This window comes from Bombina bombina, chromosome 11 (assembly GCF_027579735.1).
Source record: "Bombina bombina isolate aBomBom1 chromosome 11, aBomBom1.pri, whole genome shotgun sequence".
Classification (NCBI taxonomy): Eukaryota; Metazoa; Chordata; class Amphibia; order Anura; family Bombinatoridae; genus Bombina; species Bombina bombina.
This window is the reverse complement of record NC_069509.1, coordinates 77,492,997-77,549,887: the sequence shown is the minus strand read 5'-3', so window position 1 is coordinate 77,549,887 and position 56,891 is coordinate 77,492,997. Positions and strand designations below refer to the sequence as shown.

The following is a 56,891-nucleotide window of genomic DNA, read 5'->3' as shown; positions in this document are numbered from 1 at the left end:
TTTCTCATCATTTTTCTTGGCATTCTTTTAGAATACCGAGAATTTTACAGTTTCTTCAGGATGGTTTAGATAAGGGTTTGTCCGCAAGTTCCTTGAAAGGTCAAATCTCTGCTCTTTCTGTTCTTTTTCACAGAAAGATTGCTATTCTTCCTGATATTCATTGTTTTGTACAAGCTTTGGTTCGTATAAAACCTGTCATTAAGTCAATTTCTCCTCCTTGGAGTTTGAATTTGGTTCTGGGGGCTCTTCAAGCTCCTCCGTTTGAACCTATGCATTCATTGGACATTAAATTACTTTCTTGGAAAGTTTTGTTCCTTTTGGCAATCTCTTCTGCCAGAAGAGTTTCTGAATTATCTGCTCTTTCTTGTGAGTCTCCTTTTCTGATTTTTCATCAGGATAAGGCGGTGTTGCAAACTTCTTTTGATTTTTTACCTAAAGTTGTGAATTCCAACAACATTAGTAGAGAAATTGTGGTTCCTTCATTATGTCCTAATCCTAAGAATTCTAAGGAGAAATCGTTGCATTCTTTGGATGTTGTTAGAGCTTTGAAATATTATGTTGAAGCTACTAAGTCTTTCCGTAAGACTTCTAGTCTATTTGTTATCTTTTCCGGTTCTAGAAAAGGCCAGAAAGCTTCTGCCATTTCTTTGGCATCTTGGTTGAAATCTTTAATTCATCTTGCCTATGTTGAGTCGGGTAAAACTCCGCCTCAGAGGATTACAGCTCATTCTACTAGGTCAGTTTCTACTTCCTGGGCGTTTAGGAATGAAGCTTCGATTGATCAGATTTGCAAAGCAGCAACTTGGTCCTCTTTGCATACTTTTACTAAATTCTACCATTTTGATGTATTTTCTTCTTCTGAAGCAGTTTTTGGTAGAAAAGTACTTCAGGCAGCGGTTTCAGTTTGAATCTTCTGCTTATGTTTTTCATTAAACTTTATTTTGGGTGTGGATTATTTTCAGCAGGAATTGGCTGTCTTTATTTTATCCCTCCCTCTCTAGTGACTCTTGTGTGGAAAGATCCACATCTTGGGTAATCATTATCCCATACGTCACTAGCTCATGGACTCTTGCTAATTACATGAAAGAAAACATAATTTATGTAAGAACTTACCTGATAAATTCATTTCTTTCATATTAGCAAGAGTCCATGAGGCCCGCCCTTTTTTTGTGGTGGTTATGATTTTTGTATAAAGCACAATTATTCCAATTCCTTATTTTATATGCTTTTGCACTTTTTTATCACCCCACTTCTTGGCTATTCGTTAAACTGAATTGTGGGTGTGGTGAGGGGTGTATTTATAGGCATTTTGAGGTTTGGGAAACTTTGCCCCTCCTGGTAGGAATGTATATCCCATACGTCACTAGCTCATGGACTCTTGCTAATATGAAAGAAATGAATTTATCAGGTAAGTTCTTACATAAATTATGTTTTTTGAACAATAAACATTTTGGTGTAGACCGTCCTTTTAATGTCCCTTTTTTATGGAACAATATAGGTGTCTATACAAAAACAAAATATAGCATAAAAAAAATGTAATTTGGAGTCATTTAGTCATTTCCAACTTACAAAATATTTTCATATAACATTATGTTCCTCAATATAAAGCTATAATAATTTAATATTTTATCTTTTTAGAGATGAGATTAAAGGGACATTAAACACTTTGAGATGGCAATATAAAATTATAAATTGTATGTATAAAAAGATGTCTGCAGTATACTTTCATTATTTATTTTGTCTCTTTTTCCTGTTATTCCATTCTGAAATTGTGAGCTCTTCAGTTCCTGTTAAAAATGGAGGTGCAGAACACTTATATTCCACACAGCTATTGACTGCACACTCTATTTACAACATGGCGGCTCCCATTGTTTTATAGACACTAAAACTTTACACTTATTTTGTCAATAATTAAACCGCTAATGAAACTTTAAAAAATACATCCACATGCTATTTTCTGATAATCTTTTCTTTGAATGCATCAATCTATCTTGCATTTCTTTAGTGTTTAATGTCCATTTAATTACCAATGCCATACCCTGTAAGACGATGGTCGTTAAGCCCTTAAGGATCTGCCGTGATCTTACTAACAGTAGCGAGATTGATGCACTATGTGTCCCTCTCTGCATTGGGTAGCGGTGGTGACGATTGTTGGTGGTGTGGGAGGGTTAGCAGGGAGGCGGCTCATTGTTGGAGGGGGGTGGGACCGCTACACTACAGAAATGAATCAATGCAGGGAGGGAGAGGTGGGTCCTACAGTGGAGGGGGGAATATAGGGTAGGGACAGCTACACTACAGAAAAAAAGTTTGTATTTATTAAATGAAAAGGAATTTTTGGCAGACAGCGGAAATTAGAGGGGCAGGGTTAGAGAGCTTTGTGAGAGGGAGATGGGAAGGTTAAGGGATAATCATACACTGAAGAAAATAATAATTAAAAAAATGTCAAAACTGCATACTGACAGACTGTCTGCCAGTACCTAAGATGGGGTAACCAGTGGGAGGGTGAAGGAAGGAAGAGAGCTGTTTGGGAGGGATCAGGTGGTTGGAAGTGTCAGCTGGGAAGGTAATATCTACACTAAAGCTAAAATTAACCTTACAAGCTACCTGATTAACCCCTTCACGACTGGGAATAATATGTGTGATGTGTAGCTGCTTTTAATTACTAAAAAGCAATGTCTGCTATTTCTGAACAAAGGGGATACCAGAGAAGCTGTTACAACCTTTTGTGCCATGATTCCACAAGTTTGTGAAAAAGTTAACTATTTTTTGTATTTGATCGCATTTGCCGGTGAAATGATGGGATGAAATATACCAAAATGGGCCTAGATCAATTCTTTGGGTTGTCTACTAAAAAAATAATAATATAGTTCTGCTGATAGGTAAATAAAAATAAAAAACAGGGCTCTATTTCTGTTTAAATGGAGTGATGGCAAACATGTTCTGGTCTTTTGGGGAAGTTTTAGTCTGAAATGCCCGGTTTTAAAAAACATAACATTTATTTGGGCTCAAACTTCTCAACCATCCCTGATCTTGTGAGATTGCCATTGGGTGGGAGGTCTGTCTGCTGTCCTTTCCACGCTTTCGGCTTTCCGCTGTCCTTTCCACGCTTCCAGCTGTCCTGGTTTCTATGGAATGCTCCAGCTATGTCCTTAGCATGACCGGACTTTGCCAAACTCAAACCATAACACACCAGCATATTGCAATTTTGGGAGATATGCTCAGATTTATCTTGTTATGCCTATCCTTTTCCTTCTATGCTTTAATCCCTTGTGCCAATCGGATGTAGATCTGCATCATGTAGTACATAGCCCATCGTACCGCATAACATAGATCAACGTCTGAACTTCAGGCAGCCCATGCAGTCTCAGTTGTCAAGTGACAACCGAGACTGGCTATTCCTGGGCTGTAGGCATCTGTCTGCATATGGTAACAGTGATTGGTGCTTCATTACAATATGAAAGCAGATTGCCCGTCGTTACACTGCCTGTAATGACCATACGTTGGTGCCGGTGGAAGGGAAGGCATACTAGCGGCGGAAGAGGAGGAGGGATCCTACACTACAGAAAACATTTTTTGAAGGGATGGGATGTTACACTACAGAAAAGGGGGGAATTAGAATGGAGGCTCTACATATTGATTTTGGGGAGAGGGGAGTACCCTACACTACAGAAAAAACAAAACAAATAAAATAAAACATTAAAATAAAAATGGTTACTGGCAGACAGCTGCCAGTTCCTAAGATGGCCACTAGTAGGAGGGTAAGAGAGCTGTTTGGGAGGGATCAAGGGGCTGGGAGGGCTGAGGAGGGATCTCTACACGTCTGAAAAAATTAAATAATAATAAAAAAAAAAAAACACAAAAAAAAAACTGTCTGCAAGTAGCTAAGATGGTGGTGAGGAATGTGCGGGCAAGAGAGCTGTTTGAGAGGGAGGCAGGTGGGAGGGTAATCCCAAAGTTACGATACTAGTACCACCTAATTAACCCCTTCACTGATGGGAATTTCATTAATGTGGTGCGCAGTTGCAATTAGCGGCCTTCTAATTACCAAAAAGCAATGGCAAAGCTATTCAGGTCTTCTGCTATTTCTGAACAAAAAGGGGTTCCCAGAGAAGCTTTTACAACCATTTGCATTATGACTGCACACGTGGTATGTCAATAATTTCAGTGAGAAACAGTTTGTGAAAAGGTTAGCGATTTTTTTTCATATGATCACATTTGGCGGTTGAAATAGTGGCATGAAATATATATATATATATATATATATATATATACCAAAATGGGCCTAAATCATTGACTTAGGTTGTCTACTTTAAATAAATATATTGTTTTGATAGGTAAATAAAAAAGGCTCTGTTTAAATTGAGTGATAGCAAAAATGCTAACAATGCTATGGTATTTTGAGCAAGTTTTTCTCTAGAATGAATGGTACTAAAGGGGTTAAAACTGCCAATGGCATGAGGGCATTTCAAATGAATACGGGGAACAAAAAGATGACATGTTGTGAAACTCAGCAACATATTACCTATTTCCCTGTTACTGTGGTAATACTGCTTTCTGATCTATCGGTGTATCACTATATTCACAATAGGAGGTTCCCCCTATTCTTTTTACTCACCATTATTGAAAGTGATTATATATATATGAATGTGATAATGAAACCCAAGATTTTTCTTTCATGATTCAGATTGATCATACAATTTGAAACAACTTTCCAATTTGCTTCCATTATGAAATTTGCTTTGTTCTTTTGTTATCCTTTGTTGAAAAAAAAGGGGTGAAAGCTCAGGCGTGTGCACGTGCCTGCAGCACAATATGACAGTAGTTTTGCAAAAATTTTATAGATTAGGAAGAGCGCTAGATGGAAGCACTATTTCCTGGCAAATAATGTTCCAGACATATGCATGCTACCCATCTAGAGATCTCTTCAACAAAGAATAACATGAGAACAAAGCAAAGTTGATAATAGAAGTAAACTAGAAACTGTTTTAAAATTGTATTCTGTACCTGAATAAAATAAACATTTTGGGTTTCATGTCCCTTTAACCAGCACATGGCCATTTCCAGATGATATCATTGTGTATTATGTTTTCTGCGGTTACTAGTTTGAGGCCATTTGTCTTGCTAAAGATTAGGAGTTTGTAGCTCTGTATAACTTTTCAAATCATCTAATAACCAGACCCATTCGTTTAACAAAATTGCACTTCTGTTCTTTTCAAATGAGGGATATCATCATTATACATTCGATTAACCCTGGCAACTTCCTTTTTAACCCTTTAGCTGCTTAGAGAGTGCTGGCAGTCATTACTCAGCAAACCCATTTACTCACATAATGTAGCTAAAAGGTTAAACCATTATGAAAATAAAGCAAAAGGAGACCTTGGACTAACATTCCAGGACTGACACATTGCATGATGCATGTCTGTGAGTAATCACGTGCTCTCTGCTGACCTCATTCTCTCGGTCTTAGGCTTTGGGGATCAAACCATCCCGCTCTATTTAGGGGTATGATATGTGACAGCCTTTTTCTATCACGTTGACTCAATACACCGAGTTTAAAGTGCTGTACCCCAAATATCTATATCTCTAAATTATAAAAAATAATATGCGCTGAGCTTAATGTACATAATCGTCTGCCCCCCCCAAGCTGTTACGGTTAGATGGTATCGCCCTGTGAGCACGAAGCTTGTGATTGTCATGTGATGTAAACATGGCGACTTGTCAGGTGGGTTGTGTTGTGAGTTTGTTTAGTAGCGAATTAATACAGCAAATTAATATCTTTTTAGATCTATTGATCATAAGCAAAGTGACAGCGAAGTTAAACTAATTTGTTCCGTACTTTTATTTTTAACAGTGTGATCTGGTTCAGCGTTAGACAGATATATTCTGCTAGAATATTATATGATGCACTAATATCCCAGTAATTAGACCTAAATCATCTGGATTTATGTTTGTTACATTTTTATTTGTGCTATAATACAATAGATTTTGACTATTAAGATTATTTAAAGGGATACTAACCCCTTATTTTTTCTTTCATGATTCAGATAGAGCATGCAATTTTAAGCAACTTTCTAATTTAATCCTATTATCAATTTTTCTTTGTTCTCATGTTATCTTGATTTGAAAAAGCAGTAATAAAAGGTTAGGAGCGTCCCATTTTTAGTTCAGCACCTTGGTAGAGCTTGCTGATTGGTTTGCTACATTTATCCACAAATCAGCAAGTGCTACCCATGTGCTGAACAAAAAATGGTCTGTCTCTAAAGCTTACAGTACTGCTTTTTCAAATCAAGATAGCATGAGAACAAAGAAAAAATGATAATAGGAGTAAATTAGAAAGGTGCTTAAAATCTCATGCTCTATCTGAATCATGAAATAAAAAATTTGGGTTTAGTATCCCTTTAAAGCACAGTGACTATATAGTTGTTCTATTTTAGAGTTTGTTACAGGAGCCACAGAACACTGTTGGTAATACTGGTGCTACTATGCAACTTACATTGTTGTTTATAATAATAATAATAATTAATAATAACAACATTATTATTAAGAATAAATGTTATTATTTACATTATTATGTTTGTTTTTTAAGCTCTGCTGTATTCTAATGAATGATACAATATATTGCAGTTGGACAATGTTAGGCATTGCAAGTTAATGCAGAAACAAGAGCTCCTGTTTAGTAATAGATTATATCAGTGATAGTAACATGTTTGTGGAATATGTCAGCAGGAGTATTGCAAAATAGGAGGTTTCAACCCCCAAATCTTGCTCTCCTATTGTTCATTGAGAAAAATATAATCACTGAGATATTCTGATTATTGAGTTCACTCTTTAGTCCTATTCTCGGTAAAGGTGTAGTTTAGCGTCCCAAATTGGAAAGGTACCACATCCCACCGTGGGGGGGGGGGGGGAACCATGGATAGGTTCCCAGTGGTGGTTGGGGCGCACGGGAACGATATTGGAAAAGAGTGATCTATTCCATGGTTCCACTTTCTGAAGTAATTCCCACAGGAAAGTGAACGTTTCTGAAATTCCCACAGTAAAAATATAATATTTTTAGGTAAATGTGGAGTTGATTGCTCTTTTCCAATATTGTTCCCTGGCACCGCAACTGCCGCTGGAAACCTATCCATGCCCCCCCAATGGTGGGATGCAGTACCTTCCGAATTTGGGACGCTAAACTACACCTTTACCAATTTTCCTTAGAAAGTGCAGGATGGAGTAATAGTCTAGAACTCTAACATAAGGTTCTACCTGAAATATAAATAATTTGCAGATATCCATTTCTATTTAAAACTACCCAACATTTACAAGATCTGGTATTCTTTGTTGAAGAGCAGCGTTCTCCCCAGGACCTTTGTAATGTGTGCCCCACCCAGCTAAAATTAAGCCATTTATGTTAAATTATGCAATTCATTTGTGCTTTGGATAGCAGAAAATGTTATAATATTAGAAAGTATTACCCTGCACCCACATGGCTACTTTATAATGCCACCCGGCTGACATTTTCTGTGAACAATGAATATATTTTGTCTGATCAATTTTGTAATTATTTACAATAAAAAAATGACCATGATTTTTCTGTAGCCTGTATTGAGTAACATTTAAAGCGACATTAAACACCTCAAGATATTAATACTTTAATTATTTATTTTGTTCTCTTTTCTGTAATTTAATTCTGAATATTGTGGGCTTTCTAATTCATGTTAAACATGGAAGTGCAGACACAGCTATATTCTACACAGTCATTGGTTGCACACTCTAGTAAGCCATTTATAACCATTCCTAATTGGACTCAGCAGAAAAGGTAACCTAAATTATAATATAGCAGCGCAAACTGCTTTATGGACATTAAAAGGACAGTAAAGTCAGAATTAAACATTCATGATTTAGATAGAGCATTCCATTTTAAAGGGACAGTATAGTTGAACATAAACTTTCATGATTCAGATAGGACATGTAATTTTAAACACCTTTCCAATTTACTTTTATCATCAATTTTGCTTTGTTCTCTTGGTATTCTTAGTTGAAAGCTAAACCTAGGTAGGCTCATATGCTAATGTCTTAGCCCTTGAAGGCCGCCTCTTATCTAAATGCATTTTGACAGTTTTTCACAACTAGAGGGCGTTAGTTTATGTGCGCCATATAGATAACATTGTGCTCACGCACGTGGAGTTCCTATGAGCCAGCACTGATTGGCTAAAATGCAAGTCTGCCAAAAGAACATAAATAAGGGGGCAGTCTGCAGAGGATTAGATACAAGATAATCACAGAGGTAAAAAGTGTATAAATATAACTGTTTTGGTTATGCAAAACTGGGGAATGGGTAATAAAGGGATTATCTATCTTTTTAAACAATAAAAATTCTGGTGTAGACCGTTTCTTTAAACAACCTTCCAATTTACTTCTGTTATCAAATTTGCTTTGTTCTTTTGGTATCTTTTATTGAAGAGTAAAACTAGGCAGGATCCTAAGAGCTCAGGAGTGTGCACGTGTCTTTAGTTCTCTATGGCTGTTTTGCAACTCTGTATAACAAAGCTACAAACAATGTTGCAAGACACTGCTGCCATAGAGTACTAAAGACGTGCACACTCCTGAGCTCTTATGATCCTACCTAGTTTTACTCTTCAATAAAAGATACCAAGAGAACAAAGCACATTTGATAACATAAGTAAATGTGAAGGTTGTTTAAAATCGCATGCTCTATCTGAATCATGAGTTTAATTTTGACTTTACCGTCCCTTTAATTATAATTTGAGCTGTAAACATTGAAACATTTTAATATTAGCTGATTTTTCTTTCATGATTCAGATAGAGCATGCAATTTTAAGCAACTTTCTAATTTACTCCTATTATCAATTTTTCTTTGTTTTCTTGTTATCTTTATTTGAAAAAGCAGGAACATAAAGCTTACAAGCCGGCCCATCTTTGGTTCAGCACTTGGGCAGCGCTTGCTGATTGGTGGCTAAATCTCTGAACGCTATCCAGATGCTGAACCAAAAACGGGCCGGCTCCTAAGCTTACATTCCTGCTTTTTCAAATAAAGATACCAAGAGAACGACGAAAAATTGATAATAGGAGTAAATTGGTTGCTTAAAATTGCTGCTCTATCTGAATCATGAAAGAAAAAAATTGGGTTCAGTGTCCCTATAAAAGCACCTGGGGGGATTTGTTTTAAATCTTTCTGTAAATTTTGCTAAGCTTTAAAGGGACATGGAACCCACATTTTTTCTTTCATGATTTAGGAAGAGAATGCAATTTTAAACATCTTTCTAATTTACTTCTATTATCTAATTTGTTTTATTCTCTTGATATTCTTTGCTGAAAAGCATATCTAGATATACTCAGTAGCTGCTGATTGGTTGCTGCACATAGAAGCCTCGTGTGATTGGCTCTCCCATGTGCATTGCTTTTTCTTCAACTAAGGATATCTAAAAAATGAAGCAAAATAAATAATAGAAGTAAATTGTAATGTTGTTTAAATTTGTATGTTCTATCTTTATCATGAAAGAAAGATTTTGGGTTTAGTGGCCCTTTAAATGGAGATTTCCAGATTAGTGATTTAAAAATTGATTAATAAAAACTTCCAGCACTATGGAATTTACAAATGAACAATAATAATAATAATGATCATATTATAAAATGGTCAGACTTTCATAGATTTTCTTTTTTAGCATTTCTATAAACATTTCTAAGAGAATTTGTCATCAATCTACAGCTTTGTTGAAACCTAATTCTGTTTGTTTTTGTTTTGTTACAGGAGTTGGTCGTACGTCACTTTTAACAGCATTGTATAAAGTTAGTGTTTTTTCTTCTTCTGAGTGATCTGAATATATGCATTCAAATTCAATAGAATGGTTTGTATAATTAGAATGTACATTTTATTTAAAGTGATAGTAAATCCTAGTGTTTGTGAAACGCTAGGATTTACCAGTGGAACAAATAAAGGGGACTTTCAGTCATGAAGTATAAACATTCTTCATTCTGAAAGTTCCTTTATTTGTCTGTAGCATTCCCGGGCTGAGCTCCTCAGGCAGCCCACAGCAGAACGCTATTTTTCAGTGAGGTGAGGTTTCCACCTCATAGCCAATAGCAGTGCGGGCCAGCTGGCATTATGCCGGATAGCTTGCACGCTATTGGCTAAAATCACCTCAGTGATAAAAAAGCGTTCTGCTGTGGGCGTCCTGAAGCGCCCAGCACAGTGAACTCTGCAGACAAATAAAGGAAATTTCAGCATTAAGTATTTTATACTTAATGACTGAAAGTCCCCTTTGTTTGCTGCACTGGTAACGTTTCACAAACGCTAGGATTAGCTATCACTTTAGGAATGTAAATAAATTCTGTCTTTTGTGTAGAAAATATAAAGCGTTTATCCCTCTCTCCCTGGAGACGCCAATAAGTAATATCTGTATCTTAGGTTCTATCTTAGGTTGTCAAGTGCATTGTTCCCTTTAAAGTTCATTAGAGAATGGATTTAGGAACCAGTCCCCAGTTTGTAATATAACATTTCTAAGGCCTTTATAGTGATAACATTACATGCTCTAATTTCTTAAAGTATGTATTTTTATCACTAGCGATGCTGCAGAGCATTGCTGGTCCAAAGTAGAAACTGACAGTGATCCAATCAGCAGCACTAGTTGCACAGCTGGGTCATGTGACTTGCGCTGCCATTGGCAGTTTCTGCTCAGGACCAGCAGTACCCTGCAGGCTCCCAGTGTCGCTATTGATAAAATGACATACTCATTAGAGAATGTCATTTTACCTCTATAATGGCCCTTTAATATACAATTCTAAGCAAGCATTTTTTAACTAGTGTGTTACAATATGGGGAAAATGCACATTTAGGTGATCTCCCACAAACAGGCGTGTGTGTGGGAATATAGCATTAATTAATGTCTATGTTTTTTTAATATTAATATATAAAATGTTAGGAACCATAATTAAGATTCTAACAGCCAATCAGGAACATGTATTCCACCAGTGTTTTGAAGGATGTATTCCTATACTCCTACTAAAACCTTTTAATTTGCGCTAACTTAGTTTAAAGGGATATTACGCAGTATTAAATTGTAATATAAAATGTTTAATGATATGTTATTAAAAAAAAAAAAACTTTCATTATTTATTTTGTTCCCCTTTCCTGTAATTAAACTCTGAAAATTGTTTAATATCCCTTTAAAACATTTATTTTGCTTACATTTTCTTAGTCTTGATTGAGCATGCTTCAGTTATCTAATGTGCTTTGTTTTCTTTGTATCCTTTGTTGGAGAGGAAACCTGGGTGGGCTTATAGGACCTCAGGAGCGTGCACGTATCTTTAGCACTCTATCACAGCAGTGTTTGTAGCAGCATTATATTTAATTTTGACTTTATTTTTTTCCTTTAAAGGGAAATACAAGTGGAAAAAGAAAATGTTCTGTTATATAATGTTATTGCATTAATACATAGTTAAACTTAGCTTCAGAGCAATAATGCACTACTGGGAGCTAGCTGAACACATTTGGTGAATCAATATCGAGAGGCATATTGTTTGAAGCCTCCAATCACCAGTTAGCTCTTAATAGTACATTACTACTCCTGAGCTTACCTAGGTGTGTGTTTTCAACAAAGGAAACCAGAGAAGATTGTCAGTGGGAGTTATTTCTAGGATGTCTGTGCGTATATGTGGAAGTGATGTTATTAACTACTTACATTTCTTCTTGCAGTGCTGATAAGGGGATGAAGTTGCTTGTGCACATTCATTGGCATTAAGCTCTGCCCTTCAGCTCTCATTATGAATGCCATAGTGGCCCTCTGCCACTTCTGTGAACTGCATGGGCCCCGCACCCTGTTCTGTACAGAGGCTTTGCACTCTCCACTCCCCCAAGGAGCAAGCAGTGGGGACAGCATGGGACAGGGAGACCCTGAGGAAGAAGAGGAGATGGGGATACAAATGAGCAGCAGGATCAGGTCACATAGCCCTGCAGAAGGAGCCAGTTCAGACTCCAACAGCCCCAGGCCCAAGAAGTCTGATATGTGTGAGGCAAGTAGAATCTATCTATCTATCTATCTATCTATCTATATATATCTTAAATGGCTTTTCAAGGGATATGTCCCTGGACTGTTAAACAATGCAAATATTGTTAACAAAATGATAGATTAAATGCTTTTAAAATATTTATTTTGTAAGCAAATCATTTGCAGTGCAGTGATCTAACAAACCATTGGGGAAAATGACAGTACAGTGTCCCTTTTAAATAGGACATTTTAGTCTTATTTTCTTTTGATGGCTACACAGCCCCACTATAATGTATACACTAAATTCACCTTATGTGTAACCGAACCCTTTCTTGACTGTACTTATTTGTCTACAAACAAGTAAAAATGTAAATCACACGATCGTTCATGCGATCTTGTGATTTCAATGATGGGATTGTGTCAGGGGTGTGTGGCTATGACGCTAGGCACGCCCTCCAGCCCGCGATCCCAGTTAGGAAGCCGTTATGGCTTCAATACAGCCAAACGGCTGGGATGTTCCATGCCGTCCTAATGGTGCTAAAGCCCAGCACAGTTAGGACGGCATGAAACAGGAAGAAGTTAAAAAGAATCGTGCTGGTAGGGTTGTACATACTGTGCATACGAGGATATCGGCTTCTTGTTCTGCATAGATTGCCACTGGTATTATTCAATCAAACACTGCAATTCTACAAAAGGTACATTTTCAAATGTTTTGGGGGGAGGGGGTTGTTATTGTATTTATTATGCAGGGGGCATATAGTCTCAGAACCAACGGTGCCCCTTTAAGTATTTGATATTTTGTGAAGTGTTCTTTGTTCTATTTGTATCCTTTGTTGAAGGGCATAGCTAGATAGGCTCTTGTATTGAGCGCTATATGGCAGCAGTGATAGGAACAATGTATAAATAAATATGTCTACATATGTATTTATGTGTGTGTATATATATATATATATATATATATATATATATATATATGTCTGAATATACATATATACACATATAGTAGCATAGAAGATAAGGTTGAAAAAAAGACAGAAGTCCATCGAGTTCAACCTATAAAGAAATGTATTAAAATTGTTGCAGACACTGCTGCCATATAGTGATAATGATACATGCACACTCCTGAGTCTTCTTAGATATGCTCTTCAAGGAAGGATAGCAAAAGAACAAATTAAATTTAAGTTACATAAACTAGAAAGTTATATAAAATGGCATGCTCTCTCTGAATGACAGAAGTTTAAAGGCAGTAAATATATAGATATTTTTATATAAAATGTTTCATTATTTATTTTCTCCCTTTTTTTTCTTTTTTTTTCTTTTTTAAACTGACTTTATTGACATAATTTGCATAATACAGTGTGGGAGACGCAGCTCCATCAGAGCACAATAACAACGTCAGTATTGTTTTACTTATTAATATAAGATTAAACGTAAGAAGAACCAAAATGCCTTCCCTTTTTTCATAAATTAAACGTAAGATTTTCTATGCAGGGAGGAAGGAAAAAAGGGGGGAGAAGAAATATTTAAGAGAAAAAAAAGGGGGAGAAAGAAAAGAGAGGGCTGCTCATATGCTCAAGAGTTGACGACCTTCCTTGGTCGTGTTTTATTATCACTAAAATTAGTGAGATTTGTGGCATCTATATGCGTGCTGCTCAGTAATGGTTTTGGTCTATAGGGGTTTACTCATGTTATCTAGGCTATATCTGGTTACATACTAAGTATTTGAGGGCATTAGGATGTTGCGGCTTCCTATCTATGGGTGTTTATATTTGAGGTGATTTTCCCATGTATTTAACATTTCTGCGTACACATCCATCTTGTCATTTTTCATATAATAGTATTCCTCTAGTTCTAATAATTCTGAGACTCTATGAGACCACATTTCTAGAGTTGGGGTGGTTTTGCAGTTCCAGTTCCTGGCTATTAAAACTTTTATGCTATTTGTCATAACACAGAATAGTTTTTTATAGGGTTTGTACTTGATTTTTGGGGGTTTGCATAACAACCAAATCAATGGGTCTAAGGGAAATTGGGTGTCCGAGATTGATTCTATTTCTGTTATAATTAGTCTCCACAAGGTTTGGATTGAGTTGCACCACCACCACATATGAGCCATGTTACTGCCTCTGTGGCCACATCTCCAACACTGGTCTGATCTGTGTCGGAATAAGCGGTGAAGTTTCTTAGGGGTAAGATACCACCGGTGTAAGATTTTTAAATTAATTTCCACCACAGAAAGTGATATTGATGTTTTTGTTATGTTTTGGAATCATTGCGCTCGTTTGAGGTAGGATGATCATTCCCAGGTCATCTTCCAAGTTCTCGAGATATTGTGCTATATAACCAGGTGGGTTTGTGGTTAATAGTTTATATATCAATGAAAGGGTATGAGTGATTGGCGGTGTGCGAATACATAGAGATTCGAAGTAAGAGGCCTGACCATGTTTCTGCTTTGTTCATGTTGCGAGACAAACCGATGCACTCTATAATAATTAAACCAACTGTGGAAATAGGTATAGCCCTTATCCAAAAGGTCTGTCTGAGGGAGGATCCGTTCTTTTGATGTTATCATATGAATACAGAGATCACGTACAGTTGTGTCTGTTGCGCTTATTATGGTGTGGTGTCCTATTGTAAATTGCCCATTTTCGATGAGCGAAGTGAGAGGGGATGGTTTTGATGAGATCATTGTGTTTTTGGACAGGATGTGATCCCAAACAGTGAATGTTTCTATTATAAGTGGGGAACTATTTGCTAACTTATGTTTCAAGTTCTCCATGCTCCAGCACAGTCTTCCCAGGTGTGGAATGTCTGACATTGAGTGTTCTAATTGTACCCATCTTTTATGTTTGTAGTGTATATACCAATCAACTATTCTTTGTAAAAAAATTGCTTGTCTATATAGTGTGATATTAGGGATACCCAACCCTCCCTGAAGTTTGGGCTTTTGCATTATATTAGTATTGATTCTAGGAGGTTTTCTATTCCATACAAAATCGCTGAAGCCTTCTGTATGCTTGAAATGTATTTTGTGGGTAGTGGAATTGGTAATGATTGTAGAATGTATAACAGTATTTGAAATATATTCATTTTGAGAACATTAATTTTACCTGACCATGATATTCTTTTGGACAACCAAGAAGAGAGATCTCGAATAATAGTTTTCTTGATCAATTCGTAATTCTTTTTAAAGGTTTCATCTATTGTTGTAGCTAAATCTATACCTAGGTAATGGAGTGTATGTTTGCACCATGTAAAAGCAGTCATTCTTTTTACTCTAAGGAGGGTGGGTTTGCCTAAGTTAATATTCAGAACTTCGGATTTATCCGAGTTAATCTTAAAGTTAGATAGTGAGTGGAATAAATGGAATTCTTGTGGTAGTGGTAGGATAGAAGATTCTGGGTCGGAAAGTGAGAATAAGATGTCGTCTGCAAACAGAAAGAGGACATACGAATGTGGCTCTGCCTGTAATCCTTTTATGTGAGGGTTCTGCTTTATTCTGGTCGCAGTGGTTTCAATGACGCATGCAAACAACAGAGGGGAAAGAGGGCAACCCTGACGGGTGCCATTGGTTATAGTAAAGGATGTAGACAGAGTTCCATTTATTAATAATTTAGCGTTAAGATGGGAATAAAGAGCAAATATTCTATTTAACATAATAGGGCCAAATCCCATAGACTCCAATGTGGAACGTAAAAACTTCCAGTCAACACGGTCAAATGCCTTCTCTGCTTCAATAGACAGTAAAATACACGGGATTTCTTTGTCTTGTGCCAAATGTATGAGATTTAAGGCCCTGACCGTGTTGTCATTAGCTTCCCTCTTTGGAATGAATCCCACTTGGTCCTGATGGATTATATATGGCAAAGTACAGTTCATACGGTTTGCTAATACTTTTGTGAAAATTTTAATGTCTGAGTTTAGAAGGGAGATTGGTCTATAGTGCGATGGGTGGTCTAAAGGTTTGTTAGGTTTTGGCAGCAAACTGATATGGGCTTCTAGTAAACTGGGGGAGAATGATTTAGATTTATCAATATAGTTAAAAAAGTGTGTAAGTTGGGGTATTAATTCGTCTTGAAATGTTTGTAATATCTGTTACTAAATCCATCAGGACCCGGGGCCTTGCCAGTCGGGATGTCCTTTATGACCAATTTAATTTCTTTTGGTGTTATGGGTTTCTCTAGATACTCTTTTTGGTGCGAGGGAATCTGGAGAAGGTGGGGAGAGGATAGGTATGTGGTTATTGCTGTTGTTTTATTGTCTTGTTCTGAGGGTGTTAAGCTGACTGGGTCATTTTAAGTTATATCATTTTTGATAATAGTCTCTGAAGGTTCTTGCTATGGCTTTTGAAGAGAAATGTTCTTTATTATGGTCATCTTTAATGCGTAAGATATATGATTTGAATGTTTTTTGTTTTAAGTATTGTGCTAGAGATCTGCCTGATTTGTTACGTCCCATAATGTGATTGTTGCAGTCGCAAGGTTTGTCTTTTGTGTTCCTTGTAATAGGATGCTAAGTGTTGTCGCTCTGATTGCAGGATAGCTAGTATTGAGTGGTCAGAGGGAGATTGTTTATGACATTGTTCCAGGGATTCAATATTAGCAAGTAAAGACGCTAAATATGTGCGGGTTTTTTTTTATTATGCCAATTAATTCCCCCCTTATTACGCACTTATGTGCTTCCCATATATTTAATTGGGAAAGGATTTCGAGATTTGATGTGACACAGAGGTGTCTGATAGTAAATGATCATCTAACCGCCATATGAAATCTTGAAGCGGTTTAGTTGGCCAAGTTAATGTACCTAAGACCGAGGCATGGTCAGACCAGGTGAGAGGGGTTATTTGTGCAGAGTGAAATAATGATAGGCCTGTGACGTCAGTAAAAATGTAATCAATTCTGGTATATATTTTATGGGGGTATGAATAGAAGATATAATCTCTTTTCTCTGGATGGAAGACCCTCCAGAGGTCATGGACAACCAGTATGTTAAGGTAAGTATTGATCTAGTTGATATGCGAATTTGGGATTGAGGAGTGCATAGACGAACAGTCTAGGTGAGGGTTTAAGGGTATATTCAGATCTCCACAGAGCACCAGAATACCATTTTGATGTTCTAGAATTAAATTAGTAACAGTTTTAATAAAGTTGGATTGTTTGTAATTTGGAGAGTACATAGAAACTAATGTAACTGGGCGGCCGTAAAGCAGGCCTATTAAAATTATATATCTACCCTCTCTATCCTTAATAGTTTTGAGGGTTGTGAATGGGACGTTTTTTCCGAATCAAGATCCTGACTCCTTGTTTCTTAGATTTGGGATGGGAGGCATAATAGCATGTTCCAAAATTAATAGTAAATGTTAAAGGTTCTCTATGTTTAATAAAATGGGTCTCTTGGACAAATACTATGTCTGTTTTATGTCTAATGAAGTATCTTAAAGCTTGAGATCTTTTAGCTGGGATATTAAGCCCTTTGGTGTTTATTGTCTGAATCCTTATGGAGTCTAGTGGTTTATGTGATTGTTGAGAGTTAGCCATGGGTGGGTAAATAAGTGAATACTATTAACTTTAGCAACTTGTAATTTGCCCTGATTAGATGCGTTGAAGTATATTTTTGTGGTGTAGCGGGAGTGAGCAGGTAGAGCAGCAAGGAGGGGGGGAGGGTAACAAGAGTAAAACATTTAGTAAATAATAAAAACATTAAATTAGTCAAGAGTGACTTTCGTGAGGACACGTTTCTCACTCTATAGTCCATATGATCCATGAAAAGGTTGGGCAAAAGAAGTTTGGGTATTTATGCCCGGCAATACCTGTATAAATTGGTTAAATTCACCAATGATTTATTCTGTTATATAAGTAGAAGTTCAACATTTTTATCTGATTAACTCTCCACTCTCTTGGTTAATGTAAGTGAAATACTCACCAGTGGCCGCAGCTCCCCGCCAGGGGGACCAGGACCCCCCCCATCTAGTATGAGTAACATCATCGCTAAGCATAACCTGTATTAATGAGGATGGACAAATATGGCTTGGCCTGTGTCTTTGAGAGCGATCAAACATGCAATAAACCAGAAACAATTAACAATTAGGGAGAAAGTAAGAAACAAGTAAAAACATACAAAACATGTAAAAAAAAACATATAAAAATGGTAACTTTATGTAACTTCGGTTCCCTGGTGTTACTCAGAGCATATCAGACTTTAAAAATATATTTTATATTTATGCCATATTTGCCACTGTTTACGTAGTGAGCTTAGTCTGGTAGAATTTGTAATATTTAGGCACCAGTGAGTATTTGTTTGATATACTAAACGGTACTTTGGTCCCTTACATTTAAGTAGGTGCTATATATCCTCTGAGAGACGTTGATTCAGTGTAATATTTTAAGCTATCGGTTGACCGACACTGAATGTAACTAGAATATTAGAAGCATGTAGGGCTATGTCTCTCGGACCTTATTGTAAGTTTTTAACTATTCTCAGATCTTGAAAGTGTAGGAATAGTGTCTATCATCATCCTAGAGCCGTATCATACAGTAACATATATAACTTAGTATATAAACAGTGTGTATATGACCTGTTTTCATCTAGGCAACTGCTTTTACAAGCAAACGGGTAACACAAATTAATTTAAGCATCTCTTCATGTTATCTGAGAGTTTTTCGGTCTCCTCCTGGACACAGGAGTCCATTGTGGATCTGGTTGCTTTTGATGAGCCTTGATGATCTGTTGTGGGTGTCTTGTTCCTGTTGTTGAGGGTGCTGAAAGTTCAGACTGAGACCCTTAGATAGGGCCTCAAGATCTTCCGGATTTTTATATATCAAGGTTTTTCCATCTCTGTTGACTAGGAGACTAAACGGAAATCACCATCTGTATCTTATTTTGTTTTCTTGTAGGATAGTGGTTATGAATTTTAGAGAGCGTCTCTTATCAATTGTTGTGGGGCATAAGTCCTGGAAGATTTGGAGGGTATGTTCTTGGAATGTTACAGAACCTTGTGATCTTGCTTGTTTCCAAACAGCTTCCTTGTGTCCCTATGTCCCTATGTCCCGAGATAGGCTTTCTGGTTTAGGTCTTGGGCATAAAGCTCTGTGAGCTCTCTCCAGAGAGGCTTCTGTCAGTTCCAATGAAGGAACTAGTTGTTTCAATAGTTATAGAAGATATGTGGTTATATGCTCATTTAAAATGTCCTTGGGGACTCCCCTTATCCGTAGATTGCTGCGGAGGTTGCGGTTGTCAAGCTCTTTCAGTTGTAAGTCCTGAATCACTGAGTCTTGGCAATTGAGGTGTTGAGTGTTATTGCTGACTATTGATTCCAAGTTTTCTTGTCCTTCTTCCAAACACTCAATCCTAGATCCCAATTCAATGATATCTTTTTTTAGAGGATATTTCCGATTTAATGAAAGATTTAAAATCAGCAATGTCAGATTTTGACGGGAGAGCAGCTATAGTGCTCTGAATTTGTGTCAGTTCCATAGAGGATGAATGTAGTGATGTGGGCACCTGTGTTGCCATGTTGTCAGATTGTATGTCTCCTGTTGGAGCTATGTGGGGAGCTTGGTCTTGTTTAGCAAAACAGGAGCTCACCGACGGTATCTTTGAGGCTGAAGCTTTGTTAGTCTTTCTGGCAGATTTCCTAGCTGCCATAAGCAGAGAAGAGCGTGAAATATTTTATAGGGTATAGGAGCGTGGTGTTTTCATGAGGCAAAAAAAAGTGGTGAAAATAAAGGTATTGAACACCACAAGGAAAGCACTTTATCACGACTTTCATATATAATGTAGGTTATTTATTCTCCGGCATAATGGGCTTATATTTGCATATTGGCATTCCCCTGATCCAAGGATATTTATTTAAAACACATGCGGTTATTGATATGTATATGTACCCTAATAGTAGCCGACGTCTCCTTTATTCATTTTGAATACCATGTTAGGCTAGGGTATGTTGGCAGACGTAGTTGATAAGACTTTGCATGCCTGAGAAACTTTTATATTTAGGTATATAGCGTGGCCATTTTGCATTTTTATTTGAGTATGGTGGAGACGTTTTGTGAGGCCATGTGGGTTGGTGTGCTTATATGGCTCGTGGTGCGGATCTTACCCTGGAGGCTGTTATTCTGATTGTGGCAGCGATAGAAGTGCCTGGGCTGAGTAGATTTCAATTAATCAGCCAGAGAGACCGCTTATGATCCGGTTTGTAGTGTAGGCCGAAATCCAAGATGGCGACCGGACTTTTTATTTACAGCTGTTCCCTCCGTTTTTCAAGTTGTTTGTTCACCTGGCATGTCCGCTGCCTAGTCAGCTTGCTCCCAATGAACCTCCGTTACTCTGTTGGAGATATTTGCCCAAAGTTGGCAGTCTGTGGGCTAATTAAGTGAGAAAGGCTACGGCGCTTCACAGCAGCACAGCCATCTCGCTGCACAGCTACGCCACGCCTCCTATTTTGTCCCCTTTTTATGTAATTTAGCTCTGAAAATTGAGCAATTTCTAATTCTCAGAACTTGAAATGCGCCCTGCTGACTTCTGAAGGCTAACTCGGGTACATATCTGTCTTGAATTGGCTTTATTAGATAACAACGGCAAAACAAAACATTGTATACTAACTTCATGACCATGACTAGCCTTGTTGTCTGCAGACTAAAGCCCAGATTGGCTCTTCCAAATAAGGCAAATGGTGTGTGCAGTTTGGCTATTGAAAAATAATTGCAGTAAAATGGATGTTCATTTGTTTAAAAAAAAAAAAAAAAAAAGAATTGATTATTATTCTAAATCAACACAACAGAAATGTCTTGTAATTACAAGGCGTTAACTGTCTCTTTAAATTTCATTGTATTAATGTTTAATTATTAACATCAACATTTTTTTTGCAGCTGTGGACACTAAAATAATTTTTCAAATGCATAAACATATTGGTCAATAGCATCTATGAAACACATTATGGATACTTTTGCTATATATTCCAATACATATATGTATATATTTTTAGTTTATTAACAGTGCAGATTATTTTAAAATAATGGAAAACAAAACATAAAAAAACTGTCCGCATAGGCTTAGATACAAGGTAATCACAGCGGTAAAAAGTGTATTAACCCTTTCAGTGCTAACAACGGTTCTGAGCCTTCGAAGAATTTCCCACTCAGGTGCTAACGACGGCTCAGAGCCGTAGCTAGCACTCTCCCACCTTGAGGGAGATCTGGGGGCTCCCACCCGCTCCTACCCAGCGATCGGGCCTGTATAGTGACAGGCATCGCCAGGGCTTCACGTTATGCGTGGTGATGTCAGACGCAATGACATGACGACATCACTTGCAATGACGTGATGACATCATCGCGCAACTTTATTTAAAAATAACAATGTTTAGAATAGGAGAAGGGGGCATGCTGCTTAGAAGCCTGTATCTCAGGCATCTAAGCAGCTACAGACCCCCAAGACCCACTGTTGGAAAGGTAATCGCCTATCTAATTTACTCCTATTGTCAATTGTTCTTCGTTCTTTTGGTATCTTTATTTGAAAAGCAGGAATATAAGTTTAGGAACTGCCCATTTTTGGTTCAACATCTGGGTAACGCTTGCTGATTGGTGGCTAAACATAGCTACCAATCAGCAAGCGCTACCCATGGTGCTGAACCAAAAACTGTCCGGCTCCTAAACTTACGTTCCTGCTTTTTCAAATAAAGATACCAAGAGAACGAAGAAAAATTGATAATAGGAGTAAATTAGAAAGTTGCTTAAAATTGCATGCTCTATCTGAATCATGAAAGAAAAAAATAGGTTTAATATCCCTTTAATATAACAGAGTTGGTTATGCATTTTAAACAATACAAATTCTAGAATAGACTGTTCCTTTAAAGCTGTAGTCTATATATGATTTTAAGTAAAACAGTTACTAATGTGGGTATAGCTGGATTTTTTAAATTTAATTTGTGACCTGGTATTGATAATCTTCCTTCTCTCTCCTTGCTCAGGGTTGCCGATCGTTAGCTACAGGGCACCCAGGATACATCAGCCAAGACAAGGAAACGTCTATTAAATACGTCAGCCACCAGCACCCAAACCACCCACAGTTGTTTAGCATTGTGCGTCAAGCCTGTGTGCGCAGTCTGAGCTGCGAGGTAACATCTCCAATTTCCTGCAACAGCATTTAGTGTTTGATTTGCATTGAAGGTGGCCTTGTTTGTGCTTGTGCTTTGTTGCACTAGTTAGATTTTAAGACCATTATTAAAAAGCCACATTTGCAGCCCCTCACTCTTAAAGGGACATTTAACACTTTGAGATGGTAATATAAAATGGTAAACTGTATATATAAAAAAAATCTCTGCAATATACTTTCATTATTTATTTTGTCCACTTTTCCTGTATTTCAATTGTGAAATTGTGAGCTTTTTAGTTCCTGTTAGAAATGGGAGTGCAGTACACTTCTATATTCCACATGGTTATTGGCTGCACAGTCTAGTGACCTATTTATAACTGTCCCTAATTGGCCACAGCAGAGAAGGTAACCTAAGTTACAACATGGCAGCTCCCATTGTTTTATAGACACTAAAACTTTACACTTATTTTGTCAATATTTAAGCAGCTAATTAAACTAAAAAATACATCTACATGTTATTCTCAGATTAATCTTTTTCTTTGAATGCATCATTCTACCTAGCATTTATTTAGTGTTTAATGTCCCTTCAAGTGCAGACTTTTGAATCCTTAGCATGGGAATCCTGTACATTTAACCCTTATACTGGACACAGCAAAAAAAACGTATGTGTGGGTATATATGCACATGTGAGTGTCCATACTTGTGTGGGTATATATGCATGTATCTATATTTGTGTGTTTATATGTGTATATCAATGCAAGTGTATTTGTATGTATTAGTGCGTATGTGCATCAGTGTAAGCGTATTTGTATGTATTAGTGCGCCTGTGCATCAGTTTAAGTGTATTTGTATGTAGTACTGTGCGTGTGCATCAGTGTAAGTGTATTTGTATATATTAGTGTGCATGTGCATCAGTGTAAGTGTATTTGTATATATTAGTGTGTGTGTGCATCAGTGTAAGTGTATTTATATGTATTAGTGCGCGTGTGCATCAGTGTAAGTGTATTTGTATATATTAGTGTGCGTTTGCATCAGTGTAAGTGTATTTGTATATATTAGTGTGTGTGTGCATCAGTGTGCGTGTGCATCAGTGTAAGTGTATTTGTATATATAAGTGTGCGTGTGCATCAGTGTAAGTGTATTTGTAATTATTAGTGTGCGTGTGCATCAGTATAAGTGTTTTTGTATATATTAGTGTGCGTGTGCATCAGTGTAAGTGTATTTGTATGTATTAGTGCGTGTGTGCATCAGTGTAAGTGTATTTGTATATATTAGTGTGCATTTGTGTAAGTGTATTTGTATATATTAGTGTGCGTGTGCATTTGTGTAAGTGTATTTGTATATATAAGTGTGTGTGTGCATCAGTGTAAGTGTATTTGTATATATTAATGTGTGTGTGCATCAGTGTAAGTGTATTTGTATATATTAGTGTGTGTGTGTGTGCGCATCAGTGTAAGTGTATTTGTATATATTAATGTGTGTGCATCAGTGTAAGTGTATTTGTATATATTAGTGTGCATCAGTGTAAGGGTATTTGTATATATTAGTGGGCATCAGTGTAAGTGTATTTGTATATATTAGTGTGCGTGTGCATTTGTGTAAGTGTATTTGTATATATGTGTGTGTGTGCATCAGTGTAAGTGTATTTGTATATATTAATGTGTGTGTGCATCAGTGTAAGTGTATTTGTATATATTAATGTGTGTGTGCATCAGTGTAAGTGTATTTGTATATATTAGTGTGCGTGTGCATTTGTGTAAGTGTATTTGTATATATTAGTGTGTGTGTGTGTGCATCAGTGTAAGTGTATTTGTATATATAAGTCTGTGTGTGCATCAGTGTAAGTGTATTTGTATATTTTAATGAGTGTGTGCATCAGTGTAAGTGTATTTGTATATATTAGTGTGTGTGTGTGCATCAGTGTAAGTGTATTTGTATATATTAGTGTGTGTGTGTGCATCAGTGTAAGTGTATTTGTATATATTAGTGTGTGTGTGTGCATCAGTGTAAGTGTATTTGTATATTTTAATGTGTGTGTGCATCAGTGTAAGTGTATTTGTATATATTAGTGTGTGTGTGTGCATCAGTGTAAGTGTATTTGTATATATTAGTGTGTGTGTGTGCATCAGTGTAAGTGTATTTGTATGTACTCTACCAGATTGCCTAAACCCTCTACATGAGCTGTACAGACCTCCTATGGATCTCACTGATCCTGGTCTTCTCAGTCTCCATACCTGGATAACATAGGCTTTAAATACTTAACCTGGTTCAGTTAACATATTAAAGTACAGAGGGTCTGGGATATATATATATATATATATATATATGTACTGCATTGACAAGACACAACGTGGAATAACAATAGCTTGGATTTGTTTGCTGGACCAGGACACACCCGTTTTAAAGAGTTTTAAATGTTGTTTATCCTACTTTCTTTGCTGTGGTCAGTTAGATAAGTATAAATGAGCTCCTGTACATATCAACCAATCACTGTGCAGCACGTAGGAGGGTCAGTTTTCTGCATTCCACAGAATACACTTCAGCCTCAGGGGGAGTGGAAACACAATTTCTTTTTTATGACACGAGTCCACGGATCATCTTAATTACTAATGGGATATTCACCTCCTAGTCAGCAGGAGGAGGCAAAGAGCACCACAGCAGAGCTGTTAAATAGCTCCTCCCACTCCAGTCATTCTCTTTACCTACGTTAGTGATAGGAAGAGGTAAAGTGAGGTGTTAGCTTAGATTCTTCAATCAAGAGTTTATTATTTTTAAAGTAGTGCAGGATTGTGCTGCTTTGTCCTGGGGTGTAGCCGTAGTACATATCAGTCTCTTCAGTAGAGCATTGGTGGCTTTAGAGTAATGGGAACTTGTGGGACATAATTCTCACTGCGCCTCCCATATATTATTGCTGCCCTAATCCTGAAAATCTGAGGAATATTTATTCAGGAATTTCTTTTTCTTCACAGGTCCATGTGGGGGATAGAACCCCTCAAACCTGGTGAACTGCATTTGCTGTCAGGCAGACATATGAGGTAAGTGCTTTGTTATTTTCCTGGGACACTTAGAGGAAAAGGAGCACTTTTAGAGTCTGAGAGAACCAGACAGCGTTTAACAGGCACTGGGGCTGGGAGATAAGCACTTGAATGGTGGTTCTTTTATCATGGCGTTAGTTTTAATATGAAATAACGTCTGGAGAGTGTTGTTACGGTTAGCCACGCCCACGATGGGCGGATCTTCTGTATTGCGCGCTTTTTCACTGCGCCTCTATCTGAAGACACAGTAAAGACCGGATACAGACCGGATAATTTCTCTGCTTAGAAATGCATGTTTTCTGAACTAGATCAGGCGTTTCTAGGTCCGGAGGGTAGCTGAATCGTTCCCCTATCGAGTCGGATTGCTTGCTAGGAGGGAGAGAGAGGCTCTGGTCTTGCAGTCAGGTAGGCACATCAGCAGAGCTGCTGAGGTGTAGGGGTGTCATTTTTATTTGTGTATGGGTGTTTGAACATGTTTTTCCCACACGCAGTGAAAAAGTTACACTTTTAAATTTAAAGAGACAGTAACGTTTTTTACATTCAAACTTTTTTTTGTGTCAAAATTTAAAGTTTTTATTGCATAATTATATTATTGTGATTCAGTATGAACCAAGGAGACTTGCAAAGTGTCACTTGCTCCTTGTGTTTGGATGCAAATGTGCAATCACCAATCCCTTTCTTTCCCTCATGTATTGAGAGGATTTTAAGTTATAGGGAAAAGATTTTTCCTGAGAAAAACTTTTCAAAAGCGGATGCTGTCCAAGAGTCTGACGAGATTCAAGGTATGCCGCAGCTTTCTCCCCAAGCGTCCCAAATTTTACTGCCTGCTCAAGCAGTGCCCTGTACTTCTGCTCTAGCTCCCGCTGGAGTTACCTTAAAAGACATAGCTTCCCTCATGTCTTCTACAATTTCTGATGCATTGTCTGCTTTCCCAATGTTGCAGGGCAAACGTAAGAGGAAAACCAGACATTCAGTGAGGTTTCTGATGCAATTGTGGCAATTTCGGAGGTACCCTCCCAAGGACCTGAAGAGGAGGGTAATGCGGTTCCATCTGAAGGTGAAATTTCAGATTCAGAAAGTTCATTGCCTCTGACAGACTCGGAGGTTGTAACTATTAGGTTTAAACTAGAACACCTCCGCCTGTTGCTCAGGGAGGTTTTGGTTACTTTGGACGACTGTGACTCCACGGTAGTGGTTGCCCCTATGAAGTCTAGTAAATTGGACAGATATTTCGAAGTTCCTTCTTACTCAGACGTATTTCCTGTTCCAAAGCGAGCTTTGGAGATCATTACTAAGGAGTGGGAGAGACCAGGCATACCCTTTTCTCCCTCTCCTATTTTTAAGAAGATGTTTCCCATAGCTGACTCTTTCAAGGCGGCTTGGCAAACAGTTCCTAAGGTGGAAGGGGCTGTTTCCACCTTAGCCAAGATAACTACTATTCCCATAGAGGATAGTTGTGCTTTCAAAGATCCTATGGACAAGAAGTTAGAGGGTTTACTTAAAAAGATTTATGTTCACCAGGGTCTGCAATGGCAGCCAGCTGCGTGCATTGCTACCGTCACTAGTGCGGCAGCATATTGGTTAGATGCACTATCTGAGACTCTCAGGACTGAGACTTCCTTGGAGGAGATCCAAGACAGAATAAAAGCTCTGAAGCTAGCTAATGCTTTTATTACTGGCGCTTCCCTTCAAATTATTAAACTGGGAGCTAAGATTTCGGGTTTCTCTATTCTAGCCCGCAGAGCCTTATGGTTAAAGCCTTGGTCTGCGGATTTTCATCTAAGTCTAAGCTTCTAGCGATTCTCTACAAGGGGAAGACCTTTTTTGGACCTGGCCTGACGGAAATTATCTCTGATATCACGGGGAGGTAAGGGTCATCTCCTCCCTCAGGATAAGAGAAGCAAACAAAAAGGACGACAGAGTAATTTTCATTCCTTTCCAAATTTCAAGGGAAATTCTTCCTCTTCCTCCTCTAAGCAGGAACAATCTAAGCCTACATGGAGACCCAACCAGTTTTGGAATAAGGGTAACCAATCCAAGAAGCCTGCTATTGAATCCAAGACAGCATGAAGGGCATGCCCCCGATCTGGGACCGGATCTGGTAGGGGGCAGACTTTCCTTCTTCGTTCAGGATCCCTGGGCAATAGAAATAGTGTCTCAGGGATACAAATTGTAGTTCAAAAGTTTTCCTCCCAGAGGCAGGTTTCTACTTTCAAGATTATCTGCAGACCAGACAAAGAGAGAGAGGCGTTCTTACATTGTGTAGGAGACCTCTCCGCCCTGGGAGTGATTGTTCCCGTTTCAGTACAGGAACAGGGTCAGGGTTTTTATTCTAATCTGTTCGTGGCTCCCAAAAAGGAGGGAACCTTCAGACCAATTTTAGACCTTAAGAGTCTAAACAAATTTCTCAAGGTTCCAGCCTTCAAGATGGAAACTATTCATTCCATTCTTCCCTTAATCCAGGAGGGTCAATTTATGACAACAGTGGATTTAAAGGACGCGTACCTACATGTCCCTATTCACAGGGATCATTACAAGTTCCTAAGGTTTGCCTTCCAGGACAAACACTTCCAGTTCGTGGCTCTTCCTTTCAGCCTGGCCACTGCTCCCAGAATTTTCACAAAGGTTCTGGGGTCTCTGTTGGCGGTAATTCGGTCACGGGGCATTGGGGTGGCGCCTTATCTGGACGACATTCTACTCCAGGCGCCATCTTTTCAACAAGCAAGATCCCACACCGACATAGTGTTATCTTTCCTGAGAACTTACGGGTGGAAGGTACATTTGGAAAAGAGTTCCCTAGTTCCAGACACAAGAGTCACCTTCTTGGGAACCATAATAGACTTCCTGTCTATGAAGATTTTTTCTGACAGAAGTCAGGAAATCAAAGATTATCGATACTTGTCTAGTCCTTCAGTACACTCCTCGGTCGTCAGTGGCTCAGTGCATGGAGCTAATCGGGCTGATGGTGGCGGCAATGGACATCATCCTGTTTGCTCGCTATCATCTCAGACCTCTGCAGTTAAGCATGCTCAGGCAATGGAACGGAGATTATGCAGACTTGTCTCCTCGAATAACTCTGGAGCAGGAGACAAGGGACTCTCTTCAATGGTGGTTGTCTCTGGATCATCTCTCCCAGGGAACCTGCTTTCGCAGACCATCTTGGGTGATTGTGACAACAGACACCAGCCTTCTGGGGTGGGGAGCAGTCTGGGGCTCCCTAAAGGCTCAGGGAATTTGGACTCAGTCAGAGTCTGTTCTTCCTATAAGCATTCTAGAACTGAGAGCAATTTTCAATGCCCTTCCGGCTTGGCCCCAGTTAGCCTCACTCGGTTTATCAGGTTCCAGTCGGACAACATAACTTCAGTGGCTTACATCAATCATCAGGGAGGAACGAGGAGTTCCTTAGCGATGACAGAGGTTACCAAAATAATCCAGTGGGCAAAAGCCCACTCTTGTTGCCTATCGGCGATCCACATCCCAGGGGTGGACAACTGGGAGGCGGATTTCCTGAGCAGGCAGACCTTTCATCCAGGGGAGTGGGAACTCCATCCGGAAGTGTTCTCCAACCTGATTCTGAAGTGGGGTCAGCCGGAATTGGATCTCATGGCATCCCGACAGAATGTTGTTTCTTTTGGCCATCTCTTCTGCTAGAAGAGTTTCTGAATTATCTGCTCTTTCTTGTGAGTCTCCTTTTCCTTCATACGAAAAATAGTTGTGGGTGAGGATAAAATTAATGCCTTCCAGAATGAAATAATTCTGATTTGAAGGCATATCACCATCTTTGGTGAGAAAATGTTTGACTAAAGATGGTGATATGCCTTCAAATCAGATTGATTTCATTCTGGAAGGCATTAATTTTATCCTCAGGTCCAGGGATCCTCAGGCGGAGGCAATGGATGCATTGACACTTCCTTGGAGTTATCAACCTGCCTATATTTTTCCGCCTCTAGTTCTTCTCCCAAGAGTGATTTCCAAAATCATCATGGAGCAATCGTTTGTGTTGCTGGTGGCTCCAGCATGGCCACACAGGTTTTGGTATGCAGATCTTGTTCGGATGTCCAGTTGCCAACCTTGGCCACTTCCGTTAAGACCAGACCTTCTATCTCAAGGTCCGTTTTTCCATCAGGATCTCAAATCATTAAATTTGAAGGTATGGAAATTGAACGCTTAGTGCTTAGTCATATGTTGCAGGCTAGTAAATCTGTTTCTAGAAAGATTTATTATCGAGTTTGTAAGACCTACATTTCATGGTGTTCTTCTCATAAATTCACTTGGCATTCTTTTAGAATTCCTAGAATTTTACAGTTTCTTCAGGATGGTTTGGATAAGGGTTTGTCTGCAAGTTCTTTGAAAGGACAAATTTCTGCTCTTTCTGTCTTATTCCACAGAAAAATTGCAAAACTTCCTGATATTCATTGTTTTGTACAGGCGTTGGTCCGTATCAAGCCTGTCATTAAATCAATCTCTCCTCTCTGGAGTCTTAATTTAGTTTTAAAGGCTTTTCAGGCTCCTCTGTTTGAGCCTATGCATTCTTTGGACATTAAATTGCTTTCTTGGAAAGTGTTGTTTCTTTTGGCCATCTCTTCTGCTAGAAGAGTTTCTGAATTATCTGCTCTTTCTTGTGAGTTTCCTTTTCTGATTTTTCATCAGGATAAGGCGGTTTTGCGGACTTCATTTAAATTCCTACCTAAAGTTGTGAATTCCAACAATATTAGTAGAGAAATTGTTGTCCCTTCCTTGTGTCCTAATCCTAAGAATTCTTTGGAAGATCCTTACATTCTTTGGATGTGGTGAGAGCTTTGAAATATTATGTTGAAGCTACTAAAGATTTCAGGAAGACTTCTAGTCTATTTGTTATCTTTTCTGGTTCTAGGAAAGTCAGAAGGCTTCTGCTGTTTCCTTGGCTTCGTGGTTAAAGCTTTTGATTCATCACGCTTATTTGGAGTCGGGTAAATCCCCGCCTCAGAGGATTACGGCTCATTCTACTAGGTCTGTTTCCACTTCCTGGGCTTTTAAGAATGAAGCTTCAGTTGATCAGATTTGCAAAGCAGCAACTTGGTCTTCTTTGCATACATTTATTAAATTCTACCATTTTGATGTTTTTTCTTCTTCAGAAGCAGTTTTTGGTAGAAAAGTTCTTCAGGCAGCTGTTTCAGTTTAATTCTTCTGCTTATAATTTCAGTTTTTTTCTTTTTCTTTATAAGTTTAAAACTTATGATTTGGGTTGTGGATTATTTTTTTTCAGCGGAATTGACTGTCTTTATTTTTATCCCTCCCTCTTTAGTGACTCTTGAGTGGAGTTCCACAGCTTGGGTATTTGCTATCCCATACGTCACTAGCTCATGGACTCTTGCCAATTACATGAAAGAAAACATAATTTATGTAAGAATTTACCTGATAAATTAATTTCTTTCATATTGGCAAGAGTCCATGAGGCCCACCCTTTTTATGGTGGTTATGATTTTTTTGTATAAAGCACAATTATTCCAATTCCTTTGTTGATGCTTTTTTACTCCTTTCTTTATCACCCCACTACTTGGCTATTCGTTAAACTGAATTGTGGGTGTGGCGAGGGGTGTATTTATTTGCATTTGAGGTTTGGGAAACTTTGCCCCTCCTGGTAGGATTGTATATCCCATACGTCACTAGCTCATGGACTCTTGCCAATATGAAAGAAATGAATTTATCAGGTAAATTCTTACATAAATTATGTTTTTGCCTCGGCGGAGGCTTCTTTTGGGAGAAAAGTTCTTCAAGTGGTGGTGCCTTCTGTTTACGTCCGCCTGTCTTGTTCTCCCTCCCTTTTCATTACGTGCCCTCTAGCTTGGGTATTGGTTCCCACTAGTAATTGGAATTTGTGGACTCTACATGCCATAGGAAAGAAAACAAAATGTATGCTCACCTGATAAATTTCTTTCTTTCCGGGCATGGAGAGTCTACGACCTGCCCTTATTTATTTTTAAGACGGCATATTTTTTAGTATAAACCTCAGGCACCTCTATACCCTTGTGTTATTGTCTTTTTCCATTTTCCTTCGGCCGAATGACTGGGGATTATGGGTAAGGGAAGTGACACTTAACAGCTCTGCTGGGTGCTCTTTGCCTCTTCCTGTTGGCTAGAAGTTGAATACCCCACTAGTAATTGGAATGGAATTTGTGGACTCTCCATGCCCAGAAAGAAAGCAATTTGTGAGGTAAGCATAAATTTAGTTTTTTGCAAGTAACATCCCTGTACGTTTTATATTTCTTGTAAAAAAAATTTTTAAATACAAGTTGTTTAAATTGATTTATTTTGGGACTTTGATGCCAAATTCAAGGTAACTGATAATAAAGCTCCTAATATTCCTTTTCTTTTTCAGGTGTGTCCGGGTAGGGAAGGTCCTATTTTCTTTGGGGATGAGCAGCATGGCTTTGTGTTTAGTCACACTTTCTTTATCAAGGATAGTCTGGCACGTGGCTTCCAGCGCTGGTACAGCATCATAGTCATCATGATGGACCGGATTTACCTTATCAACTCATGGCCCTTCCTGCTAGCGAAGATCAGAGGAATCATTGATGAGCTGCAGGGGAAGGCTCTAAAAGTGAGTGATAAACAATGTGATGGTGGTTACCGAGATATATGTGCACGTTCAGAGACACACAGACAGATGTGTACATACAGACACACACACAGACAGATGTGTACATACAGACACACACACAGACAGATGTGTACATACAGACACACACACAGACAGATGTGTACATACATACACACAGATAGATGTGTACCCACACACACACAGACAGATGTGTACATACAGACACACACACAGACAGATGTGTACATACAGACACACACACAGACAGATGTGTACATACAGACACACACACAGACAGATGTGTACATACAGACACACACACAGACAGATGTGTACATACAGACACACACACAGACAGATGTGTACATACAGACACACACACAGACAGATGTGTACATACAGACACACACACAGACAGATGTGTACATACAGACACACACACAGACAGATGTGTACATACAGACACACACACAGACAGATGTGTACATACAGACACACACACAGACAGATGTGTACATACAGACACACACACAGACAGATGTGTACAGACAGACACACACACAGACAGATGTGTACAGACAGACACACACACAGACAGATGTGTACATACAGACACACACACAGACAGATGTGTACATACAGACACACACACAGACAGATGTGTACATACAGACACACACACAGACAGATGTGTACAGACAGACACACACACAGACAGATGTGTACATACAGACACACACACAGACAGATGTGTACATACAGACACACACACAGACAGATGTGTACAGACAGACACACACACAGACAGATGTGTACATACAGACACACACACAGACAGATGTGTACAGACAGACACACACACAGACAGATGTGTACATACAGACACACACACAGACAGATGTGTACAGACACACAGACAGATGTGTACATACAGACACACACACAGACAGATGTGTACATACAGACACACACACAGACAGATGTGTACAGACACACAGACAGATGTGTACATACAGACACACACACAGACAGATGTGTACAGACACACAGACAGATGTGTACATACAGACACACACACAGACAGATGTGTACATACAGACACACACACAGACAGATGTGTACATACAGACACACACACAGACAGATGTGTACAGACACACAGACAGATGTGTACATACAGACACACACACAGACAGATGTGTACATACAGACACACACACAGACAGATGTGTACATACAGACACACACACAGACAGATGTGTACAGACAGACACACACACAGACAGATGTGTACATACACACACACAGACAGATGTGTACATACAGACACACACACAGACAGATGTGTACATACAGACACACACACAGACAGATGTGTACATACACGTACGCACACACAGACAGATGTGTACATACATACACACAGATAGATGTGTACCCACACACACACAGACAGATGTGTACATACAGACACACACACAGACAGATGTGTACATACAGACACACACACAGACAGATGTGTACATACACGTACGCACACACAGACAGATGTGTTCATACATACACACAGATAGATGTGTACCCACACACACACAGATAGATGTGTACCCACACACACACAGACAGATGTGTACGTACGCACACACAGATAGATGTGTACCCACACACACACAGACAGATGTGTACGTACGCACACACACACAGACAGATGTGTACGTACGCACACACAGATAGATGTGTACCCACACACACACAGACAGATGTGTACGTACGCACACACACACAGACAGATGTGTACGTACGCACGCACAGACAGATGTGTACGTACGCACGCACGCACAGACAGATGTGTACGTACGCACGCACAGACAGATGTGTACGTACGCACGCACAGACAGATGTGTACGCACGCACAGACAGATGTGTACGCACGCACGCACAGACAGATGTGTACGCACGCACGCACAGACAGATGTGTACGCACGCACGCACAGACAGATGTGTACGCACGCACGCACAGACAGATGTGTACGCACGCACGCACAGACAGATGTGTACGCACGCACGCACAGACAGATGTGTACGCACGCACAGACAGATGTGTACGCACGCACGCACAGACAGATGTGTACGCACGCACGCACAGACAGATGTGTACGCACGCACGCACAGACAGATGTGTACGCACGCACGCACAGACAGATGTGTACGCACGCACGCACAGACAGATGTGTACGCACGCACGCACAGACAGATGTGTACGCACGCACGCACAGACAGATGTGTACGCACGCACGCACAGACAGATGTGTACGCACGCACGCACAGACAGATGTGTACGCACGCACGCACAGACAGATGTGTACGCACGCACGCACAGACAGATGTGTACGCACGCACGCACAGACAGATGTGTACGCACGCACGCACAGACAGATGTGTACGCACGCACGCACAGACAGATGTGTACGCACGCACGCACAGACAGATGTGTACGCACGCACGCACAGACAGATGTGTACGCACGCACGCACAGACAGATGTGTACGCACGCACGCACAGACAGATGTGTACGCACGCACGCACAGACAGATGTGTACGCACGCACACACAGATGTGTACGCACGCACAGACAGATGTGTACGCACGCACAGACAGATGTGTACGCACGCACAGACAGATGTGTACGCACGCACAGACAGATGTGTACGCACGCACAGACAGATGTGTACGCACGCACAGACAGATGTGTACGCACGCACAGACAGATGTGTACGTACGCACGCACAGACAGATGTGTACGTACGCACGCACACACAGATGTGTACGTACGCACGCACACACAGATGTGTACGTACGCACGCACACACAGATGTGTACGTACGCACGCACACACAGATGTGTACGTACGCACGCACACACAGATGTGTACGTACGCACGCACACACAGATGTGTACGTACGCACGCACAGACAGATGTGTACGTACGCACGCACAGACAGATGTGTACGCACGCACGCACAGACAGATGTGTACGCACGCACGCACAGACAGATGTGTACGCACGCACGCACAGACAGATGTGTACGCACGCACGCACAGACAGATGTGTACGCACGCACGCACAGACAGATGTGTACGCACGCACGCACAGACAGATGTGTACGCACGCACGCACAGACAGATGTGTACGCACGCACGCACAGACAGATGTGTACGCACGCACGCACAGACAGATGTGTACGCACGCACAGACAGATGTGTACGCACGCACAGACAGATGTGTACGCACGCACAGACAGATGTGTACGCACGCACAGACAGATGTGTACGCACGCACAGACAGATGTGTACGCACGCACAGACAGATGTGTACGCACGCACGCACAGACAGATGTGTACGCACGCACGCACAGACAGATGTGTACGCACGCACGCACAGACAGATGTGTACGCACGCACGCACAGACAGATGTGTACGCACGCACGCACAGACAGATGTGTACGCACGCACGCACAGACAGATGTGTACGCACAGACAGATGTGTACGCACGCACGCACAGACAGATGTGTACGCACGCACGCACAGACAGATGTGTACGCACGCACGCACAGACAGATGTGTACGCACGCACGCACAGACAGATGTGTACGCACGCACAGACAGATGTGTACGTACGCACAGACAGATGTGTACGTACGCACAGACAGATGTGTACGTACGCACAGACAGATGTGTGCGTACGCACGCACACACAGATGTGTACGTACGCACGCACACACAGATGTGTACGTACGCACGCACACACAGACAGATGTGTACGTACGCACGCACACACAGACAGATGTGTACGTACGCACGCACACACAGACAGATGTGTACGTACGCACACACACACACACAGACAGATGTGTACGTACGCACACACACACACACAGACAGATGTGTACGTACGCACACACACACACACAGACAGATGTGTACGTACGCACACACACACAGACAGATGTGTACGCACGCACAGACAGATGTGTACGCACGCACGCACAGACAGATGTGTACGCACGCACAGACAGATGTGTACGCAGGCACGCACAGACAGATGTGTACGCAGGCACGCACAGACAGATGTGTACGCAGGCACGCACAGACAGATGTGTACGCAGGCACGCACAGACAGATGTGTACGCACGCACGCACACACAGACAGATGTGTACGTACACACACAGATGCGTACGTACGCACAGACAGATGTGTACGTACACACACACACAGACCGATGTGTACGTACGCACACACACACACAGACAGATGTGTACGTACGCACACACACACAGACAGATGTGTACGCACGCACAGACAGATGTGTACGCACGCACGCACAGACAGATGTGCACGCACGCACAGACAGATGTGTACGCAGGCACGCACAGACAGATGTGTACGCAGGCACGCACAGACAGATGTGTACGCAGGCACGCACAGACAGATGTGTACGCAGGCACGCACAGACAGATGTGTACGCAGGCACGCACAGACAGATGTGTACGCAGGCACGCACAGACAGATGTGTACGCAGGCACGCACAGACAGATGTGTACGCACGCACACACACACAGACAGATGTGTACGTACACACACAGATGCGTACGTACGCACAGACAGATGTGTACGTACACACACACACAGACCGATGTGTACGTACGTACACACACAGACAGATGTGTACGTACGTACACACAGATGTGTATGTACGCACACACAGATGTGTATGTACGCACACAGACAGATGTGTGTACGTACGAGCACACACACACACACAGATGTGTGTACGTACGAGCACACACACAGATGTGTGTACGTACGAGCACACACACACACAGATGTGTGTACGTACGAACACACACACAGACAGATGTGTACGTACGAACACACACACAGACAGATGTGTACGTACGAACACACACACAGACAGATGTGTACGTACGAACACACACACAGACAGATGTGTACGTACGAACACACACACAGACAGATGTGTACGTACGAACACACACACAGACAGATGTGTACGTACGAACACACACACAGACAGATGTGTACGTACACACACACACACACAGAGACAGATGTGTACGTACGAACACACACAGACAGATGTGTACGTACGAACACACACAGACAGATCTGTACGTACACACACACACACACAGAGACAGATGTGTACATACATACATACACACACACACAGATGTATACGTACACATACACACACGCACACAGACAGATTTGTACATGCATACACATAGTAAGGGGTGTCTCTATAACTAACATCTCCTGTCCTACTATACCATACTATCAACAGTTAATCACACATTTTTTTAAATAAATAAAAAATAAATTATTATACTTTATTTATAAAGCGCCAAAATATTCTGCAGCCCTTTCCATGGGTACAATTTGTTTAAATAAAACATTAATACAATTCTTGTAAGAGATAAGACAAAATTTGACAAATACAATAGAAATTGAGGGCCCTTACAAGGGTGAGAAACAGGAGGTGAGGACTGCAAGGGTGAGAATGATGTTAATACAGAGTTAGATTAGGGCAATTATTAGGTAAGTGGAATTCAATTGTTACTGAGTTGGGTGGTAGGTTTCCCTAAACAAAAATGTCTTTAGTGAGCGTTTAAAAGAGGACAGATTAGTGAGGAAGTGATGGTAGAAGATGCAAGGAGCAGGTCATTGTTGGATTTTAGTGGGTGGCCCGGGGTATATTTGTTGATTAGTGAGGATAGGTAGTGGGGGGCAGCGTTGTTAAGGGCTTTGTAGGTCAGGGTGAGAATTTTGAATTTAATTCTGCTGTGAATGGGAAGCCAGTGAAGGGACTCACAGGGAGGTGCAGCAGATACAGAGCGACGGGAAAGGTGGATTAGCCTGGGAGAAGCAATTAGGATATATTGAAAGGGGGACAAGCATGAGAGAGGAAAGCTGCTAAGTGGGTTATTGCAGTAGTCACATCGGGAAATTACAAGGGAGTGGATTATTTGCTTTGTGGTGTCAGTGCTTGAACGGGTGAATTTTGGAAAGATCGCATAGTTGGTTGTGGAAGGATGAAGATTGCGATTAGATGTGGAGGATGAAGTACAGGTTGGAGTCAAGTGTAACTTCAGAGGCTGTGGACTTAGGGTGATGGGGTAGGGTGATAGTGGTGCCGTCAACTGTGATAGAAAAGTTAGAAATCAGAGTAGAGCTTGGGGGGGGGGGGGGGGGATTAGAAAAATCTCAGTCTTGGACATGTTAATCTTTAAGTGATGAGAGTCCATCCAGGAAGAAATGCCTGATAAGCAGTTGCTGATGTGAGAAAGGACTGGGAGAGAGAGGGGGGGGGGGGTGGAGAGGTAGATCTGGGTGTCATCAGCATAGAGGTGATATTTGAAGCCATAGCTGTTGATAAGTTAACCCAATGAAGAAGTATTAATGGAGAAGACTAGAGGACCCAGGTCATAGCCTTGAGGTACTCTAACAGACAGAGGGCTGTCTTGACTCTAATTTCCTCAGCCGTAGGCGCTGTACACACCTCTCACCTATTGGCTGTCTTGACTCTGTAATCTATTAAGTATAGATGTTTAGGTCTCACATTGAAGCGTTATAAAGGAGCAGTAATAAAATGTTTTAAAGTGCTAGAGAATCCCACAAAAGGATTAAACACATAGGACCCCATTTATCAAGCTGTGAAAGCAGCTTTGGGGCCCAGGGTTTCAGGCTTGCGTAAAACGCTAGTTAAGTAGAGCGGTCTTAAGACCACTGCTGCTTAAGCTCTCCGCAAAGTGTGCAGAGTGAAATCATCCGATCTGCTCGGAATGATTGACAGCCCCTGCTCGTGGGCGATTGGCCCCAGCAAGCAGGGTACAGCATTGCACAAGGAGGTCCAGTGGACATGTTCAAGGTAGCGAACCATGTCCGTCCGTCCGACCGTTTTTAAATGGAGCCCATAGTGTCAATGTCTATCTTAATGTGGACTGTATTTGGTAGCTATGCACATATGCCAGTCCAGAGCTGAATTTAACTATGCATTTAACTTCTTTGTGGGTGTTAAACACATAATTCAGTTCAAGCAATAGTGCAAAAATAATTTTTTTACGCACATTAGGGCATTTTGTTTTACTGTCCTTTATGTCCCTTTAAGAAGCCCAAAAGCTACACATTTAAATACTTACTGTTAATGAGTGAGTAAAACATAATTTAAGTAAATTACATTTTACTTACATTACTTTTTTTTTCTTTCTAAAAATGTATTCATTAGGAGCTGATGTGAGTATCCATCCATTACTATTGGATGTTAAGGATTAAACACTAATGTACCAATACAAAGTCAGTGTCTCTTGCAGGTATTTGATGCGGAGCAGTTCGGCTGCCCCCAGCGCCCACTAAGGATTAACACAGCATTTACGCCATTTTTGCACCAGCGTAATGGAAATGCTGCCCGCTCCTTGACCTCGCTTACAAGTGATGACAACCTATGGGCATGTCTGCATACATCCTTTGCTTGGTAACTATGCAAGGTTTTTGACATCTCACTAACATTGATGTTGGTTGTAAAAGATACCAAATTACTACTGTACAAATGGATCCCTTTTTTTTATTTTTATTTATTGAAATTTTTTAAAATTTAAAGAACAGAGTATAAAACTCAGAACAGAATAATATGATACATTAAAGGGACAGTCTAGGCCAAAATAAACTTTCATGATTCAGATAGAGCATGTAATTTTAAACAATTTTCCAATTTACTTTTATCACCAATTTTGCTTTGTTCTTTGGTATTCTTAGTTGAAAGCTTAACCTAGGAGGTTCATATGTTAATTTCTTAGACCTTAAAGCCCACCTCTTTCAGATTGCATTTTAACAGTTTTTCACCACTAGAGGGTGTTAGTTCACGTATTTCATATAGATAACACTGTGCTCGTGCACGAGAAGTTATCTGGGAGCAGGCACTGATTGGCTAGACTGCAAGTCTGTCAAAAGAACTGAAAAAAGGGGCAGTTTGCAGAGGCTTAGATACAAGATAATCACAGAGGTTAGAAGTATATTAATATAACTGTGTTGGTTATGCAAAACTGGGAAATGGGTAATAAAGGGATTATCTATCTTTTAAAACAATAAAAATTCTGGTGTAGACTGTCCCTTTAATAGTTAAAGGGTTATGAAACCCAATTTTTTTTTCTTTCATGTTTCAGATAGAGCAGGGAATTTTAAGCAGCTTTCTAATTTACTCCTATTATCAATTTTTCTTTGTTCTCATGGTATCTTTTTTTGTGAAAAAGCAGAAATGTAAGCTTAGGAGCTGGCCTAACAAATAAACAAGAGATAGCTGTAAATGAGGAATTAAAAACTTTCCGAATTTAATGGGGAAATTAAAGGTAATATTTAAACATTTTATTTACAAATCTCAAGGTCTTCCTTTTAACAAGAAAATAACATATTTAACTAATGTAATGTTAGCTTTGCTCTTAGATATTATAGTTGACATTGTCTCCATTTGAAGAGTAAATGTTTTTCTAGTATACATTTCTGCTGACTAATAAGGAATATATTAAGAACTTCAACTTTGTTTTAGTTAATGTTGATAACCTGATATAATAAGTGATGTCATACCTTTATAAGGTTAGGTTCAGAATTGTAAAGTTGCAATTTATTTGATAAAAAGTTAAAGGTCTACTTGATATTTTTGTATAATATAAAAAGATAGATAATGCCTTTACTATCCATTCCCCAGCTTTGCATAACCAACATTGTTCTATTAATATACTTTATAACCACTACAACTGACGGTTTCTAAGCCTCTGCAGGCCACCCTTATCTCAGTGCTTTTTTTTTTAATGCTTTTAGCAATCTTGCACTACATCCAGACAGTACAAGGTCATGTGTGTCATATAGCTAGCATTGTGTTCTCTACTGTGGAGAATGACAGAGCTACAATAACCAGCGCTAACTGGCTTAAATGCAAGATTGTAAAAAGATAAGAAAGCACTGAGATAAGGGACAGTCTAGTCTGCAGGGCCATGGATGCAGGTAATTATAGAGGTAAAAATATATTAATAGAACTGTGTTGCTTATACAAAACTGTGGAATAGGTATTAAAAGGGTTATGTATCTTTTTTAAAAAATAACAATTTTCAAGTAGACTCCCTTTAACTGCAAATAAACTAATTTGATAGGAATTGTCACCTTTTTAGAGTACCATAAAGGTCAGGGTGACATTATATCATTACCACTAAAAGTTTAAATCATAATGCAAAAAAGGAACATTGATAGCAGACAACCTAGTCTAGTATCACTCATAAATTAAAAGGAACATATCCACATGCAGTTAAAGGAATGCTTTGAGATTTGTATATAGTAACTCCTATATAACTGGCCCCAACAGAAAATATAAGATGAGACAATAGGCTTTTAAACCTAGGTAAACCCAGGTTACAACATAATAGCACTTTTTTATTTTACGGAAACTAAAACATTACTCTGTTTTCTTCAATATTTAAACAACTAATATAATTTAAAAACACATCTGCATATTATTATCAGGCTAATAATTGCTTCAATACATCATTATATCTAGTGTTTACTGTATTTAGTACCAGATTACAAGTGGAGCACTATTTATCGCTTTCGCTCAATGTCTAACACCGATCAAATAAACGTTTAATGTGCGTGAGTTATCGTACATATTTCAAGTTGAAAGTAAATAGTTTGCGTGCAAGCGAAACCCGATGTGCGCTGACTGGATATCAGATTAACTTCTCCCCAAGGACTTCAATGGAATGTGCGTTTAAAGAAAACGCTTATTGATCGCTTGCTAACCCGACACTATATTAAACCCGAGAGAAGTTTTTAATATTTCACATTCCAATGTTCTTCACATACAGGACAATGTTCTTTGTATTTTAAATAGTTATTTCTCTATATATCTATATATACTTATACATGTGTGTGTGTATATATATATATATTTATTCATATATATATATATATATATATATATATATATATATATATATACAGTGTATATATATATATATATATATATATATATATATATATATATATATATATATATACAGTGTATATATATATATATATATATATATATAAATAAATATTTTACATTAATATTATCAGATATATATTAAAATATATATTTTAAAAATAAAATTATCTTCTATTTGCAGATGATTGGAATGTAAAATATTTACACTACCTTCGTATTTAGCACTACAGGTCTAACACTGTATCAGGTTAGCTCACATGAAGAATTAGTTATCTTAAAGTGCATTATGTAAATAATACATATAAAATATATATTTTTTTATTATAGATACTGTAAAAAATACCTATATATTCAGGTGATTATTTTTAGACTTTTTAAGTATATCTATAACACTGGTTTTCAAACCTGTCTTCAGGCTTACCTAACAGGCCAGATTTTGAGGATATCTGAACTGGAGCACAGGGAAATAATCAGATGATTAGTAAACATGGTTATTTTACTTGCTCTAACCCAAGGTAATCCTGAAAATCTGGCCTGTTAGTCAGGCCTAAGGACAGGTTTGAAAACCAGTGTTATAGATATACTTAAAAATATTATATAATATTTATATAATGCGCCCTAAGATAACTAATTCTTCATGTGTGCTTACCTGACACAGTGTTAGACCTACAGTACTAAGTACGAAGGTACAAGGATATGCTCACGCACATAAGGATGCACACAATGCTATATGTTCCAGGTGATATTAGAGACTTACCTAGGACTCCATAGAAGACAAAGTTGGATCCTGGATAGTTGTTATTATATCAGATTTCTAGATGCTACAGCAGTTGTCCAAATGAACTAGTGATCACTGATGCAGCAGTATTAGTTGAGCGTAGAACATGCTTTTAACCTTTTTTTTATGCACAAAAGTATATTTAGCCTGTTTTATTGGCGCGGGTCTGATAGCAATGTGTGAGTTCGTTGTATTTTGTCTTGTAACAAATGCTTGTATTTGTTGTAGGCTGCTAAAGGCTTGCGGCTGTCGTCTAACGGAGAAACTTTTAGAAGGTGCTCCTACCGAAGACACCCTGGTGCAGATGGAGAAGCAGGCAGGTAAGGGCAGATTCTGCTACTCAATATTAGCAATGATTAGCAAACAGTATTCAGTTTAGTAAGTAGGGAAGGTTCAAGATCATACAGTAGGGGAGACAAAGTTAAATATGAAGGGTACAGGCAGTGGTGTATGTAGTTTTTGTGCTGCTCTAGGCACTGTGAGACCTGCGGCCCCCCAACACTGACTCCTTAACAATTTTGCCACGGATATTTATCAAAATTGATGCCCAGGGACACATGGAGGGTTCACGCACCCTTACTAGACAAACAAGGATCATTAATTTAAAAAATAAAGAGTAAATAAAATGTATGGAGTATTTTACTGTGCAAACTCTATGATGTTGGTCTCTGATCAGGTAGAAACGTTGGACGCCCCTGGTAGAATTCAATTTAAAGTTCTTTGTCAACTTTCCTTATTGAGGTCCTGGGATTTCCCAGCTTCTGACTATGGCCTTGATAATCAAAAACTCGCTACCCTGGGGAGAAATCACACAAAATCTTTGTGATTTTTTTTAGATTTTATATTGTTAAGTAGGAGACGCTCCTTCACATAAAGAACACTATATAGTGATGGCAACATATTTCCAGATAAAGTTTCTGTTAAACGAGCAGCAATGCACTGCTGGCAAGTTGAACACATCTGACGAGCCAATGACAAGAGGCGTTTATGTGCAGCCACCAATCAGCACCTTTAACTCATTCTACAGCAGTTGTTTGTAATGCGCCTTTGACATATAAAAGCGGGGATCTTGTCTCTGCCTTATTCCTGTGACTTGCTTGCAGATTTGGAAGAGGAGTGTGCAGCCTGGGAGTGTTCTGAAGTGGAGGAGGGAAGACCAAGGCCACAGCCAAATGTGTTGGAAAGGCGCGAACTCTCCAAATGTCCCACAGAGTCATCTGTGCTGTCTGAATGGAACATGACAACCAGAAGGACAGCTGTATTCAGATCTCTTAGGCACATGAGACAGGTGAGATCAGAAAGTGTGTGTGGAGCACTAAGGTACTTACGTTTTGATTAAAAGGACATGGAAGTAATGCATTAAAGCAGTGATTGACAAATCTGTTTAACATTTAGGAGCCAGTAAGAATATTTAGATACAGATCTATGAATAATAACCCAAAAATGTATGAGCCAGGGGTAAAATTCTAGGAGTTAGTGGCTCCCTGGCCCCTGGGTTTGTCGAGCTCTGCATTGAAGGGAATGTAGCATTTCTGCCCACTCAACTATGGATAAACTGCTATTTATTCTTTTGCTTATTTTTTTGTTTAACTTAGGATTTTACCTGCTCCAAATCACACATGAAATCATTTGAGAACTTTATAGAAATTTACAGGAACATTAGAGTTGTATATATAAACAAAAGAAAGGTTCTTTATACAATCTATGACACACATGCCAGTGTTTTTAATGGAACTCGGAGCACTGTACAAATGGGGGAACACAGCGGCTGCACTTGCCAGTTTACTGCCCGGCTCCCAGTGTGGTAGCCAGGCCTAGTTAGCCTCCTCTTCACTCTTTGTGCATATGGACTGTGCGCAGTGTTTGCTTCAGAGACAGCACATCATAATCAGGGGAACCAAAGCAGCAGACACTAGCTGAGAGGCCCAGTCAAATGGGCATTCAGGGCCAGTCCAATATTTATTATTCTATTTATTATGCTAAATGTGATTACAAACTGAGGCTTTTTTGGACAGAGCAGGCTTTATTTATTTATTTTTTGTTTTGCTTGAGTTTTTTTTTTTTATATTAAGAAATGAACTAGAAAAGATTTACATACAAAATACGCAGTTTTGAAATTCAGAGCTAAAGCGGTTGAAACGCCAGCTGAGTATGTTCACCTTCCTTGATTATGGCTGTAAATTAGTTTGTGTGCTGCTCTAAGCAATCACTGTTGAGCCTGGTCAGGCTAATTGTGGCAGAACCTGATTTTCGAACTCTTTGGTAAGCTTGGAACACACACAATTTTCATAGGTATTTTACACAAAAAGCAAACAAAATAATCAGTGTATATTCCATTGCTATTTAATTTCCATTAATCTTTAATGAATTCAGGGGGAATTAAAATTTGAATTTATGTATCGTTAAAGCGACATGAAACCCACAAATTATTCTTTCATGATTCAGACAGAGAATACAATTTTTAAAAATGTTTCCAATTTACTTCTATTATCAAATTTGTTTTGTTCTCATGTTATTGTTTGTTGAAGAGATATCTCAATAGGCAGCTCACACATGTCTGAATCCCTACATGACAGGAAATAGTGCTGCGATCTAGTGCTCTTGCTAATGTATAACATTGTTGCAAAAGTGCAGACACGTGCACACTCCTGAACTTAGAAGGATTGATTTGGAAAGAATCCCAAAAAAGAGATGCAAATTTTAGCACTTATTAGAGGCTAGGTAAAGGTTAAAACATAACTTTAACTCACATTCCCATTTGTAGCAATTTATTTTAATAAAAGTTATGTTTTAACCTTTACTCAGCCTCTAATAAGTCTGGGCACAGAGTGCTATAATTTGCATCTCTTTTTTGGGGATTCTTTCCAAATCAATCCTTCTAGTAACTGATGGATGCAAGCACCACTCCCAAATACAGGATACAATTATAATAGGAGATAATAAATATACTCCAACTAAATAAATAAGTGATCGATTGGGAGATTGCCGCTGTTAGTGTGTTTTTCTTGTACACTACTGAACCTACCTGCCTGCTTTTCAACAAAGGATAACAAGAACATGAAGTAATTTTGATAATAGAAGTAATCTAGAAAGTTATGAAAGAGAAAATGTTTTGGTTTTATGTTCCTTTAAAGTCAGCTTCCGCCAAGCAGCAATGTACTATTGGAACCTAGCTGAGCACATCTGGCAAGCCAATGACAAGTGGAATATGTATGTAGTCACCAATCACCAACTATCTCCTAGCAGTGCATTGTTCTGTAGTTTACTTTAACCTCTTTGCATGGGTCAAACACATAGTTAAAACAAGCATTAGAGCAGTAATATCATGCGATTACATATTTGAGCATTTTCTTTTTGTATTTTTATGTCCCTTTAATAACGCAAACCCTTAAACTGTATCCATCTGTCTTAAACTCCATTAAAGCACAAACACCCAGTCATTCTCTTTACTGTCTCTTTTGTTTCGCACATAAAATCCTCTCCTCTAACTTGTAAGCTCTTGTGATAGGACCTTAAATGTCTACGGGACAAGTATTGTGTACTTCCTCTGTAGTCCTACTGACTGACCATGATGATACGTTTTGCATATATTTTTTTTTATTGTAAATCTTTGAAAATTGGTTATTTGTAGGTATTGGGTGCCTCTGCATTTCGCATGCTGGCCTGGCATGTTCTGATGGGAAACCAAGTTATCTGGAAAGGGCAGGATAAGGAGCTAATCGAGTCTGCATTTGATGTGCTCCAGGTATGTACTCAGCTAATATGTCATGTTTTATACAGAGGTATTTATGTCTTTTCATTTATAGTCATAGTCATTTGCTATCCTGTGTCCCCACTAGGCCATGTTGCCAGTAGGCTGTGTTCGGGTGATTCTATACAGTGAGCAGTATGAAGATGCCTATAGGTGCAATTTTCTTGGGCTGAGTTCTCAGGCAGAGATCCCTCCTCACGTACAGACATCAGGTGAGTCTCACATTATAAGAACTTAAAGCATTTAGTTATTTAGATGTTTCCTAATAATATTCAAACTAGTTTACCCTTATGGTGTTTATAATATTACAATATAATAATAGTATAATATATTGTTCTCAACCAGTTTCTAGGTGAGTTTTTTGACTAGCCCTGAAGCATAAAATGCTTTATATGGGTACAATTATATAATTTTGTGGGTGGTCTATCAACAGGAGGACCTGATTCAGGTTCTGCTCACACTGATACTGCCTTAACCAGACTTGTGACAGTGGACTGAAAAAGTCCTTCTGTCATTGAGACACCTCAGTTTTACCTCCGATTCCACCGGGTATGTTAGTGTTAAGCAAGAGCTGCGGCATCAACTCCCTCTTCTTCTCTAACTCACTGTTTTTCACTCCTGCGTCGGACAACAATCTTAGGTAGGGTACAACTACTGTTCGTCTCTGAAACTTTGCTCCTCTTAGAGAGGATCCTAAACATTTCCAGGTGTGGCTTTTCCCCCGTTATGTTGGAGTGTGTAACAGCATCGATCCCGAATGTGTCTCCCCCACTCATACGCTTCCTAAGTATGTGCCAATGGCGCAGTCACAAAATAAACTTAGGCATCTGATTAATGGCACTCCACTAGCCACTACCAAAATAAAGTCATACAACAAAGAAGAAACAGAAGCCGGTCCGAAGCTTTTCATAACAACCCATGTTCCTGTTAGGGTCTTAAGGTTGTTTACATCATTTCACATTTGTTTGCAATTCCTTAAAGGTCATATCATTTACTTGAATCTTGTCTAATTCTCTTTGAGATATCAAAATCCTCATAAACTTTTGAGTTATAAATTAATGGAGACGTGTAACTCCTTTAGTAAATTAGTAGGGGGCGGGGTTCTAAAATATTTTTATCATTACAGCTCATAAAAGCAATTTTATAGGCTAACGTTAGTTTACATAAGACATATTGTATGGAAGATTCAGTAGGGTGCCCCTACTTAGTTTATTGTGCTTTTCATATTTAGAAAAGTCATACTCAATTTCCTGCAACAGCCAACTCCCACACACTAGATGAGTTATGTCACTACTAGCCAACACATAAGGGCACCTATGATCATTTATCAGATTTGTTCTATTACAGTTTGAGTCACGTTTTGCTTTCTACAGTTGTTTCTTTTTGAAAGTTCACTTTAGAGCTTATTCTATAGTTCAGCACCTAAAATACCATTTAACACGAGACTGTAATTGACTGAATTTTGTTTAATTATCTATTAATTTAATTATATAATTGTTACATTGTAAGATTATCATTTAATATGAAAGTTCTCACAATATTGTGCACAATACTTATTGTATACACACAAGATTGTATATTGGCCCTCAGGAGTTGTGATTTTCTATGTTATTCCTCTATCTTTTACTACTATTTTGCGGCTTTCTTAGTCTTTGTTTTCTTTTCGTTGTCTTTTCTATATGTTTTTGATTAGATATTGACACTAAATTTAATAAAGATAATTTAAATCTAGAAGATTTTATGTCCTTGGCTGTATTTTTCAGAGTCTTTTCCCTTCCTTTCTGCTTGTTGTTAGCCACACGGTACTTTCTATATACTTATGCAAAATGTCTGCTCCAGTCAAGACTATGGGTGGTGAACCTTTTTGAGAACTTATGTCCTAGCTACTAAAAAGCTAAACAATGATCTTCCAGGCAGTATTCTGCTAGCTGCTGGCAGTATCAGGCTAATGCAGGACAACTGTGCATGCCGGATTATGTGTGTGCCATCTTGGGCAAGTCTGCCAAGGTTTTACCACTCCTGAGCTTACAGATCATGTGGCAAGACTTGGGACTACCGTGATAACATAGTAATTCTCTGATTTTTCCATAGAATTTGCAGTTATGGTAGATTTCCGAACGGCACCTCGTTCCAACCTGTATCCAGTCTTGTTTGTGGATGATGAGCCACTCAGCAAGTATGAATTTGAGGTGGCCAGTGGAGGTCCTGTCGTAACTGACCGGGGTAAGTTATCTTTTTTACAGAACAGACAAGTATCAGAAGCCGGTTAAACATGAACAACATGACCCTCCAACAGACCTCAATAATAATGTCTTACTGATAAATTATCTTTATATAGTTTATGTTACCAGAACGTGACTTCAGAAAACGTCTGTACATGCTGTGAGGTATATATATTATATACTAAATGTGCTAATAGAACAACAATAAAGCCTATACAAATGTTACAATAAATGCAGCAATTTAAATGATTCCTCAGAAAAAGATTATATAGTGCAACATTGTATTACCTTCACTTGACAAAATGTCCCTTACGTGTGTATTGCTGAATATTGCTCTATTTAAAAAGGCAAGTTCAAATGGCCCTGCCAGGCACCAGGAAAATATGATAATCAAGGAATGTACAGGAACCTAGTATCTTTTATTTAAACATTTAACAAAGTGATGGTAAATCCTTGTGTTTGTGAAACGCTAGGATTTACTATTGGAAAAAATAAAGGGGTCTTTCTTTCATGAAGTATAAAATACTTGGCACCATCTGGCCTGCACGGCTATTTGCTAAGAGGTGGAAACGTCACCTCTCAGCAAAATAGCACTCTGCCGTGGGCTGCCTGAGGAGCTCAGTGCGGCAAACAAATAAAGGAGCTTTCAGCATGAAGTATTTTATAGTTTGTGACTGTAAGTCCCCTTTATTTGTTCCACTGGTAAATCCTAGCATTTCACAAACACTAGGATTTACCATCACTTTATAGGGGTATGAAAACCAAAAAAACATTTTTTTTTCATGATTTAGGTGGAACATACGACTTTCCAGTTTACTTCTATTATCAAATTTGCTTCATTCTCTTGGTATCATTTGTTGAAGGAGCAGCAATGCACTACTGGTTTCTCTCATGTAATTGGCAAGAGTCCATGAGCTAGTGACGTATGGGATATACAATCCTACCAGGAGGGGCAAAGTTTCCCAAACCTTAAAATGCCCACACCCACAATTCAGTTTTACAAACTTTGCCTCCTATGGAGGTGGTGAAGTAAGTTTGTGCTAAGATTTCTACGTTGACATGCGCTTCTCAGCATTTTGAAGCCCGATTCCTCTCAGAGTACAGCGAATGTCAGAGGGATGTTAAGGGAGTATCACCTATTGAATGCAATGGTTTTCCTCACGGAGATCTATTTCATAGGTTCTCTGTTATCGGTCGTAGAGATTCATCTCCTACCTCCCTTTTCAGATTGACGATATACTCTCATATACCATTACCTCTACTGATAACTGTTTCAGTACTGGTTTGGCTATCTGCTATATGTGGATGGGTGTCTTTCGGTAAGTATATTTTTTATTACTTAAGACACCCCAACTATGGTTTGGCACTTTATACACTTATATAAAGTTCTAAATATATGTATTGTACTTATATTTGCCATGAGTCAGGTTCATGCATTTCCTTGTGCAGACTGTCAGTTTCATTTTTAGGGAAAATAAACATATTGAGAAATATTTTTCTTACTTGGGGTTTTTAGTCTTTTTTTCAAATTGACTATATTTTTTCTTGCAAATTGTGGGTAGTTCTAGGCCCGCGGGTGCGCCAAATGCTAGACTTTATTGCGTAATTTTTGGTGCGAGAATTTATTGGCGCGAAAAGTACGTCCGTTGACGCAAGTTCGTCATTTCCGGCGTCGTAGTTGACACCGGGTCCTTACACACGGTTGCGTCGTTAGTGACACAAGTGTGTCATTTCCGGATATTGTTGGCGCCAAAAAAATTTCAGTTACGTTGTGCGTCATACTTGGCGCCAAATTTTTCATTAATTTAATACCCCCATTGCTATTTGCCTCTTGCCTTTCTCTATGTCAGAGGGCTATGCTTTTTGCATTTTTTTTCCCATTCCTGAAACTGTCATATAAGGAAATTGATAATTTTGCTTTATATGTTGTTTTTTCTTTTACATTTTGCAAGATGTCTCAATCTGATCCTGTCTCAGAAGTATCTGTTGGAACTCTGCTGCCTGATATAAGTTTTACCAAAGCTAAGTGCATTTGTTGTAAACTTGTGGAAATTATATCTCCGAATGTCATTTGTAATAGTTGTCATGATAAACTTTTACATGCAGAAAACGTGTCCATCAGTAATAGTACATTGCCAGTTGCAGTTCCTTCAACTTCTAATGTACATGATATACCTATGCATTTTAAAGAGTTTGTTACTGATGCTATTCAGAAGGCTTTGTCTGTATTTCCGCCTTCTAATAAACGTAAAAGGTCTTTTAAATCTTCTCACTCAGTTGATGAAATTTCAAATGACCGACAACATAATGATTTATCCTCCTCTGATGAGGATCTATCTGATACAGAAGATCCTTCCTCATATTTACACTGACAAATCTACTTATTTATTTAAAATAGAGTATATTCGTTCTTTATTAAAATAAGTGTTAATTACTTTGGATATTGAGGAAACCAGTCCTCTTGACGTTAAGTCTAGTAAACGTTTAAATGCTGTTTTTAAACCTCCTGTGGTTACTCCAGAGGTTTTTCCTATTCCTGATGCTATTTCTTACATGATTTCTAAGGAATGGAATAAGCCAGGTACTTCTTTTATTCTTTCTTCAAGGTTTAAAAAATTATATCCTTTACCAGCAATTTCTATAGAATTTTGGGAAAAGGTCCCTAAAGTTGATGGGGCTATTTCTACTCTTGCTAAACGTACCACTATTCCTATGGAAGATAGTACTTCCTTTAAGGATCCTTTAGATAGGAAGCTTTAATCTTATCTAAGGAAAGCCTATTTATATTCAGGTCATCTTCTCAGGCCTGCAATTTCTTTTGCTGATGTTGCGGCTGCATCAACTTTTTGGTTGGAAAATTTAGCGCAACAAGAATTGGATTCTGACACATCTAGCATTGTTCGCTTACTGCAATATGCTAATCATTTTATTTGTGATGCCATTTTTGATATAATCAAAATTGATGTTAGATCCATGTCATTAGCTATTTTAGCTAGAAGAGCTTTGTGCTTAAATCTTTGAATGCTGATATGACATCTAAATCTAGAGTACTATCTCTTTCTTTCCAAGGTAATAATTTATTTGGTTCTCAGTTGGATTCTATTATTTCAACTGTTACTGGGGGAAAAGGAAATTTATGCTTACCTGATAAATGTATTTCTTTTTCGATACGATGAGTCCACGGATTTCATCCTTACTTGTGGGATATTCACCTCCTGGTCAGCAGGAGGAGGCAAAGAGCACCACAGCAGAGCTGTATAAATAGCTCCTCCCTTCCCTCCCAACCCAGTCATTCAACTGAAGTTAGGAAGAGAAAGGAAAAGCCAAGGTGCAAAGGTGTCTGAAGTTTTAACAAAAATTTAATAACCTGTCTTATTAGAACAGGGCTGGCCGTGGACTCATCGTAATTGAAAAAGAAATACATTAATCAGGTAAGCATAAATTTCCTTTTCTTTTTCAAGATACGATGAGTCCCACGGATTTCATCATTACTTGTGGGGATACAATACCAAAGCTATAGTACACGGATGAAACCGGAGGGACAAGACAGGGAACCTAAACGGAAGGCACCACTGCTTGAATAACCTTTTTCCCAAAAACAGCCTCAGTCGAAGCGAAAAGGTAACAAATTTGAAAAATTTAGGAAAAGTGTGAAGAGAAAACCAAGTTGCAGCCTTGCAAATCTGTGCAACAGAAGCAACATTTTTTAATGCCCATGAGGAAGCAACAGCCCTAGTGGAATGAGCCGTAATTCTTTCAGGAGGCTGCTGTCCAGCAGTCTCATATGCAAACCGGATGATACTCTTCAGCCAAAAAGAAAGAGAGGTAGCTGTAGCTTTCTGACCCCTATATTTCCCTGAAAAAATGAGAAACAAAGAAGATGATTGACAAAAATCCTTAGTCGCTTGTAAGTAGACTTTAAAGCACGGACTACGTCTAAATTGTGTAGCAGGCGTTCCTTCTGAGAAGAAGGAATAGGACACAAAGAAGGAACAACAATCTCCTGATTAATGTTCTTGTCTGAAACAACTTTAGGAAGAAACCAGTTTAGAACGGAAAACCACCTTATCCGATGAAAAATAAGGTAAAGAGAATTATATTGTAATGCTGAAAGCTCAGACACTATTCTAGCAGAAGAAATGGCAACAAGAAACAAAACTTTCCAAGATAAAAACTGAATTTGTATGGAATGCATAGGTTCAAAAGGAACCCCTCGAAGAACTATAAGAACGAAACTCAAACTCCAAGGAGGAGCAATCGGATTAAACACAGGCCTGATTCTAGTCAAAGCCTGACAAAAAGATTGAACATCTGGTACATCTGCCAGACACATGTGCAAGTTGCAACAAAAAGATAAAGCAGAAATCTGCCCCTTTAGGGAACTCGCTGAGAAACCCCTTTCCAATCCTACTTGGAGAAAAGACAAAATCCTGGGAATCCTAACTCCACTCCATGAGTATTCAATGGATTCACACCAATAAAGATATATTCGCCATAACTTATGGCAAATCGTTCTAGTTACAGGTTTATGTGCCTGAATTAAGGTATCTATGACCGAATCAAAGAACCCCCGCTTGGATAAGATTAAGTGTTCAATCCCCAAGCAGTCAGTTGCAGAGAAACCAGCTTCGGGGGAAGGAAGGGTCTCTGAATGAAAAGGTCCGTCCTTAAAGGAAGCTTCCAAGGTGGCAGGGATGACATGTCCACCAGATCGGCATACCAAATCCTGCAAGGCCACGCAGGAGCGATGAGGATCACTGATGACCTTTCTGATTTGATTCAAGCAATTACCCGGAAAAGAAGCGCAAACGGGGAAAAATAGATATACTAAGCTGAAGGACCAAGGAACTGCCAATGTATCAGCTCAGACTGGCCCAGGACCTGGACCCGTACCCCAGAAACCTGGCATTCTAACAAGAGGCCATGAGATCCAAATCCAGCCGACCCCATTTGAAAATCAGGTTGGAGAATACTCCCGGATGGAGTTCTCCACTCTCCCAGAAGAAAAGACTGTCTACTTCAGAAAATCCGTTTCCCAAGTGTCCACACCTTGGGATATGGAGCGCTGACAGATAGCAAGAATGAGCCTCCATCCACTATATAATATTTTCCACCTCAGCCATGGTTAAGGAACACCTTGTTCCTCCCTGTCGCTGACATATCGTTCGTCTGAAAAAGGATTGAAACTGTGCCGAAACCAACTGAGGCCAGATAAGCAGAGCCTTGAGCATGCTCTCAGATCCAGGAAGTCCTTAGAAAAAGAACATACTCCGCCTGAGTCCATACTCTGCTAAATCATGTTCCCCTGAATAGGTGATCCAGAGACAAATAGAGGAGACAAATCTGCATAGTCCTCCGTTCCAGTGCCTGAGTATGCCTTAACTACATAGGCCTGAAGTAAAACTAACAAACGGAAGTTAAAGGAACACAAGACACTACTCAGTTGATCAACCTCAGAAAAATGAAAGGTAGAGTAGACCTCACCGGAAATTGAACCTGCAACCCTTGGGTTGTTACAGAGTGCAGCCACAGCGCATGCCGAGTTATCTGTCCCGGCTATTGTCCGTTGTCGTCACCATCAGTCCGAATACTCCTATGTACTAAGCCACTGAATGCCGAGAAGTGGACTGAAGGACTAGGCTCAAATTGAGAGGACTTAATTTCCTGACCACAGTCAGAAAAATCTTCATTGATATGGAATTAGTCATGAATCCTAAGAAAACTACCCAAGTGCTTGGGACTAAGGAACACTTTCCCAAAGACACCTTCCACCCGTGAGATCATGGGAAGTATAACACCATATCCGTGTAAACCCTGCTTGCTGCAAGAAGAACGCTGGAACCAGGATATCAGTCAGCTAGGGCGCCATTTTAAAGTCCCGTAACTGAAGCACCGCCAATAGCAATCCCCGAGTCTCCGTAAGAACTTGGAACTATGGTAAGGACCGAAGGACACGAACAGGAAGTGTTTGTCCAGGAAAGGCAAACCCTAAAACTTGAGACTATTCTCGAGAACAGCACATGAAGGCACTTGTGCTAGAATCCACTGTTGTCATTAAATTGACCCTCTAGGAGTAAAGGAGGAAGGGAACAAAATAAAAGTTTCCATCCTGAAGAACAATACCCTTCTTAAAAAAATGGTCTGAGGATTTCTGGTTTACGAAAACCACAACCCGATCAGAAACTGTACCAGTATTAGAACTGGAACAATCACTCCCAGGTCTGAGAAGTCTCCTACGCAGTTGTAAAGACGTCCCTCCTATCGTCTGATCTTCAGAAAAGTCTGAAAACAGAAACTGCCTCTGAGAGAAAAACATTTGAGCAAAAAAACGGAGAGTCCAGCCCCCTATAAGATCCTTTAATTCTGGATCGGGACATGGACATCATACTGTCTGTGAGTCAACAGCAGTCTATATCGTTTCTGTATTTTTTTTTTTTTTTTTTTTAAATTGTCGTCCAGCCAAGTCCCATCAAAGATGCTCCTGGCCAGGAATCGCCAAAATCTTAGGTTTAGAACATATATCCGTAAAACAAGGCTCTAACCATAAGGTCCCAAGAGCCGGAACAGAACCACCTAAGCTCCCAGCTTGATAACTGGCAGGGATAAATTGAATAAAGGAATTAACCAATATGAAAACCTTTATCCAATCCTGGATTTTATCCAGGAAAGCTACTGACTATAGCCTCAGGCAACACATCAAGACAATATGCCAGGGCACTAGCAACGGTAGCAAAGTACACAGATGGTTTCCTGGTGTATGACCCATTCCATAGGACTATCCTCTAAGTGTATAGAACTTCTCGTAGTGATATTTACAACTACTCCTTCCCCCCAAGGAATGACGGTCCAGCCTCCTTAGCTGAGTCGGCTATGGGAAACAGTCTTGAAAACATAGGGAATGCCTAAGGTACCATTCCTTCTAAAACTGAAATTCACAGCAACATGGAGAACCCCTTAGAATAGCAATTCCTCTAGCAATTGCTTGTCCCTCGCGGAAAAGTAAAGAATAGAGTGTGAAGAAACGCAGGGCACTGCATGTGGGCCATATAATTTCGACTGAAAACTATAGGAGAAATATGTGGCCATTGCTAACAGACTCCCAAACAGCAATCACCATAGAGGGAGTAAACTCAAACAGAAAAAATAAATTTGAATTAATAAAATCTTCACTTAGGAAAACAATACTGTACCCTAAAAGCGGCAAAGGAACTCTATTCTCGCATGCGTTTGCTTCATCCTCAGACACAAGGGAGGAAGAAACAAATAAACAGCTGAAATGCATTTATAAAAATGTACACAGAACAAAACCGTTACTGTCTCTTTAAATCTTAAAGTAACTCCGTTTTGTATGTCTTTGTACCATCCTACGTCACAAAGGATGAATTAACAAATAACCAGCCTCTTACTCTTATAAAGTGTAAACACCACATTGAGGTCATTGTGTGCTTTACAAACTGACACATAATTAAAACAGTTCTGGACCTACTGAACTTCAGCTATTGTGCTGAAGGTGTCCCAGTGACTAAGTTAACAGAATAGCCATCAAAACCTTTAAACACGTCTGCCCCCCTGATGTTTATAAGTCCTGCCCTGAGTACTATATATCTGTTTAACACGCTCTACCTTCCGATATCTTAATGGAGGTAGCGAGCGCAGCTGACAAATGCTCCTAGAGCTCTGCCCCTCGTGGGCGTGACAGCACTCCAACTCCCGGCACGCTGACTGAACTGCGGCCAAAGATGGAGGAGAGGGCGCAGAAAAAACGGCGGGAAGAAAACTCCGCCCATCGTGGGCGTTCCCGCATCAATCTCCCGATCGCCATTAAGATCTTATAGATCTGGTACCGGGGGATATAACTAAGGCCTAAAAGAATAGCTGAGTATGCTACCGTATGACAGACAGCCCAGAAATAAAAGTTAGCCGTTTCTCCCCGGTCGGCATAACTTATGTTAAACCTCCGGTAGGAAAATAACACAGACTTCCAGCCCCCAGTGTCTGCACAACATAGTGCTCTCTCAAAAAGAGATCCCCTCACATAAAAGAGCCCAATTTTTATAGTAACCCTGGACATGTGAAAGTATGCAAGGTTAACCATCTCCCGGTCGGCATATTTAATGTTAAAACCGCCAGGAGTAAAATGACACTGATTTCAGCCATCTGTATAACCACAATAAGGAGCCCAACTTTATCTTAGCCCTTGTATGTGATAGTATATAATATAGTGCTCACGTCCTTCTGAGAGAAAGATGTCCCAGAAATAAAAAGGCAGCACTTACCTTGAAAGCTGTGCGACAGCATGGCAGTCCAGCAGGTTTTCAGAGGTCCTCTCCCTCCCATAGCCCTGTGGACTAAGATCAGCCTGAGTTAAAAGTGCTTAGGCTATCTATAT

The 56,891-nt window shown here is 39.4% G+C and overlaps 1 protein-coding gene across 1 annotated transcript; it reads left to right on the top strand.

Annotated features, from left to right (window-relative positions):
• Positions 1–5,677: 5,677 nt before the first annotated feature.
• LOC128641680 (folliculin-like) lies at positions 5,678–48,550 on the top strand. Its single transcript, XM_053694213.1, has 11 exons — positions 5,678–5,722; positions 9,758–9,795; positions 11,702–12,018; positions 21,958–22,104; positions 31,476–31,697; positions 39,092–39,252; positions 42,758–42,849; positions 43,633–43,817; positions 46,161–46,274; positions 46,369–46,492; positions 48,372–48,550. Exons 3-11 carry the CDS (start codon positions 11,770–11,772, stop codon positions 48,548–48,550), a joined length of 1,473 nt encoding a protein of 490 aa, XP_053550188.1. The 5' UTR covers positions 5,678–5,722; positions 9,758–9,795; positions 11,702–11,769.
• Positions 48,551–56,891: the final 8,341 nt, after the last annotated feature.

Bases quoted from the DNA above. Each gene is read 5' to 3' on its own strand.
- LOC128641680 (XM_053694213.1), top strand. From the start codon at position 11,770: ATGAATGCCATAGTGGCCCTCTGCCACTTCTGTGAACTGCATGGGCCC. The intron at 46,275-46,368 runs GTATGTACTCAG...TGTCCCCACTAG, and splicing joins CTGCATTTGATGTGCTCCAG to GCCATGTTGCCAGTAGGCTG. The intron at 46,493-48,371 runs GTGAGTCTCACA...ATTTTTCCATAG, and splicing joins TCCTCACGTACAGACATCAG to AATTTGCAGTTATGGTAGAT.